The 72,089-nt window shown below is 35.5% G+C and overlaps 1 pseudogene across 1 annotated transcript; it reads left to right on the top strand.

Moving 5' to 3' along the window:
• Window positions 1-26,016: 26,016 nt before the first annotated feature.
• On the top strand, window positions 26,017-62,386 carry LOC143248514 (metalloprotease TIKI1-like; annotated as a pseudogene). Its single transcript, XR_013027031.1, has 7 exons — window positions 26,017-26,205; window positions 26,883-26,951; window positions 41,428-41,984; window positions 46,738-47,059; window positions 54,985-55,075; window positions 58,346-58,624; window positions 60,265-62,386. The product of XR_013027031.1 is annotated as a metalloprotease TIKI1-like (transcript).
• Window positions 62,387-72,089: the final 9,703 nt, after the last annotated feature.

Raw genomic sequence — 72,089 nt, 5'->3', positions numbered from 1 at the left:
TTACCCTAAACCTTTGTATAATTCTTTCCACAACAACGTGAATATGATGTACTGAACACACCTGTAGAGAACAGAATAAAAGTGTTGGTAATTTGAAGGCCTAACTTTAAAACTAAGTTTCTCAAAACTATATAATGAACTGAGTTCATCAAGCGTTCCTTGAGGCATTAGTTCAAGAAATATTACAGTTTTTGCGTTCTGTAAGACTCAACGTCTGATCACGTCTAACGGAATTAGATCCGGATAACATTTATAAACACACGTAACGTAAGGTTGATCCTGGAGCTCCAACAATAATCTCGTAGATAGAAAAATATTTACCCAGGGATTTACGAATAAAGCTATCCCCAGGGTGCACTGCTCGTTATAACATTCCTTAAGACGCAGAAAAGCAAAACAAATCTACAAATAAAGATAGGCCTAACTAACGTACGACACAACAAAGAGCTCCATGGTGTGACAAGTGACAAACAAACGTGTTTAAATGTCTTCTCACGTGGCTGTGAAGTGTAATGAACTTATCTGCGCAAGACTATGTAAGCAAAAAAAAAAAAAAAAAAGTTTCATTCACACATGAATATTATTAATTAATCATTTATAGGAAGTCTTATATCAAGGATAAAATTATTTGCTGGATATTAAATGTCAAAGTAACAACATAAAATTAATGACAAATAAATTCATATCGCTACAAGAAATAACCATTATAAGATATACATCTGAACGGCTGATATGGGTATTAACACTTTTCCTGCTAAGGAGAGAACAACATTTTGACTTTCATTGGTCATCTTCATCTTTTTTTGTTAACTTCAAGATGACCTAGGAAGGTTGAAACGTTGTTCTCTACTTATCAGTAAAAGTGTTAATACCCATACCAACTGTTCTGAGATGACCTAGGAAGGTTGAAATGTTGTCCTCTCCTTATCAGTAAAAGTGTTAATACCCATACCAAATGTTCTGAGATGACATAGGAAGGTTGAAACGTGTTATTTCCATATCAGTAAAAGTGTTAATACTCATACCAACTGTTCTGAGATGACATAGGAAGGTTGAAACGTTGTTCTCTACTTATCAGTAAAAGTGTTAATACCCATACCAAATGTTCTGAGATGACACAGGAAGGTTGAAACGTGTTCTTTCCATATCAGTAAAAGTGTTAATACCCATACCAAATGTTCTGAGATGACATAGGAAGGTTGAAACGTGTTCTCTCCTTATCAGTAAAAGTGTTAATACTCATACCAACTGTTCTGAGATGACATAGGAAGGTTGAAACGTTGTTCTCTACTTATCAGTAAAAGTGTTAATACCCATACCAAATGTTCTGAGATGACATAGGAAGGTTGAAACGTGTTCTTTCCATATCAGTAAAAGTGTTAATACCCATACCAACTGTTCTGAGATGCCATAGGAAGATTGAAACGTTGTTCTCTTCTTATCTGTAAAAGTGTTAATACCCATACCAAATGTTCTGAGATGACACAGGAAGGTTGAAACGTGTTCTTTCCATATCAGTAAAAGTGTTAATACCCATACCAACTGTTCTGAGATGACATAGGAAGATTGAAACGTGTTCTCTCCTTATCAGTAAAAGTGTTAATACTCATACCAACTGTTCTGAGATGACATAGGAAGGTTGAAACGTTGTTCTCTACTTATCAGTAAAAGTGTTAATACCCATACCAAATGTTCTGAGATGACATAGGAAGGTTGAAACGTGTTCTTTCCATATCAGTAAAAGTGTTAATACCCATACCAACTGTTCTGAGATGACCTAGGAAGGTTGAAATGTTGTCCTCTCCTTATCAGTAAAAGTGTTAATACCCATACCAAATGTTCTGAGATGACATAGGAAGGTTGAAACGTGTTCTTTCCATATCAGTAAAAGTGTTAATACTCATACCAACTGTTCTGAGATGACATAGGAAGGTTGAAACGTTGTTCTCTACTTATCAGTAAAAGTGTTAATACCCATACCAAATGTTCTGAGATGACACAGGAAGGTTGAAACGTGTTCTTTCCATATCAGTAAAAGTGTTAATACCCATACCAAATGTTCTGAGATGACATAGGAAGGTTGAAACGTGTTCTCTCCTTATCAGTAAAAGTGTTAATACTCATACCAACTGTTCTGAGATGACATAGGAAGGTTGAAACGTTGTTCTCTACTTATCAGTAAAAGTGTTAATACCCATACCAAATGTTCTGAGATGACATAGGAAGGTTGAAACGTGTTCTTTCCATATCAGTAAAAGTGTTAATACCCATACCAACTGTTCTGAGATGCCATAGGAAGATTGAAACGTTGTTCTCTTCTTATCTGTAAAAGTGTTAATACCCATACCAACTGTTCTGAGATGATATAGGAAGATTGAAACGTGTTCTCTTCTTATCAGTAAAAGTGTTAATACCCATACCAAATGTTCTGAGATGACATAGGAAGGTTGAAACGTGTTCTTTCCATATCAGTAAAAGTGTTAATACCCATACCAACTGTTCTGAGATGACCTAGGAAGGTTGAAACGTTGTTTCTCTTTATCAATAAGAGTGTTAATACCCATACCAACTGTTCTGAGATGACCTAGGAAGGTTGAAACGTTGTTCTCTCCTTATCATTAAAAGTGTTAATACCCATACCAACTGTTCTGAGATGACATAGGAAGGTTGAAACGTTGTTCTCTCCTTATCATTAAAAGTGTTAATACCCATACCAACTGTTCTGAGATGACATTGGAAGGTTGAAACGTTGTTCTCTCCATATCAGTAAAAGTGTTAATACCCATACCAACTGTTCTGAGATGACATAGGAAGGTTGAAATGTTGTCCACTCCATATCAGTAAAAGTGTTAATACCCATATCAACTGTTCTGAGATGACATAGGAAGGTTGAAATGTTGTCCTGTCCATATCAGTAAAAGTGTTAATACCCATACCAACTGTTCTGAGAAGACCTAGGAAGGTTGAAACGTGTTCTCTTCTTATCAGTAAAAGTGTTAATACCCATACCAACTGTCCTGAGATGACATAGGAAGGTTGAAACGTGTTCTTTCCATATCAGTAAAAGTGTTAATACCCATACCAACTGTTCTGAGATGACCTAGGAAGGTTGAAACGTTGTTCTCTCTTTATCAATAAGAGTGTTAATACCCATACCAACTGTTCTGAGATGACCTAGGAAGGTTGAAACGTTGTTCTCTCCTTATCATTAAAAGTGTTAATACCCATACCAACTGTTCTGAGATGACATAAAGAGGTTGAAACGTTGTTCTCTTCTTATCAGTGAAAGTGTTAATACCCATACCAACTGTTCTGAGATGACATAAAGAGGTTGAAACGTTGTTCTCTCCTTATCACTAAAAGTGTTAATACCCATAACAACTATTCTGAGATGACATAGGAAGGTTGAAACGTTGTTCTCTCCTTATCATTAAAAGTGTTAATACCCATACCAACTGTTCTGAGATGACATTGGAAGGTTGAAACGTTGTTCTCTCCATATCAGTAAAAGTGTTAATACCCATACCAACTGTTCTGAGATGACATAGGAAGGTTGAAATGTTGTCCACTCCATATCAGTAAAAGTGTTAATACCCATATCAACTGTTCTGAGATGACATAGGAAGGTTGAAATGTTGTCCTGTCCATATCAGTAAAAGTGTTAATACCCATACCAACTGTTCTGAGAAGCCTAGGAAGGTTGAAACGTTGTTCTCTCCTTATCACTAAAAGTGTTAATATCCATACCAACTGTTCTGAGATGACCTAGGAAGGTTGAAACGTTGTCCTCTCCTTATCAGTAAAAGTGTTAATACCCATACCAACTGTTCTGAGATGACATAGGAAGGTTGAAACGTTGTTCTCTCCTTATCATTAAAAGTGTTAATACCCATACCAACTGTTCTGAGATGACATTGGAAGGTTGAAACGTTGTTCTCTCCATATCAGTAAAAGTGTTAATACCCATACCAACTGTTCTGAGATGACATAGGAAGGTTGAAACGTTGTTCTCTCCTTATCATTAAAATTGTTAATACCCATACCAACTGTTCTAAGATGACCTAGGAAGGTTGAAATGTTGTCCTCTCCGTATCAGTAAAAGTGTTAATACCCATACCAACTGTTCTGAGATGACATAGGAAGGTTGAAACGTTGTTCTCTCCTTATCATTAAAAGTGTTAATACCCATACCAACTGTTCTGAGATGACATAAAGAGGTTGAAACGTTGTTCTCTCCTTATCACTAAAAGTGTTAATACCCATAACAACTGTTCTGAGATGACATAGGAAGGTTGAAACGTTGTTCTCTCCTTATCATTAAAAGTGTTAATACCCATACCAACTGTTCTGAGATGACATTGGAAGGTTGAAACGTTGTTCTCTCCATATCAGTAAAAGTGTTAATACCCATACCAACTGTTCTGAGATGACATAGGAAGGTTGAAATGTTGTCCACTCCATATCAGTAAAAGTGTTAATACCCATATCAACTGTTCTGAGATGACATAGGAAGGTTGAAATGTTGTCCTGTCCATATCAGTAAAAGTGTTAATACCCATACCAACTGTTCTGAGAAGCTTAGGAAGGTTGAAACGTTGTTCTCTCCTTATCACTAAAAGTGTTAATATCCATACCAACTGTTCTGAGATGACCTAGGAAGGTTGAAACGTTGTCCTCTCCTTATCAGTAAAAGTGTTAATACCCATACCAACTGTTCTGAGATTGCATAGGAAGGTTGAAACGTTGTTCTCTCCTTATCATTAAAAGTGTTAATACCCATACCAACTGTTCTGAGATGACATTGGAAGGTTGAAACCTTGTTCTCTCCATATCAGTAAAAGTGTTAATACCCATACCAACTGTTCTGAGATGACATAGGAAGGTTGAAACGTTGTTCTCTCCTTATCATTAAAATTGTTAATACCCATACCAACTGTTCTAAGATGACCTAGGAAGGTTGAAATGTTGTCCTCTCCGTATCAGTAAAAGTGTTAATACCCATACCAACTGTTCTGAGATGACATAGGAAGGTTGAAACGTTGTTCTCTCCTTATCATTAGAAGTGTTAATACCCATACCAACTGTTCTGAGATGACATAGGGAGGTTGAAACGTTGTTCTCTTCCTATCAGTGAAAGTGTTAATACCCATACCAACTGTTCTGAGATGACATAGGGAGGTTGAAACGTTGTTCTCTCCGTATCACTAAAAGTGTTAATACCCATAACAACTGTTCTGAGATGACCTAGGAAGGTTGAAATGTTGTCCACTCCATATCAGTAAAAGTGTTAATACCCATATCAACTGTTCTGAGATGACATAGGAAGGTTGAAATGTTGTCCTGCCCATATCAGTAAAAGTGTTAATACCCATAGCAACTGTTCTGAGAAGACCTAGGAAGGTTGAAACGTTGTTCTCTCCTTATCACTAATAGTGTTAATACCCATACCAACTGTTCTGAGATGACCTAGGAAGGATGAAACGTTGTCCTCTCCTCATCAGTAAAAGTGTTAATACCCATACCAACTGTTCTGAGATGACATAGGAAGGTTGAAACGTTGTTCTCTCCTTATCATTAAAAGTGTTAATACCCATACCAACTGTTCTGAGATGACATTGGAAGGTTGAAACGTTGTTCTCTCCATATCAGTAAAAGTGTTAATACCCATACCAACTGTTCTGAGATGACATAGGAAGGTTGAAATGTTGTCCTGTCCATATCAGTAAAAGTGTTAATACCCATACCAACTGTTCTGAGAAGACCTAGGAAGGTTGAAACGTGTTCTCTTCTTATCAGTAAAAGTGTTAATACCCATACCAACTGTTCTGAGATGACATAGGAAGGTTGAAACGTGTTCTTTCCATATCAGTAAAAGTGTTAATACCCATACCAACTGTTCTGAGATGACCTAGGAAGGTTGAAACGTTGTTCTCTCTTTATCAATAAGAGTGTTAATACCCATACCAACTGTTCTGAGATGACCTAGGAAGGTTGAAACGTTGTTCTCTTCTTATCATTAAAAGTGTTAATACCCATACCAACTGTTCTGAGATGACATAGGGAGGTTGAAACGTTGTTCTCTTCTTATCAGTGAAAGTGTTAATACCCATAACAACTGTTCTGAGATGACATAGGGAGGTTGAAACGTTGTTCTCTCCTTATCACTAAAAGTGTTAATACCCATACCAACTGTTCTGAGATGACATAGGAAGATTGAAACGTGTTCTCTTCTTATCAGTAAAAGTGTTAATACCCATACCAAATGTTCTGAGATGACATAGGAAGGTTGAAACGTGGTCTTTCCATATCAGTAAAAGTGTTAATACCCATACCAACTGTTCTGAGATGACCTAGGAAGGTTGAAACGTTGTTCTCTCTTTATCAATAAGAGTGTTAATACCCATACCAACTGTTCTGAGATGACCTAGGAAGGTTGAAACGTTGTTCTCTCCTTATCATTAAAAGTGTTAATACCCATACCAACTGTTCTGAGATGACATAGGAAGGTTGAAACGTTGTTCTCTCCTTATCATTAAAAGTGTTAATACCCATACCAACTGTTCTGAGATGACATTGGAAGGTTGAAACGTTGTTCTCTCCATATCAGTAAAAGTGTTAATACCCATACCAACTGTTCTGAGATGACATAGGAAGGTTGAAATGTTGTCCACTCCATATCAGTAAAAGTGTTAATACCCATATCAACTGTTCTGAGATGACATAGGAAGGTTGAAATGTTGTCCTGACCATATCAGTAAAAGTGTTAATACCCATACCAACTGTTCTAAGATGACCTAGGAAGGTTGAAATGTTGTCCTGTCCATATCAGTAAAAGTGTTAATACCCATACCAACTGTTCTGAGATGACATAGGAAGGTTGAAACGTTGTTCTCTCCTTATCATTAAAAGTGTAATACCCATACCAACTGTTCTGAGATGACATAGGGAGGTTGAAACGTTGTTCTCTCCTTATCACTAAAAGTGTTAATACCCATACCAACTGTTCTGAGATGACATTGGAAGGTTGAAACGTTGTTCTCTCCTTATCACTAAAAGTGTTAATACCCATAACAACTGTTCTGAGATGACCTAGGAAGGTTGAAATGTTGTCCACTCCATATCAGTAAAAGTGTTAATACCCATATCAACTGTTCTGAGATGACATAGGAAGGTTGAAATGTTGTCCTGTCCATATCAGTAAAAGTGTTAATACCCATAGCAACTGTTCTGAGAAGACCTAGGAAGGTTGAAACGTTGTTCTCTCCTTATCACTAATAGTGTTAATACCCATACCAACTGTTCTGAGATGACCTAGGAAGGATGAAACGTTGTCCTCTCCTCATCAGTAAAAGTGTTAATACCCATACCAACTGTTCTGAGATGACATAGGAAGGTTGAAACGTTGTTCTCTCCTTATCATTAAAAGTGTTAATACCCATACCAACTGTTCTGAGATGACATTGGAAGGTTGAAACGTTGTTCTCTCCATATCAGTAAAAGTGTTAATACCCATACCAACTGTTCTGAGATGACATAGGAAGGTTGAAATGTTGTCCTGTCCATATCAGTAAAAGTGTTAATACCCATACCAACTGTTCTGAGAAGACCTAGGAAGGTTGAAACGTGTTCTCTTCTTATCAGTAAAAGTGTTAATACCCATACCAACTGTTCTGAGATGACATAGGAAGGTTGAAACGTGTTCTTTCCATATCAGTAAAAGTGTTAATACCCATACCAACTGTTCTGAGATGACCTAGGAAGGTTGAAACGTTGTTCTCTCTTTATCAATAAGAGTGTTAATACCCATACCAACTGTTCTGAGATGACCTAGGAAGGTTGAAACGTTGTTCTCTTCTTATCATTAAAAGTGTTAATACCCATACCAACTGTTCTGAGATGACATAGGGAGGTTGAAACGTTGTTCTCTTCTTATCAGTGAAAGTGTTAATACCCATAACAACTGTTCTGAGATGACATAGGAGGTTGAAACGTTGTTCTCTCCTTATCACTAAAAGTGTTAATACCCATACCAACTGTTCTGAGATGACATAGGAAGATTGAAACGTGTTCTCTTCTTATCAGTAAAGTGTTAATACCCATACCAAATGTTCTGAAATGACATAGGAAGGTTGAAACGTGGTCTTTCCATATCAGTAAAAGTGTTAATACCCATACCAACTGTTCTGAGATGACCTAGGAAGGTTGAAACGTTGTTCTCTCTTTATCAATAAGAGTGTTAATACCCATACCAACTGTTCTGAGATGACCTAGGAAGGTTGAAACGTTGTTCTCTCCTTATCATTAAAAGTGTTAATACCCATACCAACTGTTCTGAGATGACATAGGAAGGTTGAAACGTTGTTCTCTCCTTATCATTAAAAGTGTTAATACCCATACCAACTGTTCTGAGATGACATTGGAAGGTTGAAACGTTGTTCTCTCCATATCAGTAAAAGTGTTAATACCCATACCAACTGTTCTGAGATGACATAGGAAGGTTGAAATGTTGTCCACTCCATATCAGTAAAAGTGTTAATACCCATATCAACTGTTCTGAGATGACATAGGAAGGTTGAAATGTTGTCCTGACCATATCAGTAAAAGTGTTAATACCCATACCAACTGTTCTAAGATGACCTAGGAAGGTTGAAATGTTGTCCTGTCCATATCAGTAAAAGTGTTAATACCCATACCAACTGTTCTGAGATGACATAGGAAGGTTGAAACGTTGTTCTCTCCTTATCATTAAAAGTGTAATACCCATACCAACTGTTCTGAGATGACATAGGGAGGTTGAAACGTTGTTCTCTCCTTATCACTAAAAGTGTTAATACCCATAACAACTGTTCTGAGATGACCTAGGAAGGTTGAAATGTTGTCCACTCCATATCAGTAAAAGTGTTAATACCCATATCAACTGTTCTGAGAAGACCTAGGAAGGTTGAAACGTTGTTCTCTCCTTATCACTAATAGTGTTAATACCCATACCAACTGTTCTGAGATGACCTAGGAGGGATGAAACGTTGTCCTCTCCTCATCAGTAAAAGTGTTAATACCCATACCAACTGTTCTGAGATGACATAGGAAGGTTGAAACGTTGTTCTCTCCTTATCATTAAAAGTGTTAATACCCATACCAACTGTTCTGAGATGACATTGGAAGGTTGAAACGTTGTTCTCTCCATATCAGTAAAAGTGTTAATACCCATACCAACTGTTCTGAGATGACATAGGAAGGTTGAAATGTTGTCCTGTCCATATCAGTAAAAGTGTTAATACCCATACCAACTGTTCTGAGAAGACCTAGGAAGGTTGAAACGTGTTCTCTTCTTATCAGTAAAAGTGTTAATACCCATACCAACTGTTCTGAGATGACATAGGAAGGTTGAAACGTGTTCTTTCCATATCAGTAAAAGTGTTAATACCCATACCAACTGTTCTGAGATGACCTAGGAAGGTTGAAACGTTGTTCTCTCTTTATCAATAAGAGTGTTAATACCCATACCAACTGTTCTGAGATGACCTAGGAAGGTTGAAACGTTGTTCTCTCCTTATCATTAAAAGTGTTAATACCCATACCAACTGTTCTGAGATGACATAGGGAGGTTGAAACGTTGTTCTCTTCTTATCAGTGAAAGTGTTATACCCATAACAACTGTTCTGAGATGACATAGGGAGGTTGAAACGTTGTTCTCTCCTTATCACTAAAAGTGTTAATACCCATACCAAGTGTTCTGAGATGACATAGGAAGATTGAAACGTGTTCTCTTCTTATCAGTAAAAGTGTTAATACCCATACCAAATGTTCTGAGATGACATAGGAAGGTCGAAACGTGTTCTTTCCATATCAGTAAAAGTGTTAATACCCATACCAACTGTTCTGAGATGACCTAGGAAGGTTGAAACGTTGTTCTCTCTTTATCAATAAGAGTGTTAATACCCATACCAACTGTTCTGAGATGACCTAGGAAGGTTGAAACGTTGTTCTCTCCTTATCATTAAAAGTGTTAATACCCATACCAACTGTTCTGAGATGACATAGGAGGTTGAAACGTTGTTCTCTCCTTATCATTAAAAGTGTTAATACCCATACCAACTGTTCTGAGATGACATTGGAAGGTTGAAACGTTGTTCTCTCCATATCAGTAAAAGTGTTAATACCCATACCAACTGTTCTGAGATGACATAGGAAGGTTGAAATGTTGTTCTCTTCCTATCAGTGAAAGTGTTAATACCCATACCAACTGTTCTGAGATGACATAGGGAGGTTGAAACGTTGTTCTCTCCTTATCACTAAAAGTGTTAATACCCATAACAACTGTTCTGAGATGACCTAGGAAGGTTGAAATGTTGTCCACTCCATATCAGTAAAAGTGTTAATACCCATATCAACTGTTCTGAGATGACATAGGAAGGTTGAAATGTTGTCCTGTCCATATCAGTAAAAGTGTTAATACCCATAGCAACTGTTCTGAGAAGACCTAGGAAGGTTGAAACGTTGTTCTCTCCTTATCACTAATAGTGTTAATACCCATACCAACTGTTCTGAGATGACCTAGGAAGGATGAAACGTTGTCCTCTCCTCATCAGTAAAAGTGTTAATACCCATAACAACTGTTCTGAGATGACCTAGGAAGGTTGAAATGTTGTCCACTCCATATCAGTAAAAGTGTTAATACCCATATCAACTGTTCTGAGATGACATAGGAAGGTTGAAATGTTGTCCTGTCCATATCAGTAAAAGTGTTAATACCCATAGCAACTGTTCTGAGAAGACCTAGGAAGGTTGAAACGTTGTTCTCTCCTTATCACTAATAGTGTTAATACCCATACCAACTGTTCTGAGATGACATAGGAAGGATGAAACGTTGTCCTCTCCTCATCAGTAAAAGTGTTAATACCCATACCAACTGTTCTGAGATGACATAGGAAGGTTGAAACGTTGTTCTCTCCTTATCATTAAAAGTGTTAATACCCATACCAACTGTTCTGAGATGACATTGGAAGGTTGAAACGTTGTTCTCTCCATATCAGTAAAAGTGTTAATACCCATACCAACTGTTCTGAGATGACATAGGAAGGTTGAAATGTTGTCCTGTCCATATCAGTAAAAGTGTTAATACCCATACCAACTGTTCTGAGAAGACCTAGGAAGGTTGAAACGTGTTCTCTTCTTATCAGTAAAAGTGTTAATACCCATACCAACTGTTCTGAGATGACATAGGAAGGTTGAAACGTGTTCTTTCCATATCAGTAAAAGTGTTAATACCCATACCAACTGTTCTGAGATGACCTAGGAAGGTTGAAACGTTGTTCTCTCTTTATCAATAAGAGTGTTAATACCCATACCAACTGTTCTGAGATGACCTAGGAAGGTTGAAACGTTGTTCTCTCCTTATCAGTGAAAGTGTTAATACCCATAACAACTGTTCTGAGATGACATAGGGAGGTTGAAACGTTGTTCTCTCCTTATCACTAAAAGTGTTAATACCCATACCAAGTGTTCTGAGATGACATAGGAAGATTGAAACGTGTTCTCTTCTTATCAGTAAAAGTGTTAATACCCATACCAAATGTTCTGAGATGACATAGGAAGGTTGAAACGTGTTCTTTCCATATCAGTAAAAGTGTTAATACCCATACCAACTGTTCTGAGATGACCTAGGAAGGTTGAAACGTTGTTCTCTCTTTATCAATAAGAGTGTTAATACCCATACCAACTGTTCTGAGATGACCTAGGAAGGTTGAAACGTTGTTCTCTCCTTATCATTAAAAGTGTTAATACCCATACCAACTGTTCTGAGATGACATAGGAAGGTTGAAACGTTGTTCTCTCTTTATCAATAAGAGTGTTAATACCCATACCAACTGTTCTGAGATGACCTAGGAAGGTTGAAACGTTGTTCTCTCCTTATCATTAAAAGTGTTAATACCCATACCAACTGTTCTGAGATGACATAAAGAGGTTGAAACGTTGTTCTCTTCTTATCAGTGAAAGTGTTAATACCCATACCAACTGTTCTGAGATGACATAAAGAGGTTGAAACTTTGTTCTCTCCTTATCACTAAAAGTGTTAATACCCATAACAACTGTTCTGAGATGACATAGGAAGGTTGAAACGTTGTTCTCTCCTTATCATTAAAAGTCTTAATACCCATACCAACTGTTCTGAGATGACATTGGAAGGTTGAAACGTTGTTCTCTCCATATCAGTAAAAGTGTTAATACCCATACCAACTGTTCTGAGATTACATAGGAAGGTTGAAATGTTGTCCACTCCATATCAGTAAAAGTGTTAATACCCATATCAACTGTTCTGAGATGACATAGGAAGGTTGAAATGTTGTCCTGTCCATATCAGTAAAAGTGTTAATACCCATACCAACTGTTCTGAGAAGCCTAAGAAGGTTGAAACGTTGTTCTCTCCTTATCACTAAAAGTGTTAATATCCATACCAACTGTTCTGAGATGACCTAGGAAGGTTGAAACGTTGTCCTCTCCTTATCAGTAAAAGTGTTAATACCCATACCAACTGTTCTGAGATGACATAGGAAGGTTGAAACGTTGTTCTCTCCTTATCATTAAAAGTGTTAATACCCATACCAACTGTTCTGAGATGACATTGGAAGGTTGAAACGTTGTTCTCTCCATATCAGTAAAAGTGTTAATACCCATACCAACTGTTCTGAGATGACATAGGAAGGTTGAAACGTTGTTCTCTCCTTATCATTAAAATTGTTAATACCCATACCAACTGTTCTAAGATGACCTAGGAAGGTTGAAATGTTGTCCTCTCCGTATCAGTAAAAGTGTTAATACCCATACCAACTGTTCTGAGATGACATAGGAAGGTTGAAACGTTGTTCTCTCCTTATCATTAAAAGTGTTAATACCCATACCAACTGTTCTGAGATGACATAAAGAGGTTGAAACGTTGTTCTCTCCTTATCACTAAAAGTGTTAATACCCATAACAACTGTTCTGAGATGACATAGGAAGGTTGAAACGTTGTTCTCTCTTTATCATTAAAAGTGTTAATACCCATACCAACTGTTCTGAGATGACATTGGAAGGTTGAAACGTTGTTCTCTCCATATCAGTAAAAGTGTTAATACCCATACCAACTGTTCTGAGATGACATAGGAAGGTTGAAATGTTGTCCACTCCATATCAGTAAAAGTGTTAATACCCATACCAACTGTTCTGAGAAGCCTAGGAAGGTTGAAACGTTGTTCTCTCCTTATCACTAAAAGTGTTAATATCCATACCAACTGTTCTGAGATGACCTAGGAAGGTTGAAACGTTGTCCTCTCCTTATCAGTAAAAGTGTTAATACCCATACCAACTGTTCTGAGATTGCATAGGAAGGTTGAAACGTTGTTCTCTCCTTATCATTAAAAGTGTTAATACCCATACCAACTGTTCTGAGATGACATTGGAAGGTTGAAACGTTGTTCTCTCCATATCAGTAAAAGTGTTAATACCCATACCAACTGTTCTGAGATGACATAGGAAGGTTGAAACGTTGTTCTCTCCTTATTATTAAAATTGTTAATACCCATACCAACTGTTCTAAGATGACCTAGGAAGGTTGAAATGTTGTCCTCTCCGTATCAGTAAAAGTGTTAATATCCATACCAACTGTTCTGAGATGACATAGGAAGGTTGAAACGTTGTTCTCTCCTTATCATTAAAAGTGTTAATACCCATACCAACTGTTCTGAGATGACATAGGGAGGTTGAAACGTTGTTCTCTTCCTATCAGTGAAAGTGTTAATACCCATACCAACTGTTCTGAGATGACATAGGGATGTTGAAACGTTGTTCTCTCCTTATCACTAAAAGTGTTAATACCCATAACAACTGTTCTGAGATGACTTAGGAAGGTTGAAATGTTGTCCACTCCATATCAGTAAAAGTGTTAATACCCATATCAACTGTTCTGAGATGACATAGGAAGGTTGAAATGTTGTCCTGTCCATATCAGTAAAAGTGTTAATACCCATAGCAACTGTTCTGAGAAGACCTAGGAAGGTTGAAACGTTGTTCTCTCCTTATCACTAATAGTGTTAATACCCATACCAACTGTTCTGAGATGACCTAGGAAGGATGAAACGTTGTCCTCTCCTCATCAGTAAAAGTGTTAATACCCATACCAACTGTTCTGAGATGACATAGGAAGGTTGAAACGTTGTTCTCTCCTTATCATTAAAAGTGTTAATACCCATACCAACTGTTCTGAGATGACATTGGAAGGTTGAAACGTTGTTCTCTCCATATCAGTAAAAGTGTTAATACCCATACCAACTGTTCTGAGATGACATAGGAAGGTTGAAACGTGTTCTCTTCTTATCAGTAAAAGTGTTAATACCCATACCAACTGTTCTGAGATGACATTGGAAGGTTGAAACGTTGTTCTCTCCATATCAGTAAAAGTGTTAATACCCATACCAACTGTTCTGAGATGACATAGGAAGGTTGAAATGTTGTCCACTCCATATCAGTAAAAGTGTTAATACCCATACCAACTGTTCTGAGAAGCCTAGGAAGGTTGAAACGTTGTTCTCTCCTTATCACTAAAAGTGTTAATATCCATACCAACTGTTCTGAGATGACCTAGGAAGGTTGAAACGTTGTCCTCTCCTTATCAGTAAAAGTGTTAATACCCATACCAACTGTTCTGAGATTGCATAGGAAGGTTGAAACGTTGTTCTCTCCTTATCATTAAAAGTGTTAATACCCATACCAACTGTTCTGAGATGACATTGGAAGGTTGAAACGTTGTTCTCTCCATATCAGTAAAAGTGTTAATACCCATACCAACTGTTCTGAGATGACATAGGAAGGTTGAAACGTTGTTCTCTCCTTATTATTAAAATTGTTAATACCCATACCAACTGTTCTAAGATGACCTAGGAAGGTTGAAATGTTGTCCTCTCCGTATCAGTAAAAGTGTTAATATCCATACCAACTGTTCTGAGATGACATAGGAAGGTTGAAACGTTGTTCTCTCCTTATCATTAAAAGTGTTAATACCCATACCAACTGTTCTGAGATGACATAGGGAGGTTGAAACGTTGTTCTCTTCCTATCAGTGAAAGTGTTAATACCCATACCAACTGTTCTGAGATGACATAGGGAGGTTGAAACGTTGTTCTCTCCTTATCACTAAAAGTGTTAATACCCATAACAACTGTTCTGAGATGACTTAGGAAGGTTGAAATGTTGTCCACTCCATATCAGTAAAAGTGTTAATACCCATACCAACTGTTCTGAGATGACATAGGAAGGTTGAAACGTTGTTCTCTCCTTATCATTAAAAGTGTTAATACCCATACCAACTGTTCTGAGATGACATTGGAAGGTTGAAACGTTGTTCTCTCCATATCAGTAAAAGTGTTAATACCCATACCAACTGTTCTGAGATGACATAGGAAGGTTGAAACGTGTTCTCTTCTTATCAGTAAAAGTGTTAATACCCATACCAACTGTTCTGAGATGACATAGGAAGGTTGAAACGTGTTCTTTCCATATCAGTAAAAGTGTTAATACCCATACCAACTGTTCTGAGATGACCTAGGAAGGTTGAAACGTTGTTCTCTCTTTATCAATAAGAGTGTTAATACCCATACCAACTGTTCTGAGATGACCTAGGAAGGTTGAAACGTTGTTCTCTCCTTATCATTAAAAGTGTTAATACCCATACCAACTGTTCTGAGATGACATAGGGAGGTTGAAACGTTGTTCTCTTCTTATCAGTGAAAGTGTTAATACCCATAACAACTGTTCTGAGATGACATAGGGAGGTTGAAACGTTGTTCTCTCCTTATCACTAAAAGTGTTAATACCCATAACAACTGTTCTGATATGACCTAGGAAGGTTGAAACGTTGTTCTCTCCTTATCATTAAAAGTGTTAATACCCATACCAACTGTTCTGAGATGACATTGGAAGGTTGAAACGTTGTTCTCTCCATATCAGTAAAAGTGTTAATACCCATACCAACTGTTCTGAGATGACATAGGAAGGTTGAAATGTTGTCCACTCCATATCAGTAAAAGTGTTAATACCCATATCAACTGTTCTGAGATGACATAGGAAGGTTGAAATGTTGTCCTGTCCATATCAGTAAAAGTGTTAATACCCATACCAACTGTTCTGAGAAGACCTAGGAAGGTTGAAACGTTGTTCTCTCCTTATCACTAAAAGTGTTAATATCCATACCAACTGTTCTGAGATGACCTAGGAAGGTTGAAACGTTGTCCTCTCCTTATCAGTAAAAGTGTTAATACCCATACCAACTGTTCTGAGATGACATAGGAAGGTTGAAACGTTGTTCTCTCCTTATCATTAAAAGTGTTAATACCCATACCAACTGTTCTGAGATGACATTGGAAGGTTGAAACGTTGTTCTCTCCATATCAGTAAAAGTGTTAATACCCATACCAACTGTTCTGAGATGACATAGGAAGGTTGAAATGTTGTCCACTCCATATCAGTAAAAGTGTTAATACCCATATCAACTGTTCTGAGATGACATAGGAAGGTTGAAATGTTGTCCTGTCCATATCAGTAAAAGTGTTAATACCCATACCAACTGTTCTGAGAAGACCTAGGAAGGTTGAAACGTTGTTCTCTCCATATCAGTAAAAGTGTTAATATCCATACCAACTGTTCTGAGATGACCTAGGAAGGTTGAAATGTTGTCCTCTCCATATCAGTAAAAGTGTTAATACCCATACCAACTGTTCTGAGATGACCTAGGAAGGTTGAAATGTTGTCCTCTCCATATCAGTAAAAGTGTTAATACCCATACCAATTGTTCTGAGATGACCTAGAAAGGTTGAAATGTTGTCCTCTCCATATCAGTAAAAGTGTTAATACCCATACCAACTGTTCTGAGATGACCTAGGAAGGTTGAAATGTTGTCCTCTCCATATCAGTAAAAGTGTTAATACCCATACCAATTGTTCTGAGATGACCTAGAAAGGTTGAAATGTTGTCCTCTCCATATCAGTAAAAGTGTTAATATCCATACCAACTGTTCTGAGATGACATAGGAAGGTTGAAACGTTGTTCTCTCCTTATCAGTAAAAGTGTTAATACTCATACCAACTGTTCTGAGATGACATAGGAAGGTTGAAACGTTGTTCTCTCCATATCAGTAAAAGTGTTAATACTCATACCAACTGTTCTGAGATGACCCAGGTAGGTTGAAACGTTGTTCTCTCCTTATCAATAAGAGTGTTAATACCCATACGAACTGTTCTGAGATACATTTTTATTTCAAGTGGGTTTCTTGTCAAGAAGAATAACCATAAAGTCTGGTTTCCAAGGCAGTGACACCTAACGTCAATACAAAGAACAAAAACTGAATCTAAAAGTAGACTGTATTGAGAAAACATCTTCGAGTATGGTAGAATAATCTGCTGGTTTGGATTTAAATGTTCTAAAACATTATATTAATTTGTTCACACTGCACGATATATATATTCATTAAAACAAGTGTTTAGTGATTTTGTTTATAGTTGCTTCTGAAATACAAGAACTACATTATCGATAATTGACCAAAAACAGTCGTGACGGTGTAAGCTGATGAACCATACTAGTCATAAGACATTAGTGTTAGGTTATATTCTAAATATAATAGCTCTAGAAGATTATAACACACAAAGTTGGAAAATGGTTCATACAGTGAATATTACATGATAAACAAGAAGAATATTCACAGAATTTTGGTAACATTCCAATTTTTTTCGTGATTGAAATTGAAAACTGAAAAACACAAAACGCATCATATTGTGAAAGACCTCTTTTACCTACGAAAGTCTGTCCAGCTTTCCAACTATATACAATAATTAACTCAAGTAAGTATGTCCAGCTTTCCAACTATATACAATAATTAACTCACGTAAGTATGTCCAGCTTTCCAACTATATACAATAATTAACTCACGCAAGTCTGTCCAGCTTTCCAACTATATACAATAATTAACTCACGCAAGTCTGTCCAGCTTTCCAACTATATACAATAATTAACTCACGCAAGTCTGTCCAGCTTTCCAACTATATACAATAATCAACTCTCGCAAGTCTGTCCAGCTTTCCAACTATATACAATAATTAACTCTCGCAAGTCTGTCCAGCTTTCCAACTATATAATTGGAAATTATATACTAATTAATCTTGATGTTGATACAGAAGACGAAGAATGGTTAGCGGTTGTACAGAACAGGAAGAGCTGGGGAGACTCATGAGAGAGGTCAAGGGTCAATAGGCCTACATGTTGTAGGACAAAATGAAAAATAATGTGGTTTAATATAACATAATACTTTGGAAAAAAATGGGATCTATTGGTCCACCTTTACTCTTCCATCTTCCTGAAACTATTATAAAGCGTATTTTTAAAAATTTTAAACAACCCTTTATCATTCATATATTTATCAAGCTTTCTCTTTAGCTCACTTAAATTTAAATTCTAAAAGCCAACTACTCTGTTAGAAAAATAAAACTGTCTTAGCTGAAAATGACTCCAACTCTACCAAATTTTATATCTGTGTCTCTAACTCTAACTGTTGTAACCGTTATGTAAGAAAAGACGATACATCAACACTATAAGTTAATTACAAGTTACTATTCGTACAACACTATCAGTTAATTACAAGTAGTCCTAGTTTAAAACTTCCCTTACTGCTGAGTTACTAGTCGTACAACACTATCAGTTAATTACAAGTAGTTCTAGTTTAAAACTTCCCTTACTGTTGAGTTACTAGTCGTACAACACTATAAGTTAATTATAAGTAGTCCTAGTTTAAAACTTCCCTTACTGCTGAGTTACTAGTCGTACAATACTATAAGTTAATTACAAGTAGTCCTAGTTTAAAACTTCCATTACTGCTGAGTTACTTGTCATACAACATTATCAGTTAATTACAAGTAGTCCTAGTTTAAAACTTCCCTTACTGTTGAGTTACTAGTCGTACAACACTATCAGTTAATTACAAGTAGTCCTAGTTTAAAACTTCCATTACTGCTGAGTTACTAGTCGTACAACACTATCAGTTAATTACAAGTAGTTCTAGTTTAAAACTTCCCTTACTGCTGAGTTACTAGTCGTACAACACTATCAGTTAATTACAAGTAGTCCGAGTTTAAAACTTCCCTTACTGTTGAGTTACTAGTCGTACAACACTATCAGTTAATTACAAGTAGTTCTAGTTTAAAACTTCCCTTACTGTTGAGTTACTAGTCGTACAACACTATCAGTTAATTACAAGTAGTCCTAGTTTAAAACTTCTCTTACTGCTGAGTTACTAGTCGTACAACACTATCAGTTAATTACAAGTAGTCCTAGTTTAAAACTTCCATTACTGCTGAGTTACTAGTCATACAACACTATCAGTTAATTACAACTAGTCCTAGTTTAAAACTTCCATTACTGCTGAGTTACTTGTCATACAACACTATCAGTTAATTACAAGTAGTCCTAGTTTAAAACTTCCCTTACTGTTGAGTTACTAGTCGTACAACACTATCAGTTAATTACAAGTAGTCCTAGTTTAAAACTTCTCTTACTGCTGAGTTACTAGTCATACAACACTATCAGTTAATTACAAGTAGTCCTAGTTTAAAACTTCCATTACTGCTGAGTTACTAGTCATACAACACTATCAGTTAATTACAACTAGTCCTAGTTTAAAACTTCCATTACTGCTGAGTTACTTGTCATACAACACTATCAGTTAATTACAAGTAGTCCTAGTTTAAAACTTCCCTTACTGTTGAGTTACTAGTCGTACAACACTATCAGTTAATTACAAGTAGTCCTAGTTTAAAACTTCCCTTACTGCTGAGTTACTAGTCATACAACACTATAAGTTAATTACAAGTAGTCCTAGTTTAAAACTTCCCTTACTGCTGAGTTACTAGTCGTACAACACTATCAGTTAATTACAAGTAGTCCTAGTTTAAAACTTCTCTTACTGCTGAGTTACTAGTCGTACAACACTATCAGTTAATTACAAGTAGTCCTAGTTTAAAACTTCCATTACTGCTGAGTTACTAGTCATACAACACTATCAGTTAATTACAACTAGTCCTAGTTTAAAACTTCCATTACTGCTGAGTTACTTGTCATACAACACTATCAGTTAATTACAAGTAGTCCTAGTTTAAAACTTCCCTTACTGCTGAGTTACTAGTCGTACAATACTATAAGTTAATTACAAGTAGTCCTAGTTTAAAACTTCCCTTACTGCTGAGTTACTAGTCATACAACACTATCAGTTAATTACAAGTAGTCCTAGTTTAAAACTTCCATTACTGCTGAGTTACTAGTCGTACAACACTATCAGTTAATTACAAGTAGTCCGAGTTTAAAACTTCCCTTACTGTTGAGTTACTAGTCGTACAACACTATCAGTTAATTACAAGTAGTTCTAGTTTAAAACTTCCCTTACTGTTGAATTACTAGTCGTACAACACTATCAATTAATTACAAGTAGTCCTAGTTTAAAACTTCCATTACTGCTGAGTTACTAGTCGTACAACACTATCAGTTAATTACAAGTAGTTCTAGTTTAAAACTTCCCTTACTGCTGAGCCGTAGTAATCAAACCAGCCTTTATCTCATTTAAATGTAAACCATCCTTTCAAAATCTTCCTTCTTCCATTGAACTAATCCCATAAGTCCAACCAATTTATCTGTTCATATCAATTCAGCTTAGCATTCAGTCTTAGGGACCTATTTATAACTTCATCCTCACAGTTAATTATCGGCAGTATCTCTGACAAACTTAAGTTATGGCGTTTTACTTTAAATGCCTTTAAGAATCCTTTATATTTATTATGTTCTTTGACTTATCTTCCCTATATCATTAGCCCCTACATGTATCACAAAAAAAGCATCTTTTCTAACCCCCTTTATTATATCTCCTGCCCTGTTAGTTATATCCTCCACGTGTGTCCCTCTCTGGGTAACATAATTTGATTCTTTTCTCCCTATTTACCCACAGACGATCCTACCCACAAAATCAACTATAACCTACTTATCATCCAGATACTGCTCGCGCCATTTTGTTTTCCTTCTCTCAATAGTTTCTCATCTGCAAAAGAAAAAACCTGAAATTTGTTGTTTAATAGAATATTCTCATTACAATTAAGTTCCACTTTTAGCTGTAATAATACTATTTCTAACTTCCTGAATGTTATTTTTATCTGATACGTAAGAGCTTACGTATTGAGATGCTTCTACTGTTGTCCACAACCTTACACTTTTCTTTATCTATTGTCTTCAATCCTTACACTTTTCTTTATCTATTGTCTTCAATCCTTACACTTTTCTTTATCTATTGTCTTCACTTTCTCCTCCAGTCTACAAACTCTACATACAAATTGCACATGTTCATTACTAGCTTACTTAAAAGTATATATCAGTCCCGAGTCCACAAATAAAATACATTATATGCACCCATTATACCTGACAAACTGTGAACGCTTAACTATCATACCTGTCTTGACCATAATTATTTATACTTATAGTCTGATAATAAACACCAGTAGTCAACACTGTTCCTATTAAGCCTAACGTTTAAGAACTAATTATTTATTATTTTTTATTACTATCTCATCTTCAAACTAAAGTAAAAAGATTATCTTTAATTATATAGATCTTAGGAATAGAACTTTATTAGAAGTGTTTGATAAATATGTAATGCTAATAATAAAGTGTATTTTATTTAAACTAGTGGATCTAAGCTAAAGTAAGAAAGTTAATTATTAAAACAACAAGAAATGATGAAGTAGTTTCAGATTGTATTTATTTAAATAAACAATGTATTTATCCTGTTTTACGACTTACCAGTAAGCTGACATTTAAATAAACCTATTTTAACGCTGAAGTAAAATCTACACTACTAAACCTTAAGTTAAAAGTTTTACCGTATTATTTTTATTTATCAAAATTACTACGTGTAGATATTGTGTTATTTAACCCAAATTACTACAATTTATCATATAAATGTTAAATAATTTTCGGACCTCTGCAAGACCTTAACTTTTCAACGTCCTCTCTTTTCAATCGCTAAATCAGTTTTCTTCCTTAACATTGATTTTATCACCGGTTAAAAATCTTCATCACTCATTCAAATTTTGCTATCATGTATTAATCTCATACTTAGATCGCATTTTGGATATTATATGCTCATTTACCAACATTCCTCTCACACCAAACATGCGTGAGGGCATTATAAAGTTACTATTAATCCCACTATTCATTGGCAAAGCGGTAGCCCAAGAGTTGGCGGTGGGTGGTGATGACTAGCTGCCTTCCCTCTAGTTTTACACTGAAAAATTAGGGGCGGCTAGCGCAGAGAGCCCTCGTGTAGTTTTTCGCGAAATTCGAAAAGAAACAGACATTTCCCAACACATATCTTCAGCATCGAACTACTTGTTCGTTTGTTGTTTAGCAACATTCTACACAATGGGCTATCTATGCTGAGTCCAACACGGTTATCAAAGCCACGTTTTTAGCGTTATAAGTTAACAGCTCACTGCTGAGCCACAGAGTAGTTTATTGTGTTAAAATTGGTTTCTACCTCGTTTATAAAAGATGATTCACTTCGACGTGCGATTTGGAAAGGAAATATTTCTATAGTAACTTTGTTTGCTGTTTTGCAATCATTGGATAAGCATTTGGTTTCTATATCGTTTGAACTAAATAGCTTCCTCACCTATTTATAAATTGGAGTAATTTTTATTTAAGATGGAAAAATTAATTGAATAAGAACATTATTCCACCTTTAACTTTAAACAATGAAATTACTCCACCGTCAAGTTTTAACAATGAAATTGTTCAAACTATGAAATTATTCCACTTTCAAGTTTTAACAATGAAATTACTCGATCTTCAGCTTCAAACTATGAAATTATTCCACTTTCAAGTTTTAACAATGAAATTACTCCACTTTCAAGTTTTAACCATGAAATTACTCTACTTTCAAGTTTTAACAATGAAATTATTCCCATCTTTAACTTTAAACAATGTAATTATTCCACCTTCAAATTTTAAAAATGAAATTACTCGATCTTCAGCTTCAAACTATGAAATTATTCCACTTTCAAGTTTTAACAATGAAATTACTCCACTTTCAAGTTTTAACAATGAAATTATTCCCATCTTCAACTTTAAACAATGAAATTATTCCACTTTCAAGTTTTAACAATGAAATTACTCCACTTTCAAGTTTTAACAATGAAATTATTCCCATCTTTAACTTTAAACAATGAAATTACTCCACCATCAAATTTTAACAATGAAATTACTCGATCTTCAGCTTCAAACTATGAAATTATTCCACTTTCAAGTTTTAACAATGAAATTACTCCACTTTCAAGTTTTAACAATGAAATTATTCCCATCTTCAACTTTAAACAATGAAATTATTCCACCTTCAAATTTTAACAATGAAATTACTCGATCTTCAGCTTCAAACTATGAAATTATTCCACTTTCAAGTTTTAACAATGAAATTACTCCACTTTCAAGTTTTAACAATGAAATTATTCCCATCTTCAACTTTAAACAATGAAATTATTCCACCTTCAAATTTTAACAATGAAATTACTCGATCTTCAGCTTCAAACTATGAAATTATTCCACTTTCAAGTTTTAACAATGAAATTACTCCACTTTCAAGTTTTAACAATGAAATTATTCCCATCTTCAACTTTAAACAATGAAATTATTCCACTTTCAAGTTTTAACAATGAAATTACTCCACTTTCAAGTTTTAACCATGAAATTACTCTACTTTCAAGTTTTAACAATGAAATTATTCCCATCTTTAACTTTAAACAATGAAATTATTCCACCTTCAAATTTTAAAAATGAAATTACTCGATCTTCAGCTTCAAACTATGAAATTATTCCACTTTCAAGTTTTAACAATGAAATTACTCCACTTTCAAGTTTTAACAATGAAATTATTCCCATCTTCAACTTTAAACAATGAAATTATTCCACTTTCAAGTTTTAACAATGAAATTACTCCACTTTCAAGTTTTAACAATGAAATTATTCCCATCTTTAACTTTAAACAATGAAATTATTCCACCATCAAATTTTAACAATGAAATTACTCGATCTTCAGCTTCAAACTATGAAATTATTCCACTTTCAAGTTTTAACAATGAAATTACTCCACTTTCAAGTTTTAACCATGAGATTACTCTACTTTCAAGTTTTAACAATGAAATTATTCCCATCTTTAACTTTAAACAATGAAATTATTCCACCTTCAAATTTTAACAATGAAATTACTCGATCTTCAGCTTCAAACTATGAAATTATTCCACTTTCAAGTTTTAACAATGAAATTACTCCACTTTCAAGTTTTAACAATGAATTTATTCCCATCTTCAACTTTAAACAATGAAATTATTCCACCTTCAAATTTTAACAATGAAATTATTCCATCTTCAATTTTAAACAATGAAATTGCTCCACCTTCAAGTTCTAACAATGAAATTGCTCCACCTTCAAGTTCTAACAATGAAATTACTCCACTTTCAAGTTTTAACAATGAAATTATTCCCAGCTTCAATTTTAAACAATGAAATTACTCGATCTTCAAGTTTAAACATCAAATTATTCCACCTTCAACTCTAAACAATGAAATTACTCCACCTTCAAGTTTTAACAATGAAATTATTCCACCTTCAGCTTCAAACTATGAAATTATCCATCTTCAACTTTATGCATAACTAATAAACGATTTGTAAAATATATAGTTAACAATTAAATATGGTTTGGTGATTGGCGCATTGAGCTCGCAAACTGTGGATTGCAGATTCGAATCCCGTCACAGAACATGTTCACCTTTTCAGACATGAAGCGTTATGATGTATCGATCAATCCTATTAAAGAGTAGACCAAGAGTTGGCGGTGTGTGGTGTTAAGTAGTTCCGTTCTGACTTGTCTACCATCTCATAATTAAGGAGACTAGAAGAACTTTGTGTGAAATTAAACAAATATATAAGAAATAAATCTAACTAATGAAATTCAGCTTCACAATAGTAAACCATGTTTATCAAATTGACAACTTTTTAAAAATGTTTTGGTTTGCAACATATAACTAAAGAGAGTTATCCTATGTAGCATTTAACTAAATAACCATATATAAAATAATGTATTAATAATTAAATAATCCTTCAATGTCTTTCGTGTTTAAGCTCTATACAATAAACCATAATACTCATTAACAGTGTATCAACAATTGAAAAGTAGAATGTTTTTACTTTTCTACGTTCGTCAATAGACAGGTAAATGACAGATATACAGAATGTCTCTCAACAGGTTTTTGGACCTAAGTTTTTATTTTACAAATACAAATTAGAACTTTGTTTATAGGCTCTTTGTGACTATAGGATTCACGATGTAACACTCAGATGTTTTTATGACATAATTTAAGGTGTTTGATAAATCGATGATTTGGTGTTTCCAGCACATTATTTTACAGGAAATTGTCTGTTTTTATCAACAAGGTTATTTTTATATTATCTTTTCTACATAAATATATTTTGATTATTTTGAATTTGACCGTTATTGTGTTTGATGTAGCACAATAACAGCTGATCGTTACAAGTGTGTTGTTAGCGGTGAGCAGAGAAATGGGTTCGGGTCCCCTGAAATGTCGTAGTCCACCAAGTCCATTAATCTAATTTAAATTTTGTTTATACCCCCCCCCCTCACTCTGCCAGTTTAGAAATGTTGAGGCTAGAATTGATTATGAAACTTCTGTAAACCTATTACAGAAGCTACGTCAGTAAAAATCAAATAATGAAAATTACTTACTGCTCTTTTTGGTACTTTTAATTTGCCTCAGCAAGTTACATCTTCGTAATAAACACTTAAGGTTTGTATACTAAGCGCGCGAACGTATTTCATCTTGGCAGGGCTTGCTGAATGGATAAGGTATCAGCCAATCAGGAAGCGACGACTTTACACGCTTTGTCGAACAGCTAAGTTTCGGGAATGAGCGTTAGACTGCAGTGCTGTGGTGATTTAGGCCTGACGATGGTTGTGGTTCGGCGGGAACGTTTGCCCCATGAGAAAATCCAACTCCATCCGACTGTTTCAACAGACGGTCTGCTAATAATGGCAGAAGGGCTACATGGCTTCATGTCCCCTAAAACACTCAGCATACTGGTAAGCATGTTTGCTTATGATTTTCTCGAAGTTCTGTCTCCGTCGTTGCTTTGTGCGGGGTGCATGAGTTCACAACCAACTTCAGGCTGCGAGTCAGGTAGTCCGGACCTTTCGGGCTGCATCGAATAAGTTACCGGCTTATTAAGAATTCTGTGAAATTTATTTAGAACGTTTTCACTCATTTCACAGTCATAAAAGGTTGTCCGAATGTTGTTGAAATATATTACAATTATTTTATTTACATTTATAAAGATTTAAGAAAAATGGAAAGTGATTTTATCATCAGCAGGCCCTGTATTATCGAACGCTGTTTATTCGCACCGAATTTTTAGATGTCATAGTTCTTTGAAGTTTGTGTGATTTTGCATGCAGCGTTACATCTAAGTAAACGTTTCAGATCTTGTAATGAGGAACTCGTTAATTGCAATGATTCTAAATGCTGGTCTTCTTTTGATTTTGTGTGTACTATTACATTACTGTTATTAGTAAAAGTTTTATACGAATATTTAATAACTATCAAATGCTCGTATGTAAATATTACATCTGTTTAATACTTTTGTTCTCAAATATCTGTTTTAATATTCAGTTGGCCCGGATTACTGGAAGTAAGAAGAGGATATTTAATTTTTCCCAACCTGTTTCGTAATATTACTGTTTTTTTTTTTTTTCTTCTTCAGATTCTTGGTTTATGTATCACCAAGTTGGCAGGACAATACAGACGAGCTCCACTCTGTGTTAATACAGAGGTAAGTGACGCGGGTGTTGTTTTTGGTCTGTAAAAATGTTGTAAATGCCCCACACATTTATATTTCCTAATGCTTGACTCACACAATCATCAATTTAGTGCGCGGTTTAACTTAAATATTTTAGTTAAGTTGAAACAAATTGTTCGTGTTGTTTGAACTGGTTGAATGCAAGGCTTACCCGAGTAATAGTTTTACATTATCGATAATATCAACGCCCTAATTACCCGTACCTGTTTACATCTGCTCGACTCCATAGCTATGGCTGGGTTATAGAGAGTTAGTTAGCACGTTCAATGCCACTAACAAGTTGTCGGCTCGACTGAGTGTCACCTGGGCTGTGGGTACTTGACATGGCGACTGCGGGCCTTCGCACTACATCATGTTTAAATGGAGCACTCCCAGTGACAGCGGGTTATCCCGACCGCACGGAGTTCGTAACGTCCCACACAGAGAACACGTACAGCTGCGCCGTGAGCTCGTCTTTGAGTGAAGCCGCCATGGCCACAAGGGGCTTGTCACGTTCCCGAATTGCTAGATGTAAGGGTCGTTCCGCACGGTATCATGGTGCGCCTATGTGGCAATAGTCGCCGCTCAGAGCGTGTCAGAGGTAGGAACAGCGGGAAGTTAGACAGTCAAGTGAACTTGCTGCTCTGTTCGAGTAATGGCAAAACTCTTTGACCTTGTGGTTCACAGCTGAGTGGAAATTAGTCGCAGCGGCCGTCGTAACATGACGTAGTTTGACCAGGGTTGCTGGTATTTCATCCAAAACCTAACATAGCACGTTCTTACATTACATTCTACATGCATTTAATAAATGTGAACAGTAACAAAATACTTGTTTCTGAATACTATTGTCGTGAACGTGTGCCATGCGCCTGTTTTATAGCAGTTAGGCTTCGCTGCACGAAACGTATCAGTTAAAAGTAACGTTTTTTTTCTCTGACACATTAACTGGTAAAACTGACATATGGTTGGATAACTAAATTTCATATTTGATAATAAATGGAATATTCCTATTTTACGTATTTCAAAATGAATACCTGTTTATGTTAATTAATCGTGTTTTATGCTAAATTTAATCCATTATGACAACACCTATTTTTACCTCATCAAAATATATAAATATACAATTTTTAATCAGGTGGCGCTTTTCATTTTGTGACAAGTGCAGCTTGTTACACTTAGAGGTGAATGATGTATCCAATGGCAACGAGGCCAAATAAGGTTTACCGAGTTTTCTGGGATAACTACAAATATAAAATAATATTGTGATATTAGTTTTAATATGGGATGACCTAAATTGTCAATCGTGTAGTTTTTAGAAAGTATCCCAGCGGTAAGTTGACAGAGTTATAACGACAAACTTTGGTTCGATTCCTCGTTGTGGCCAGAACGCAAAAAGATTTACTCTAAGACAAGAAAGCAAATAAAATCCTGCTTAACATTATTTTGGTGGCACTAATTACCATAAATAACTATTAATGTCAAGGACACGTGCAGAAGTATCATGTTCGGCATTTACTAGTACTTTTAAATTGCTTGTAGAAAGTTATACATTAAAATCGTTAGTGATGTCGAAAAAACCGACTTGTAGAGAAAAAGGTACATGTAAACACAGCTCGTTTGGGTTGAGAAAATATTTTACGTAAATATTTTATGAATATATTTTACATATATATTAAAATCGTTGTTATTACTACATGTATTCTAAAAACAAGGCTACGATTTGCCAATCACATATCTATTTAACAAACGAGAATGTCTTCTTGAAATGTTTTCGTTTTTGTTTCTTTTTACGTTTTTTTTTATATTTATTTTCAAGGAAAATAAAAAAGAAACATAGCAATAAATGAGATGGAAGAAATGGCCCGTTCATTTTTTTTCATTAAATCTTTTAATTCTTTGTTCTTATGAATTTGACAGAAAAACAAACAAATCTTCCTGCTTAGGAGAAGAGCCCCATTAATGTTGTTCATCATCTTACAACATTCTAGTCACTATCAGTCAGTGTGGTAATGAGATTTGCCAATTTGTTTCCGGCAAAGGAAACAACCTCTCTCCGGTAGGGCGTTTTTAATTTAACGTAAGACGTAATTATGTGAAAATTCGATTTATACCATTTTAAAACCAGTATCACGAATATTTAATGTGGATAGTACATATCTGACACAGAATTAGCCCGAAACATCCAATATGCTGTTTTTATTAACGAACGAATGTAAATAGTTATCGTCATTTTGATTCAAGTAGTGGACCAATGAATGGTGAAGTTGACAAACATACACCAAATGTAATATGAGTTGATGCGCTTTAACTTAAGAGGTATTTACTTATTTTGAGGTTTTAATTATCTGATATTGTAATGTGTATTACAGAACAATTAGTGGTATGTAATGTGTACTATAGAGGGATCTGTTTTAGTATAATGTGTGCTATGGAGGGATCTGTTTTAGTATGTGTGCTATGGAGGGATCTGTTTTAGTATGTGTGCTATGGAGGGATCTGTTTTAGTATGTGTGCTATGGAGGGATCTGTTTTAGTGTGTGTGTGCTATGGAGGGATCTGTTTTAGTATAATGTGCGCTATGGAGGGATCTGTTTTAGTATAATGTGCGCTATGGAGGGATCTGTTTTAGTATAATGTGCGCTATGGAGGGATCTGTTTTAGTATAATGTGCGCTATGGAGGGATCTGTTTTAGTATAATGTGCGCTATGGAGGGATCTGTTTTAGTATAATGTGCTATGGAGGATCTGTTTTAGTATAATGCGTGCTATGGAGGGATCTGTTTTAGTATAATGCGTGCTATGGAGGGATCTGTTTTAGTATAATGCGTGCTATGGAGGGATCTGTTTTAGTATAATGCGTGCTATGGAGGGATCTGTTTTAGTATAATGCGTGCTATGGAGGGATCTGTTTTAGTATAACGCGTACTATGGAGGGATTAGCGGTATGTACTATATACTATTTCATTTTTCTAACATACAGACTGACTAAAAGGTTCACCTATAAGTCACATTGTTTCTACACTTCCTTCTAGAAGTGTTGTAATATCTTCGTCTGATAGTTAGAAACTTTAAGGTGATAATTGTTTCTTATGAGACTTTTGTTTTTTAGACTACTCGAAGTTTATCTGTGCTATGCTTTACTAATATTTAAGAGATAAACTAGTGAACCCTACCCACCGACAGCTACTTTATTATTAAACTAGAAATCATACATTACCCTTATAAACATCTGCCTGTCAAAAATGAAGTTTTAAGAAACAGCTACACAGTTTAAGAACTTCCACGATCATGAAATCCTTTCCTAGCCACAGTTATATATTGAGTCGTCAGCAGCGGTAGGATATAGAAATACTTTGTATCTTATATACATGTAAGGAAGCTTTATAAATCGTTGTTTTTAATAAAGTAAAGAATTCGAGTTTATCTGATATGTTGATTTTTGTGTTCCTAGTTTTGGATGTGTTATTTTGTCTTGTATGTGTTATAATTTCGTGTAAGGATCTCACCCATTACTGACTTCTGTCACGTTCAAAACGTTTTATGTAAGTCGTGCAGCAATGTACGATCAGCTGCGTTGTCTAGGCGACCGACTAACTTCCTCAGAGCTTGGCAAGAAAACCCATTTGTTCTTCATCTGTGGAGATAATTTGTCACTTATCGGCATGCAGTTATTTATTATGTAGATTTACAGAAAACGTGGCTGTATATTATTGTGAAAGTGAAGTCGTTGCCAACCACGCCCACGAAGTAAGCCGCTGTGTGGTCGCGCCCCAGGGAGTCGAGGTGTGTAGATTGAAATCACTGATAACAAACTTTCTTATTCATAAGTCTTTCGGAGCCGATGAGCGAGATTTAATTAAAAGTCCTTCTTTCAACGTTTATTACAATAAACAACAGGAAGTCTGCCAATGTCGAGTCAGGGTAAACTGTCAGCTCCCAAAGTACTTTAATACATTGGTTTGTACAGCTTTCATGGTTGATATTAAAAGTTGTTTTATTTCTTCTAACATGTTCAAACATGGGTGTCTACACGTAACACATCTCGCCCGCGGCTAGTAAGAAAAGCTGTTTTTAACGTGGGTGTAATCACAGCTGGTAAGAAAAGCTGTTTTTAACGTGGGTGTAATCACAGCCGGTAAGAAAAGCTGTTTTTAACGTGGGTGTAAACACAGCCGGTAAGAAAAGCTGTTTTTAACGTGGGTGTAAACACAGCCGGTAAGAAAAGCTGTTTTTAACGTGGGTGTAAACACAGCCGGTAAGAAAAGCTGTTTTTAACGTGGGTTACGTAAACACAGCCGGTAAGAAAAGCTGTTTTTAACGTGGGTTACGTAAACACAGCCGGTAAGAAAAGCTGTTTTTAACGTGGGTTACGTAAACACAGCCGGTAAGAAAAGCTGTTTTTAACGTGGGTTACGTAAACACAGCCGGTAAGAAAAGTGTTTTTTAACGTGGGTTACGTAAACACAGCCGGTAAGAAAAGCTGTTTTAACGTGGGTTACGTAAACACAGCCGGTAAGAAAAGCTGTTTTTAACGTGGGTTACGTAAACACAGCCGGTAAGAAAAGCTGTTTTTAACGTGGGTGTAAACACAGCCGGTAAGAAAAGCTGTTTTTAACATGCCTGGGTTTTTCGTACCTTTAGTGTTCAGTTTACTGGTCCTGTTGTGAATTGAGACAAGAGTTCGTTAGGTGCGTGAATATGTGTTTCAATACCTTCATAAGGTCGATACTTTGTTTGTTCAGACACCAGCTCCAAGTCAGTTAATTAACAACTCGCTGTCCTGCCTCTAGTGTTAATACGAGATTGTAATCTACACAATAAAAATGTATGTCGAAGCTGGAGCAGGACCCATGAGGCAAACCGTATGGACCGACCAATGAAGTTAGACCTTATTATGATAATCCTTCGGGTTCTTACCAATAGCAGCTTTTAGAACCTTACATCACGTGTGTGTGTGTGTCACAACTGGACAGCCTCAATTAAGTTCTTGATTTATCCTTAAACACCGGGTTACGCTGACATTGAAAAGACATTACAATATTTTCCATCCCGCTCTATACGGGTAGCAATCTAATGATGAAATCTCTTTTCGTTTTACTTCTTTCTGTCGCTCTAGATTCACATATATTAGTTGGTAGCTTTACCTCGTGGAGGATGATGATTCACAACCACTATTGTTATCAGCTGCTGAAACAAACAAACCTTTATCATGGACAACCGAACCTTGCTTGGCCTTTCGCTAAGTTTGTTAGAACTAAAACAGGAAAGTCAGGATTTTTATCACTACCCAAAGCGACGAATCAAGGTAGTAAAAAAACAAAGGAACGTGAAGCATGTCAGTTAACTTAACTCTAGTATCATTTATAATGACGTCATAATTATAACGATTTTATTTGTGTATTACTAATTACATAGACGTCCCTTAACGCCATTTTTTTTTTTTTTTGAGTATGTGAAGAGCTACACTAGTTACTTGTGCTAGCCGCTAACTAGAGAACAACACTTACCAACAACTATTGGACACTAGTTACTTGTGCTAGCCGCTAACTAGAGAACAACACTTACCAACAACTCTTGGACACTAGTTACTTGTGCTAACCGCTAACTAGAGAACAACACTTACCAACAACTCTTGGACACTAGTTACTTGTGCTAGCCGCTAACTAGAGAACAACACTTACCAACAACTCTTGGAATACTGTTTTATCAATCAATAGTGGTATTAACCGTACGTTATAACGTCCTTCATGACTGAAAAAGATAAACCTGTTGGGTGACATGGATTCTAACTCGCGACCCTCAGTTTGTGGGTGGAGCGCCTTGGTAACAATTATATAGGATATCATTTTTCATTATGTCAACAACAGCCTTTATAACAATTATATAGGATAGTTGTCATGGTAACAAAAGCATTGATACCAATAATATAGGATAGTTGTCATGGTAATACCAAGAATAGTATTGATAACAGTTATATAGGACAATTGTTATGGTAATACCAAGAATAGCATTGATAACAGTTATATAGGACAATTGTCATGGTAATACCAAGAATAGCATTGATAACAGTTATATAGGACAGTTGTCATGGTAATACCAAGAATAGCATTGATAACAGTTGTATAGGACAGTTGTCGTGGTAATACCAAGAATAGCTTTGATAACAGTTATACAGGACAGTTGTCGTGGTAATACCAAGAATAGCTTTGATAACAGTTATATAGGACAGTTGTCGTGGCAATACCAAGAATAGCATTGATAAGTTATATAGGACAGTTGTCGTGGTCAATACCAAGAATAGCATTGATAAGTTATATAGGACAGTTGTCGTGGTAATACCAAGCATAGCATTGATAACAGTTATATAGGACAGTTGTCGTGGTAATACTAAGCATAGCATTGATAACAGTTATATAGGACAGTTATTATAGTGGTAATACCAAGAATAGCCTTGATAAGAATTATAGAGGAATGTTTTGATTGTTATCCAAGAAACAACCTTGAGAACAATTATATACGATAGTCAAAACACAGTTCCTATTTGGACAGTGACCGAGCTATGGTTTTGTTGGCTTCTTTACTGTAAGGGCCTGGCATGGCCAAGCGCGTAAGGCGTGCGACTCGTAATCCGAGGGTCGCGGGTTCGCGCCCGCGTCGCGCTAAACATGCTTACGCTCCCAGCCGTGGGGGCGTATAATGTGACGGTCAATCTCACTATTCGTTGGTAAAAGAGTAGCCCAAGAGTTGGCGGTGGGTGGTGATGACTAGCTGCCTTCCTTCTAGTCTTACACTGCTAAATTAGGGACGGCTAGCACAGACAGCCCTCGAGTAGCTTTGTGCGAAATTCCAAAACAAACAAACAAATCTTTACTGTATACATGAGTTTATTACTTTTTTTTGGAAAATGACTCCCTGTTTTTTTAAGGGATGACGCGATGGATTAAAATGACTCCGTGCTTTTTTTAAGGGATGACGCGATGGAATAAAATGACTCCATGCGTTTTAAGGGATGACGCAATGGAATAAAATGACTCCATGCTTTTTTTTTAAGGGATGACGCGATGGAATAAAATGACTCCATGCTTTTTTTAAGGGATGACGCAATGGAATAAAATGACTCTATGCTTTTTTTTAAGGGATGACGCGATGGAATAAAATGACTCCATGCTTTTTTTAAGGGATGACGCGATGGATTAGACCATGAACCTCGGTCCTATCCCATCATGCTTCACTGTAGGTACATGTTATACAATATAATTCATGCATCTCTCCGAGAAGTTGTTGTCGTGGTTGACAAACATTGGAATAAACTTGTGTCCAATGGTCATCTGTACGTATGTCCACTTTTGATCATTCCACGGTTTGTGGCCTGATGGCCATTTCGATCTTTGGTTTAGTTTTGGAAGAGTTACACGTTCATTGAAACGATGTATAACTTAACTGATGTTTGCAAACGATACCGAAACGAATATTTCAACTAAGATCTGTAGAAACAGATATCCTGAGATAGTTGTCCTTTACGTCCATCACTTCTATTATTAAAAATACGCTCCAGAATATTTCCTTTTTTTTACCACTTTGTGTATTGTTGACGAGTGAACAGTTTCTTCCTCATCTTTTCCATAGTTATTTCCAATACTGTACACATTGCAATGTTCCCAAGGAAAATCGAGTAAGTTTGTGTGAAAGAGATGTTATTTTCTGTGCATCAGGACAGAAGAGAGTTGAGTTGTGGGTTCCACTTGGGGTAATAGCGAAGGTATATGATAAGTATAGTAGTACAGCGGAATATCTGGATAAAACATCTTAGCTAAGATTATATGGTTTATATGGTAAGTTATTTAAATTATATATAATATTAGTAGCGTTACAATTTTAAACTAGTATGCGTACATTTTGATCACTTTGAGCTGATGTCGTGAGCACAGAAAGGAAACAAAACGAGTGGTGTGTGGTTACTTATGACGTTAGTTATTTGTGAGGGTAGATAATTCATTAACACTGGAATATAAAATTATTTAGACGTGCGTTTTTAATTTGCACATTTCGTACCAGTATTTCTAAAACTTTGGGTTTCATAGAGATACTTCCACAATATGTATTTAATTAAAAATGTCGTTCCCAAACTATAGGAAGCAGGACGAGCCGCAGTTGAAGTTGTTTAAAAATTACTTTTAAAATTATCATTTCAGGAAACCTCTCACCATTAGATCTGTTCACTGTTGTCTAGCGGCGCCACCGTGCGAGTAATTGTAAAATCACCTAATGCTTCTATTTTTATACGGTTAACAATGGGAAGAGAGTCCGACTTAACATATTTTAAAAAATTGATAAAAAGTGCTATCGTGACCTAACGTTGTTATCAAATGTTAGAAATGAAAACTAATACATTATTTTAAAAAAAGGATAAAAGCATTTCTTGGAAGGATACGAGGAATAAAAGGATAAAAGCATTTCTTGGAAGGATACGTGGAATAAAAGCCGGGTATGGCGAAGGAGATATGTTTATACTTGCGTATATTCATACGACAGATTTTGTACTATAGATACACTGCTGGCCAAAGTCTTAAGGACAATGAATATAAAGACAAAATATGCATTTTGCGTTGTAAGACTTAACCACTTATTTGAATAGAGCTTCGAAAGATAAAAATAAGAAAAGGGGGGAAAAAAAATTTTTTTAGCATTTAACAGGGAAAATGTGAACACTATGAAATTAGCCTAAATACTAGCTGGTCAAAAGTTTAAGACCATACTGAAACGAAGCGTTAATCGGTAAACACGTAACGAAATTTAGTCATTTGTGTTCAAGCACTAGCGTTGTCAACATCTCCCACTAACATCTCTTGTGTTACATTGGGTAAAAAAATGGCAAAGGCTAAAACGTTGACAGAGTTTGAACGTGGCAGAATTATCGAGCTGCAAAAGCAAGGTCTCTCTCAACGTGTCATCACTGGAGAGATTGGGCATAGTAAAACTGTTGTTGTAAATTTCTTAAGACCCCGAGGGATACGGAACGAGAATTTCAAGTTGTCGGCCCAAGAAAATGTTGTCGGCGTTGAGCAGGAGGATTCGACGGGTTGTCCAGCAAGACACCAGCTGATCGTCGAACCAGAATAAGGCCCTTACGGACACAGAATGCAGCTCAAGAACAATAAGACGGCATCTACAAGAGAAAGGCTTTAAAAACCTTAAATGTCTTCAAAGGCCACGCCTCCTTCCACACCACAAAACAGCTTGGTTAAACTTTGCTGAGAAGCACCAAACATAGGGATGTAGAAAAGTGGAAGAAGGTTTTGTTCTCTGATGAGAAAAAATTTAATCTGGATGATCCAGATGACTTCCAACGTTACTGGCACGATAAGGATATCTCACCGGAAACATTTTCTACAAGACACAGTGGAGGAGGTTCCATCATGATCTGGGGTGCTTTCTCCTTCCATGGAACAATGGAGCTGCAGGTTATACAGAGGCACCAAACAGCAGCTGGCTACATTGGCATGTTGGAGAGAGCATTCTTATTGACTGAAGGGCCCTCACTTGTGTGGAAATGACTGGATCTTTCAGCAGGACAACGCTGCAATCCACAATGCCCGCAGGACAAATTACTCTTTCATGGCGAATAACGTGATTTTTTTTTTTTTTTTACTATCCAGCGTGTTCATCCGAGCTGAACCCCATTGAAAATGTTTGAGGGTGGATGGCAAGGGAAGTCTATAGAAATGGACGTCAATTCCAAACAGTGCATGATCTTCGTGAAGCCATCTTCACCTCTTGAAATAACATTCCAGCCAGCCTTCTGCAAATGCTTATATCGACCATGCCAAAGCGAATGTTTGCAGTTATTCGCAATGACGGCCGTGCAACTCACTACTGAGACCTCTTGTTGGGCATTTCCTACCATGTTTAGAACACTTTTTTTTGGTATGATCTTAAACTTTTGACCAGCTAGTATTTAGGCTAATTTCATAGTATTCACATTTTCCCTGTTCAATGCTTAAAAAAAAGTTTTTTATTTTGATTTACCTTTTCTTATTTTCATCTTTCGAAGCTCTACTCAGATAAGTGGTTGAGTCTAACAATGCAAAATGCATATTTTGTCTTTGTTTATTGGCCTTAAGATTTTGGCCTGCAGTGTATAAGTAACTGAGTCCCATACCATTCAGTGTTACTGCTAAATGAAAGAAGACCAGAACTGCTCTTTTGAATGTAATTAAAGGGTGTTCAACCTATTCTTATAATACACCCAAGGTTTCTAAATGCGAAACGTTTTGGTGTTGTTGTTTTTTGCCGGTAACGGGACACGAACCACAAATCGTAAGCTCCACAGTCTGGCACGCTGGTCACTGAGCCACGCATAATTCTATTAATAACAGTATAAATCGAAAATCTTAGCTCTTTTTGGGATCATCTCAGTAGATTTACTAGTCTAATATTTCGGTACATTTAACAATGAAAACAAGACCACCTGAAGAGGGGCGTTGGGGGTGGGTGGGTGAGGAACCCTTTGACTTGATGTGCGGAGGTGTCACGCATGTGTGGTTTTCATAATATACAGTGGTTTACTCTACAAACTATTGTTAATGATTGAAAATACATTAAAGCTCAGTCTGAATAAACAATAAAAGAAATGATAAACTGAATTCTACTCGGTGGAGTTTCAAACATAATAAATTAATACTGTGCGTAATTAGCTGCTGTAGTTTACTGATTCTCCCTAGGGTTATTTTGAGAGGTCACAGTGACACGAAAGTCGAGTTTGAAACCATTAGTTTTCCATGCGCAACTGAGTTTTTCAGCTAGATCGGTGGCGTCAAGGCGGCGACACGTATAGTAATCTATATATAGGACCAGTTTAAATTGGTTGATGTCATTTGTGGACTTTTTTGTTTCTATCAAACTGGGGTGATTTAGAGATTATCTTTCCATTCGAATCTTTCAGGTAATAAAACGTTCCGAGTAATTGTATACACTGTACATAAGATTGTAACCCGCTGTTGGCAGACGATTCCTGTTGACTAGGGTTAGCTGGCACGTATTACTTCTAATTGTTTTTTATAGCAGTGTATTATGTTTTTCATGAAAAAGTTCTTTGTTGTGTAGTAATGAGTCAGTCTCTGCTGTCCTTCCCCGTCTTAAGAAAAAAACACTATATATTTTACATTAAATACCGAAGAGGTCTTTCCTCAAATCCCAAGGATCTACACGCCTGCAGTATCCTCGTAACTCTCTCATTTCTTTCTTAGGTTATCGCTAAATCCCCTCCATTTGCCACTGTTTATTTACAGCTGACGATAGGTAATGTAATTTTTATAGTATTATTTAGTGTAAAATCACATCTTGTGTTGACAGTATAAAGCCTATCCGCGTTGCAAATGCTGAACTTATACAATTTATCCTGTAATTACATTTCATCCTGTATTTTCTAGAGAACTTAGATAACTTGGGCTTTGACAGCATTAATGTCGTTATTCTCAGTACTGACTAGTTAAGAACAAGGCGTGTAAACTGTCGCTCTCACTAAGTTGTCAATTATACGTTAAATTGTAGAGTATTTTAGTAACACCGCATAACCAAAGGCTGTACGTGACCTAGTAAGTAACGAGTCCGGGGTTCGAGACGTAAAGCCATTGAACAAGCTTTGTACTTTCTGTTATGCGTGAGTTATAAAGCAATAGTCGATACCATTTTTGGCTCAAAGGGCTGGACAAAACTGTTTTAATGGCGGATGTTGCTGGTCAGTAGCTAGGGGTGGCTGTGTCCGAACCATAAATACCTTTCTTCTGGGATGACTTGCCCACGTGAGCATGTAAGGTTACGCCTAGGTTTAAATTTCCTAGTCTGTGTTTTCAGATGAAGTCTACTTTATAATCCTGCGTTTTGGGAAATAAAGTCAGCCTCGTACCTGTACTTCCTAGATAGTATTTCCTTTCAGGCTAGACTAATAACTCGAGGGTATCGAGTTAAATTTTGTAGAGGGAGCTCTCGTATTTGAACTCCCGATTTTCATCTTCAGCCATTTTAACAAGTTAACAGGTTAGTAACATTGTACGCTTCTAGCGTACTCAAATGGAAACAGTCCACAGATATTAGGTATCTTATAATAAACTTTTATTAATTTGAGGAACAACCAACAGATAAACACTTTGGGAAGACACTATGAATTATATTGTGGTTTTACAGACCAAACTTCGTTTCAAACGATGGGTAGGTAGCGTTTAAAACACTGATTCTAATATTTATAGTAAATAAAACGTAATGACAACATTATAGTGTTAAATGGTTCAGCAGATATTTATGAAATAACAAGTTCTAAAAACAGTGACAAAAACTTGCAAAATAATATCTCTAAAACTCGTTGTATATAATTTTTATCGTAAACGAGAAGAGATTCCAAAGTAATACACATACAAACTCATTTTGTTACTAGCAGATGCCAGTTACAACTGTTCAACGGTAATTTCCCTAAAAACAGTGACGAATAAATATAAAACGTACAGTCAACTCAGTCGTTTGGATCATAATGTGTATCCAGTATGATTGTCTAGTGGGTTATTTACAATCAACCGTCTTTTGTCATTACCTGTGTTATTTACATAAGAAAATTTAAAGTGTGTTTGTTTTTAAGCAAAGGAAAGCAACTGCAACGTATTGTTGACAAAAGTGCTTGAGTTTCGATGCATTGAGTACATCCAGCAAATCAGATCGCTCAGGTTTGCTTCATAGTCGCTAGGAGTTTTTTTTTGCAATGGATGCTACCGTTCCTTGTTATTTTACTGAGCGCAAGTAAAGATTGTTATTGAAGTGAACGTTTTTCTCACAGTTGCCATTTCTGTAAAAAAAACATCAAAGGAGGGATGTGTAGTTGAATTCAAAGCAATTAATTCGACATGGTATAATAAAATCTTGCAAGTATGTAATATCGACACGAGAGAAAAATTAAAAACCTAAAACAACTCGCACACGTCGCTCTCTTAATGCGTTTTTTTTAATATCTTATGAAATATTTGTTTCAAAGATTCGACGAAGGAAGTCTCGTTTGTGTCGTGAAATTCCATCACTAAAATAAACATACAAAACTCAATATCAATATAAAATTGTAGAAATTACAAAAATGAACAACATTCATGTAATGTACTCTTGAAAAGAAATATTTTGACGTGTGTGTGTGTGTTCTACAGATCTTTGACTGTTATACACTTATAACAATATTTAAATAAAAAATGATTGTGACATCCAATTGAAATGCCTTCCAGTGGAACAGCGACATCTCGCGGACTTGCAACGTGGTGGGTAGAGCACAATAACTCGCTGTAACTGTGAGTTTAACCTAATTTAAATAAACACGACATAATTTTCTCGCGGTTAACCAAGTTATGATACAGTTAGCTATTAAAGCATTTTACCACAATATTGACAAAACTCTGGTCGACACATTGTTCACGTTCATCTGTTGTCGTTATTTTATCTTTAGGGGATTTAAAATCAAAATTCACAGTCTTGGGATGTTTTCTAGTAGCCACGTTTCACTGACTTGTTACATTGTTTGTGTTTCTCTCTGTGTGTCTGTTAGTCTCTTTCCATCTTCCTTCCTGCGTGCACGTGACCAGTAGTGCTGCTATCAGTTGGTTATAGAAGTCAATAAGTATGTTAACATATTTGTAAGTTTTAACGTGGGTTTCTTTGATAGCTCAGGGCTTTGGACAAACACTGCGGTCGTTTTCCCTAAACCCGTACCTAAACCCGTGACGAATTTGTAAATATAATGGCAGGAAGCTACAGAGAATAATTTAATTTGTGTTTTTAGGAGTAGCCTTTGTTAAAATACTCAGCTATTCTGAGTAGGTATTTGTTCGACATGTCCAATTGGTCAGCTTATTTAAGTGTGAAACGGAAGGTTCAATGTATATGCCATGCACTTTCAACTAGGGCCGATTTATAACTGTAACAGACAATCATAGTACTCTTTAAAGGTACTTGAAAAGATGGCAGGCGAGGCTGGCTCCCTCTCGTCAACTGCCCTGTAGGTTTTTTACGAAAGTATTCGTTTGTAAAGAAAATGTTTTAATTATAGCCGAACAAGTAACTATCACGGAGTGAGTTTGTGACCAGGTGACGGTCATATAGTAAGTTCAAAGTTCTTGGTCAGCACCCTAACCTCCGAGATGTGGCCAGGTGACGGTCATATAGTAAGTTCAAAGTTCTTGGGCAGCACCTAACCTTCGAGATGTGGCCAGGTGACGACATATTGATATAGTTAGAGAAAATTCATATTACTTGCGAATAGTGCTACAGTTTAGGTTCTTATGTTTCATAGGCATGTGACCTTAATTTATGGATTTTATTTCGTTTTACATTTAGTTAATATATATTTCCGATTTTCTCCACCCTTGTTTTTACACGCACATTACGCTAACTTTTCCAAGTTAACTTTCCACATTCAAAACTAACCAGGTTTTCTTTACAACAGGAAGGTCCCATGTCGTTTCTGTGGTCTGTCAATAAGGATCCGCCTTCGTATTTTTTTGGTACGATTCATGTTCCTTACACAAGGGTGTGGGATTACATTCCTGCCAGTGCCAAACATGCCTTCCAGCAATCTGACAACGTGTTCTTCGAGTTAGATTTGATGGACCCGTATACGTTTAGCGCTCTGAGCAAGTGCCAACTACTACCACAGGGCAAGAATTTGGTCGACGTACTCCTAAAGATCTGTATAGACGGTTGAAAAGTCACTTAGAGTACGTGAAAATCATGTTACCGTCGTGGCTGACTGCAGACCAGAGGAACCGAGGACTGTACGCTGACTATGTGTTCAACATGATGACGTTTAACTGGGAAAGGAAACGACCAGTGTGGGTCATGTTGATGGTGAACTCTTTAACAGAGAGTGACGTCAAGTCACGAGGAATCCCCGTGCTGGACCTTTACCTTGCTCAAGAAGCTGAGAAACTGAATAAACGGACGGGCGCCGTGGAGCACCCAGAAGAACAATGTCTACCACTGAATGGCCTCAACTTTACTCAGGTAGGTTTAACTCGCACAACTTTACTTTCCAAACGTAGGCCTAACGGTGGTTATGTCTCGACATATATTTATAAAGTAAAATTTAAATAAAAGCCTCACATATATATATATTAATAATATAATTATTTTGTTTGTCGTGATGTTACCCCCTCCCTCGCTGACTCAGCGGTAAGTTTGTGGACTTAAAATACTAAAATCAAGTTTCGATACCCGCAGTGGACACATTGTGTTTAATTCCAACCCATTAAACCCAACATTCTTGTGTATATTTTTCAATACGCTTAACATGTACAAATATGGTCTTTTTTTTTTTTTTTACTTGTTGAAGACAATATGCAGTTTCAGGGGTGTATATGATTTATCAGCAATTTATGGGCGAAGAAAGCTATTCTCTGGCTGATCAGTAGAGAGTCCAGTGTTCGACTGCCCGTTGTGGACGGTAGACAGAGAGAAACCCGTTGTGAAGTTTTGCACTTAGCTGACATCATACGATATAGATTAGAACTAAAATGTAAATAATTCCTACCGACAGATACACGGGTGTGTATCATTAGGAACAATTTTTGATATACAGGGGTCGATATTTGTTCGTTCAGAAGCTGATAGATTTGTTACTAATGTATAAGAGCTTATGTGTTTGTTTTGAACAAAGATCTGTGTTAATAATAGTTAAGGTGCGATACACTGTAGTCTATGTACGTGTTTTTTAGGAGTGTTGTGTGCTATAATACAGTAACCATATGTTCGTTGTGGACAAGATGTGGCATACAGAAGTCTTTATATATCCATTAGAGACAATATGTGGGTCTGTATATATGTTTCATGGCGACCAATTTAAGACATAACAAGTGTATTCATATTTTGTGTATGTTAATATTTTTTCACATTCATGTCAAGAGATGGTGTTGTTCGCACTTGTTATTTGCAGTTTGTGTTTTTACGTCAATCGTTTGTTGTATCAGCTGTTACTAACCTTACAGTTTAGAAACAGCATGCCTTGGGAAATTTGTGTTTGCTAGAGTTTATCCAACGTTTTCACTCTCTTTTGGTTATTATACATGAAATGCCAAACATCCCAGGTACTCTCGAGTCAGAAGTGCTTTACGGAACTTAGTTCACGGACTCTCAATCGTAGTTATTTCTTTGAATATGTTTATCAGTTAAGTAAAAAGTAGATATGATATTTACGTTTTGTTGTTTCCACTGTCACTAGATCGCGCTGCGAATTCCTTCGCTCGTAAAAATCTAGTACGGTGAGTAATGTTACTAGGAAATACTGTACACTGAAGGCTACGCACGTGTAACTCATTTTCGGCACTCACAATTTATGTCACACTCTGGCACCGTATCGCCTGATATAAAACCATAAAAAGTAGTTACTCTTTGAAAGATGTACTTACGGTACATAAAATTATTATTTGTGGTTTTGTGACACAAAATAATAACTCTAAAGACTACGTTATCGTGTTTTAATTGAGAATATAGGAACGTCGACGTTTTCAGAACTTTGAGATTCTATTAACCACGTTATAGACCGAACCGCCTCTCGAAAGGGAGTCATTCACCATGTGGAGTTTAATAACAAAGTCTGTAAATAAAAAAGAATGTAACGTTTGTGGCTTCAGTAAAATATACGATTGACGTGTGTACAAAGTGTAAACAGCTGGAGGACCACTGTTCTAAAGTATAACATTGCAGTCTGAGATAATACTTGATCTGAATATCACCAGGTGGCGGCACCTCATGTGCTCTGGAGACTTGCGGGTCGTGAGAGCGTGCAAGGAGATGACATGTTAAGTAAAGGTTATTCTTTTTGTAAGCGGTACTCATTAATAGAGTAACGAGAGAAGATAGAGCCCCGACTTGTCGACTGACAAGTTTATGTTACACCCAGAGTGAATGGTACTTACAAAAGATATGAATCAAGCAAACTCTCTTTTAATGGGTGTTTCGGTGTGGGCGAAGTACCTGACTACTGAAAATATCCGTTATGATTCCAGTAGCCCCGGCTCATGAAAGTCAAACTTTAAACAAATATGAATACCAAGTAATGGGGAAGACCACACTAGGTTCATGGAGATTTCTTTAAGTATCTTGGGTTCATGTAGATTTAGTCTTTATAAATTAGCCTGGGTTCACGTAGATTTAGTCTTCTTTATAAAGTAGCCTGGGTTCACGTAGATTTAGTCTTCTTTGTAAAGTAGCCTGGGTTCACGTAGATTTAGTCTTCTTTATAAAGTAGCCTGGGTTCACGTAGATTTAGTCTTCTTTCTAAAGTAGCCTGGGTTCACGTAGATTTAGTCTTCTTTCTAAAGTAGCCTGGGTTCACGTAGATTTAGTCTTCTTTCTAAAGTAGCCTGGGTTCACGTAGATTTAGTCTTCTTTCTAAAGTAGCCTGGGTTCACGTAGATTTAGTCTTCGTTTATAAAGTAGCCTGGGTTCACGTAGATTTAGTCTTCGTTTATAAAGTAGCCTGGGTTCACGTAGATTTAGTCTTCTTTATAAAGTAGACCTTGTTCAATGAAATACGTTGGAATATTGTTGTTTCACTTACAACTCCGTTTAGTTTTAAAACATCCAACTGTTATTTTTTCATATAAAATAAGAAATGCTGTTCTGTACATTGCTAAGTAGACAGTCTTCGAAACATTTAGTGTTTAGATAATTCCATGTTTGAAAAAAATTCGTAAGTTACCCCTATAATTTCTGGAACGATGTTTGAGGGTAGTGACAAGAGAATGTGGAGAATATTGCGTATCACGGAATAATTATTTGTAGCATTTACTCCGTCAGATATATGCGTTTATAATTAATGGTGTCTGAGCGAGGCCTAATGTTCATTGTAACGGACTATGAATTCAACGGTTAATCATTTACGTTCAATTGTCGCAAATTGCAAAACTAACACTTCGCATTCTGAAGCGTGGGTGAGTTGTAGGAGAGAGAGACACATCTTACGGTTTTATTAAATTAGCTCAACGGTTGGAGCTGCTTTCCCTCCAATCTATCAGTTCGAAATTATAGATGACTGTCGCAGGTATCCCTTGTGTAGCTTTGCACGAATTTGTGTGAAATCCAACCAATCAGACGTCGTTTTCGAAACCGATTGTCCACATCACGCTAGAATAGTGATTCAGCTGTTTTGTAAAGTTTGAAAATCTGTACAAGAGATATGTAATGGGTTCGTAAACGTGGGTTGTTTCTCTGAATATTTTAAACATACACGTACGTGACAGAAACAGAGTGAATAAAAAAAGTTCCGGGAACATGATTTGGGTTACAATGTATCAAATAAACCTGAATGAAAAATAGTGTTCCTTGAAAATACCTTGTTTCCCTTTGTTCTCGTGTATGTCGCTTCACTTATTAAAGCAAACAATAATAAAGCTTCACTTATTAACGTTCCCACACTTTAAGGTTTATCCATTTGTTTTTCTGTATATTTAGACATCTTAATATAGTTTCAGTTAACATTTGTCTTCAAAGATTTTGATTTTACAAATGAACATTTCGGATTTTCAGTTATCTGAGCGCCAGAATTATGGTTATGTGGCTATCAGAAAACTTGTATGTCCGAGCTCTGTCGTTCATTCTGTCATTATCTCAGTACAGTGTGTATTTATAACCCTGGGGAGTGTAAGGGTCCTGAAAGTGTGGGTTTGAGAGCGACGTATAAAAACTTAATTTTAATGAACTTTTGTTGGTTTTGTGTTTCATGCATTAAGGCTTATTGGAGAAATCTGACAGGCATTCGTTTGTCTTGTAGACGATCTAATGAACCCAAACGTCAAGTAATGAAAGACAAACAATTGTAGTTATTTGATATTTTTTGATAGATAGTTTAGGTAGTGTATTTATATTGTGTTGACTGTGAAATAAGCAACAACTGCCTATTAGAAAATATCTTATATTGGTGACTATATAGTTTCCTGTTCAGGCCCTGAATTAATATATTATCTTTGTTTTCCGCAACCTCACAGGATTCATAAAAAAAAAAATAATAATAATAAGGTGCAGCCGAAAATATTTTCCGATTTAATTTATTGTGAGTGTATTATTATTATAATTTACTAAAAGCTAAGTTTAATATGAAAAGAACCACAATAACAAGGAAACTATATATTGAAAAATAAAAAATGTCATTAGATTTTCTACCACCAATACATAACGAGTATTCCTAGTCTAGGAAAGAATATAAGCAGTACACGGCTGACATTAATCATTGTGTTCTACCCCTGGTGCCTTTCATTAGGGCTCGGCATGGCCAAGTGTGTTAAGGCGTTCGACTCGTAATCCGAGGGTCGTGGGTTCGAATCCCGGTCGCACCAAACATGCTCGCCCTTTCAGTCGTGGAGGCGTTATAATGTTACGGTCAATCCCACGATTCGTTGGTAAAGGAGTAGCCCAACAGTTGGCGGTGGGTGGTGATGACTAGCTACCTTCTCTCTGGTCTTACACTGCTAAATTAGTGACGGCTACCGCAGATAGCCCTCTAGTAGCTTTGCGCGAAATTAAAAACAAAAGCCGTTCATTAACGAAAACCACAATCTGGTTGTAATGATTTCTATTATTGTACGAATTCTTTCGGATTATTCGATAGAAAATATACGCAAATTAAGTCAACTTTTTTACAACCAGTTCTACGAGTTAGCTTAACTAATGTTCTCCTTTTTCGGGCAATTATTCTTTGAATTACTGGTTTTTGTTTTGAATTTTTGTTGATAATTTGTACTTTTATTTTTACTATCTGTAGGTAATTTTTGCTTTAAATCAAACTTTGTTCCAACACGAGAACATTAGGAGTGGAGAGCTTCAGGTGACTTACACGACCGAAGATTTAATCAGACATTACAATTGTGGAGACCTAAACGCTGTTATCTTTAACCACGACTCAACTTCCGTGCCAAATCTTGTAAATACATCGCTTCTCTCAAGCGATATATCTATCGCCAAAGCTATCGACGATTATTTTAAGAACGAACTTATATTTAAGCGGAATAAGAGAATGGCTGAAAGGGTTTCTGAATTACTGAACACGTATCCGGATAAGAGTTTCTTCTTTGCGTTCGGTGCCGGTAGGTGTCATTCCCTTTGTGATTTGTGTACGTTTTCTCTCCAAAGTAAATCTTTATTTATCCATATGTTTAAGGTTTGTTAGTTTTTACAATAACTACACTGTTTGAATAGTTAGTGTGACCAGTTATATAATCTTTGCTATTTTACTTTTGTCAAATTATTTTCTGTGTGGTCTGTTTTAAAAACAACAAACCCGTAATAAGTTTGTTAATAGTAATGTGCTTAAAGACACATTGTTTCATTTTGTGGCTTTATCTTTTATCACTCTAGTGAGTAATGAATACTGGCCACGCCCATCTTCAGATTCAAACTCCGGGCGTGATAACTTCAGGGTCACGCCCATCCCAACCTTTTAATGTCATTGTATATCTTTATTGGAAAATTGGTTGGATTTACTCATGTCACCATACTATCTATAAAAGATGTTGACATAGTACAAAACATTTATTATACAAATTATTTTGATAACTTATCCGTTTTTTATTGTTGGATGTTCAGTTCAGTTGCTGGTATAAATTTATATATCGTAGACGCCTGTTTATCCTTTTATTTAGTCGACTTCTGTTATGATGTGATGTGTTTTTCTCTCTGTCTATATGCATTTATAGTATTTTTGTGTTTTTTCTCTCTGTCTGTATGTATTCATAGTATTTTTGTGTTTTTTTCTATCTGACTATATGTATTTATAGTACTTTTGTGTGTTTTTCTGTCTATATGTATTCATAGTGCTTTTGTGTTTATTTCTCTCTGTCTATATGTATTCATAGTGCTTTTGTGTTTATTTCTCTCTGTCTATATGTATTCATAGTGCTTTTGTGTTTATTTCTCTCTGTCTATATGTATTCATAGTGCTTTTGTGTTTATTTCTCTCTGTCTATATGTATTCATAGTGCTTTTGTGTTTATTTCTCTCTGTCTATATGTATTCATAGTGCTTTTGTGTTTATTTCTCTCTGTCTGTATGTATTCATAGTATTTTTTTCTCTCTGTCTGTATGTATTCATAGTGCTTTTTTCTCTCTGTCTGTATGTATTCATAGTGCTTTTTTCTCTCTGTCTGTATGTATTCATAGTGCTTTTTTCTCTGTCTACGTGTACTTCTTTGTCGTGTTTTTAAGTAGAAGGTTGTGCGTCTTTGGTTAATTAACAGTTATATATCAGACATTTTAACACCGAGGAGAAATAGTAATTAACTATGTCGTGGCTGCCAAACTGCTGTCATTGGATATTAGGAATTATCCAGACCTGTATTGACCCGTTGTCTCTGATTACCAGACACTCTACTGAACAAAGAGTGCCAAAAACCTTTTACGAACAAAGTATTGCACATCTATATGTAATGATAGATGCTCTTACGAAGAGACCATTTATTTCAAACAATATCACAGAAAGAGAGCACGTGGCGATCACTATTTTTGTGTAGAGTTATTAGGGGCATTGCCTATTGCCACATGAACATAAACCACGTGATTTGTTAATATTGTTACTTCATCGGACACATTTTACGTATACTTTTACAAACTGAAAAACACGGTTTGCGATAATATTAAAAGTAAGAAGATTGTTGTAACAGATTTGTACAAGTCGTGACTAAAGCAAACCGAAATAGATATTTAAGTAATACGATTATAAATGTTTGCTGATTTACGTTCGCAAATTGTTATTTTTTGTTTATTTAAGACTTTACTTAATTAAATACGCGAGAACCAATGATGAGGCCTGCTTCAATTAGATTTTTTTAACGTCTCATATAAAACATCACCAGTGTCGCTAATGGCAAGGGATGACGTGTTCCCAGCCCATAATTATATACAAGTTATCCAGTTTGTCGCCTATCCCAGTTGATCTCTTGATTTCACCAGTTTCCTTTCACTGAAGCATCTTCAGCTGAAGTGTCTAGGAATTAGCGAAGGGCAACAGTTTTTTAGGTTAATTCGTTTAATTTCTTTAAACATTTCGTAGGTTTGGAAAGGCTGAGCAACATAGCTTGTAATATAATAAACAGCTGTGGAGTTTTTGTCGGTTGGTTTTGCTTCGCAATTAGATAAAATTTAAAAGTTCATTTCTCGGTTATTGTTGAGTTTTTGAAAACCCAAACTAAAATGAAACAAATCAACTTTTAATTCTATCGTAAACCTCACTAGTGGTCCAAAAGAGGGATTGTCCACTTGTTCTTTATCTAATATTTTCCCATTAGGCTACAGCAAAACTAGCTGTGACTGTTGTATAAAACATGAACAATGTTACTAGACGCATCATTACACTCTTTGTAGGGTAGTTTTTAAGTTTACTTGACTGTCTTGAAAATAATGGTGGTTGTTAACACCCAGTAGTTTTAATGTAGTTTATATAGAGTTTCATAATCTACTACATGTATATGTAAGTAGTTGCGTGCATGTAATTTAATGTTCATACGGCACACGTACCACACTTACTGTCACGACTGTACTGGTGTCGTGTATCATTTGTTTATATATAGGATCACAATTGTGTTTTTCACCACTGCATAGTTGATTTCTGTTATGGTACACAAACGTCTTAAACAACAGAAATGTTTAAACTGTAGTTTAGATAGCATCAAGCTGAATTTCGAGCATCTGATGGTAAGGGTTAAATTATAGCCAACACTTAAGAGTCGTCATATTGATCACCAGGCTTTATAGTAATCACACGTGCAGTGTCAGTTATCACGACCTTATTATAGTCTGTATGAAGCCAATCCAAAAGCTCTTATTCTTTCTCAAAAGAGCATAATACACGAACTATTTCATTAAACTATATTAAATAGGACAGTACTGCTGCTACACAGACCAGTGGTTCTTAACCTTGTTGGAGGTACTGAACCAGACCAGTGGTTCTTAACCTTGTTGGAGGTACTGTACCAGACAAGTGGTTCTTAACCTTGTTGGAGGTACTGTACCAGACAAGTGGTTCTTAACCTTGTTGGAGGTACTGTACCAGACCAGTGGTTCTTAACCTTGTTGGAGGTACTGTACCAGACCAGTGGTTCTTAACCTTGTTGGAGGTACTGTACCAGACCAGTGGTTCTTAACCTTGTTGGAGGTACTGTACCAGACCAGTGGTTCTTAACCTTGTTGGAGGTACTGTACCAGACCAGTGGTTCTTAACCTTGTTGGAGGTACTGTACCAGACCAGTGGTTCTTAACCTTGTTGGAGGTACTGTACCAGACCAGTGGTTCTTAACCTTGTTGGGAGGTACTGAACCAGACCAGTGGTTCTTAACCTTGTTGGGAGGTACTGAACCAGACCAGTGGTTCTTAACCTTGTTGGGAGGTACTGAACCAGACCAGTGGTTCTTAACCTTGTTGGGAGGTACTGAACCAGACCAGTGGTTCTTAACCTTGTTGGGAGGTACTGAACCAGACCAGTGGTTCTTAACCTTGTTGGGAGGTACTGAACCAGACCAGTGGTTCTTAACCTTGTTGGGAGGTACTGAACCAGACCAGTGGTTCTTAACCTTGTTGGGAGGTACTGAACCAGACCAGTGGTTCTTAACCTTGTTGGGAGGTACTGAACCAGACCAGTGGTTCTTAACCTTGTTGGGAGGTACTGAACCAGACCAGTGGTTCTTAACCTTGTTGGGAGGTACTGAACCAGACCAGTGGTTCTTAACCTTGTTGGGAGGTACTGAACCAGACCAGTGGTTCTTAACCTTGTTGGGAGGTACTGAACCAGACCAGTGGTTCTTAACCTTGTTGGGAGGTACTGAACCAGACCAGTGGTTCTTAACCTTGTTGGGAGGTACTGTACGAGACCAGTGGTTCTTAACCTTGTTGGAGGTATTGAACCCCAGAAGTTTCGTACTTGCATTCACTGAACCCTTCGTAATTGGAAAAATAATATATGATTTTGTTCAAATTCAGAACATAAGTAGATATTTTATTAGTGCACAAAATGAACCATGCATCAGTTGCACACAATATCAGTGTTCAAAGAACAAAACCAACAAAACATGAATTTCACACAAAAACAATGAATATTTACTGCAAATCAATGTGACTTTTGCTGTTCCCTTTCAGAGACAAGTTCAGAAATGCGCGGTTTCACCTTGACAAGTGCCACTCTCATATCATTTTCGTAACAAAGTCTGTTCCTTTTCTTCGTTTTTATGTCTATCATCCTCGAAAAGGATTGCTCGCAAAGATACGTGGTAACGAACGGTATGAGTATCTCAAGGGCTTTCTTAGCAATAAGAGTGTAGCTACGATTTGGTGACACCAAAACGTTGAGAGCGTTGCTGTTCTGAAAAGTTGCTGTTGAACCTGGCTCTGCTGAAGTTCAATGATTTCGTCGAGGTATTCATCATTGACATCTGCTGTCGCAACAGTAAACGTGAACTGCTGTCTCACGCATGCTGGATATGACTCTCTGGAGGGGAAGTATCCGTCAAGAGACTTTGCGAGCTCATCTAAGTGCATGGCAATTGCTTGCTTCAGTTCCCCGGGTACAGAAATGTCTCCGATTTCAGACACATCTTCGATCTTACTTCCACAGTCGTCCAGCAGGGGAAAGTTTGCGAAGTTATCATTCTCTGTTCGTCGTTTCCATAACGTTAGCTTTTTATGAAGAGCCTTCAGGTTTTCTTCCGCTCCGATGATGTTGACTCCACCGCCCTGCATCTGCTGATTGAGATGATTGAAGATATCGACCATGTACGCCAAAATGAGAATGAACTCGGAGCACGAACATTGTCATGCAGATTGCTTCGAAAAATCTAACAAAAAACAGGTCTAATTCCACACGCATGGCAAAAACACGATTCAGCACCTTTCCCCGGGATAACCACGGAACGTTAGAATGGTACAGAAGTACCTCGAATTCAGAGCCCATTTCATTACACAGCTCTTTGAAGATGCGGTACTTCAGGGCACAAAGTTCTTACATTCCACTACAATTTTTAATATTTCTGCCAGTTTTGAAGGCAAGGTTTTTGTTGTCAACGCAATCCTGTGCAGAACACAGTGCGTTACAATGATGTGTGGTGCATCGGCTTTCACCGGCGCACGAAAACCAGAGTTTCGTCCCAGCATGACTGGAGCTCCGTCCGAACAAACTGCAGAAACCATATCCTACGAAAGATCGTTGTCTCAGAAGAAGTCATCCACAAGTTTCTTCACGTCTTAGTTGTTGTTGTAAGAGGTTTACAAAATAAAAAAATCTTTTATCTCGTCGTTCTTCACATAGCGCACGAATACAACAAGTTGGTTTAGATTGGAAACGTCGGTGGTCTCGTATAGCGCAGGGCCCGGCATGGCCTAGCGCGTAAGGCGTGCGACTCGTAATCCGAGGGTCGCGGGTTCGCGCCCGCGTCGCGCTAAACATGCTCGCCCTCCCAGCCGTGGGGGTGTATAATGTGACGGTCAATCCCACTATTCGTTGGTAAAAGAGTAGCCCAAGAGTTGGCGGTGGGTGGTGATGACTAGCTGCCTTCCCTCTAGTCTTACACTGCTAAATTAGGGACGGCTAGCACAGATAGCCCTCGAGTAGCTTTGTGCGAAATTCCCAAACAAAACTCGTATAGCGCACGAATACAACAAGCTGGCTTAGATTGGAAACGTCGGTGGTCTCGTTGAGTTGAAGGCTGAATTTTGCTGGGCTTGAAATCAGATCTGCTACTACTTGAGCCAAGATGTCATCACTCATGTCATCTATTCTCCTGCTGATGGTGTCATTTGAAAGAGGAATTTGGGATAACTTATTTTCAGCAGCTTTTCCCAGCATGATATTCGCCATTATCGACGCAGCTGGTTTTACGAGTGCTTCACCAATGGTGTGTGGTTTGCTCTGCTATGCGATCAAGTACGCAACTTCGCACGATGCTGTGAGGATCGGTTTGTCGATGGGTACAAAGCCGAGAACAGGCATAGTAACCTTTTCATCGAACCTGGCTCTCTTTACCTTGAATTCAGCAAGCGTTGTGTTCTTGTATTTCTCATCTCCATGCAGCTTTAGGGAATGTTCTCTTAGTTTTGCCGGTGCTAGACTAGACTTTCTTAACTTGGCATTGCAAATCATGCGTTGAGGACGCTGACTCCCATCGTGTTACGTTATACACGTGAATCAATACTGTACGTATTCGTCCAATCACTTTCTGTTTTTGCTCGACATAGTTAGTATGAAGGGATTGAAAGACTAGGAAAAAAATCACAAATGACGCACGATTACTACAATCACAAGTCGAATGCTAAGCGCACAAAGTTCCCTGCAGCACAGATATTAAGGCCACGTGATGTGACGTGATCAGCCGCAGCCAATGATGGTCAAGTGGAGCATGACGTCACGAATCATACGAGTGGGGTGAACGTGAACGGACACACACAGTGTGTGTGTGTGTCTTGACCTCCGCCGAACCCCTGGGGTTCGATTGAACCCAGGTTAAGAACCACTGTAATAACATAAAAACACTGAAGAATTAAGAGTATTAAAGGTTGTTAATTCAAAAGAGGTCTAAGAGACATCTTGATAAAGTACAGACACAAGACAAGTAGCCTGAAGTGGAAATAACCAACTGGACTCGAGGTATATGAGATGTGATCCTGACATTATGTCCTTAAGCCATACTTTGATTCCGTGTTTAAAATCTGTAATATTTAGGAGAGTCAAAATAGGGATTTCCAGTACCATGTCTCAAACACCATAACTTTGATTACTTTTCACTTTAAGCTGCCTACCTCGTTTCTGTGTGTTCTTGAAGCTCCATATTTTCCCCTTTTAAAGTAGCAGTTTTTAATTATCTTATATTGATATATTGTATTGAAGCATCAGTTAACTCAATCAGTGTCTCGTGCTGAGTGAAATCTACATAAGGATAACTTGGTTCATTTCTTAAGTGCAAAGCTACGCAATAGGCTATCTGTGCTCTGCCATCACGGGTAAAGAATTGCCATTGAACCACTGTGGAGATTCAAAACGATAACCAACAAGGTTAAGTTACACTGAATGGTTTTTACAGTAAAACCAATCGCCTTACAATTCGGTTAAAGTTAAGATTTGCTTATCTACTTCACTTGTGTTTCCAAAATCCTCAGATGCAACTAATAAAACTGTTCTTTCATAAAATTTGGGTTACAAGTTAAAGAAAACTTTAAATAACACCCACAATATGTTTTGGCACGTGAATGGTATAACTTGAAATTGTAGAATATAGCGTAGCCCTGTAAAGTTTTGTTATTTAGGTGTGGTATCACATGTCGCAACACTCAGTTTAAATTTAAAACTAGTTTTAATACCAGAAATAAATCACTTTATAACGTGAATTTATTACTTTGATTGAATTGTACACTCAACGTTTCGCTTTTCAGTTTCTTCAGGAGCGTTAAGAGACCTTCCACAAACTTGTTACGTCACAGGTTGAATGTAGTTTCACTTGCAGTCGTTAGCTGTATTCTGTCTATGGTTAACATTAGTTCACTTTTAAAGGGAAATCCATTAGTTCCGAGGCTGATAAGTGAAAATTATTGTATGTTGCGAGAGACATATTTTTTAAACTGTAAAATACAGGAAAATGTAACGTTTTTTTAAAAAAAACTTCTTACAATGTCATAATAATAATATTGGGAAAGTAATATGATATGAACGGTTTAAATTAAGTATATTATTAAAATACTTAAGTGAAGAGGTTAAACTGATTAGTTCATTAAAATTAACCTGACCATTTCTTAAAATATAAGGTTAACTTAAATTATAAAGAAAACTCCCACTGTTTCTGATATAAACAGGTTAAAGAAATTATTTATTATAAAGAATTTCACTGATTTAGATAGGAACAGTTTAAAGTAAGTGGACGTGCAAATATTTTTACTGTTTGTATTTTCACATTCACTGAAGTACATTCGAGAATTGGAAGAAAAGTGGCAAGTTAGACCAATTATAGTTAAAATTTTCACATGTCTTACCGTTTTTCAGGTCATTTTCTTGGTAATGACACAATTCTAGACTTCATGAAAAGTCAAGGATATGAAATTGAACATATTGGAGCCAATGAGAAGTTGATACAGTGAGTATTGTGAATTTCTCACAGTTTGTAAAATTGTTACTAGCGCCATCTACTTATATTTGAAAAGAGAATAGTTAAAATGTAGTATTAACGGACACTAAATTTAGAAATAGTTAAATATCTACGTATTTAATTTCTTTTCTAAAGGCTACACAATAAATATCCTCGTTCTTAACAATGTTATTTAACACTAAATAGTTAAATTACTGCAGTAACATCTCATTGTATGTACAAGAAGTAAAACAACAACAAATAAAAACTTTGCATGCGTAATACAGTAGAGGCCATTTATCAACTACAGTCAGTTTTCTAAATATCCAGCAATATATCAAAGCTGAGAATTGTATAAACCGGCCCTAGCGAAGTTTGTAAAGTACTGTATTGTATACACGCCAATACTGAAAATAGGAACAACTTGTCCCTAGCGGTATTTTTAGTAACTCTCTCTCTATACATTACAGGATAACATAGAATAAACCTATTTATGACGCTATTTTATATATACAATCTATATACCACAATATCGAAAATAGAACACATTTATTCCTAGCGCTATTTTTAGTAGGACTCTTAAAGAAAATCACAACAGCATCCCCTACATATGTTATAGGCACTGCTAGGTACTTACACGAGTCGGGGCTCAGGCCCAGAACTCGTCGGAATTTTCGATGTTTCAATATGATATTAATCATAATTTTCTATTATGATTTTTCAAGAGCAAATGCATTCGGGGTACGAATCTCCTGTGGCAGCGCCTAATGACGTCTCTGATATACGTCAATATGAAAAAGTGTAAACTTGTCGCTAGAGGGAACCACAATACTAGCCACTATATATTTCATGGTTTTAAAGATCTTAGACATGCCTCCAGTGATGTACTTAGTAACAGTGTAAAAATCTGGAATAATTTTTAGTTTTAATTTTTGACGGACTTAACTGACTGATAAAGCAGCAGCTGTGTGATGAAGTGTTTATGTAAACCCGTAGACGTACCACTGTACTAGCGGGGGGCTGAAGTGTTTATGTAAACCCGTAGACGTGCCGCTGTACTAGCGGGGGGCTGAAGTGTTTATGTAAACCCGTAGACGTACCGCTGTACTAGCGGGGGGCTGAAGTGTTTATGTAAACCCGTAGACGTACCGCTGTACTAGCGGGATGAAGTGTTTATGTAAACCCGTAGACGTACCGCTGTACTAGCGGGATGAAGTGTTTATGTAAACCCGTAGACGTACCGCTGTACTAGCGGGATGAAGTGTTTATGTAAACCCGTAGACGTACCGCTGTACTAGCGGGATGAAGTGTTTATGTAAACCCGTAGACGTACCGCTGTACTAGCGGGATGAAGTGTTTATGTAAACCCGTAGACGTACCGCTGTACTAGCGGGATGAAGTGTTTATGTAAACCCGTAGACGTACCGCTGTACTAGCGGGATGAAGTGTTTATGTAAACCCGTAGACGTACCGCTGTACTAGCGAGGGGCTGAAGTGTTTATGTAAACCCGTAGACGTACCGCTGTACTAGCGAGGGGCTGAAGTGTTTATGTAAACCCGTAGACGTACCGCTGTACTAGCGAGGGGCTGAAGTGTTTATGTAAACCCGTAGACGTACCGCTGTACTAGCGAGGGGCTGAAGTGTTTATGTAAACCCGTAGACGTACCGCTGTACTAGCGGGGGGCTGAAGTGTTTATGTAAACCCGTAGACGTACCGCTGTACTAGCGGGATGAAGTGTTTATGTAAACCCGTAGACGTACCGCTGTACTAGCGAGGGGCTGAAGTGTTTATGTAAACCCGTAGACGTACCGCTGTACTAGCGAGGGGCTGAAGTGTTTATGTAAACCCGTAGACGTACCGCTGTACTAGCGAGGGGCTGAAGTGTTTATGTAAACCCGTAGACGTACCGCTGTACTAGCGGGGGGCTGAAGTGTTTATGTAAACCCGTAGACGTACCGCTGTACTAGCGGGGGGCTGAAGTGTTTATGTAGACCCGTAGACGTACCGCTGTACTAGCGGGGGGCTGAAGTGTTTATGTAAACCCGTAGACGTACCGCTGTACTAGCGGAAGGCGGGTTGAAGTGTTTATGTAATATTCATATAAAATATATATTTTTTAATTTTTATCTCGTTGTTTTAAGATTTTCTATCAGTATTGTCAAAAATTATAAAAAAAAACAAATATTGTTCAGACACAAAAGTAATAAGATCTGTCCAAAAGGTAGATAAGTGAGATTCGACAACTTGTTGTATTTCTCTTTACTGGAAGGTAATTTTTGTTTTAACAGTTTTGTAAACAATGGTTGGTTTCTAAAAACAACTGTCATTTCATATTTACCACAAGTTTTTACGTTTTGTTTGTTTTTTTTTCACTCAAAAAGAAAACATTTACAATTAGCAGTGTCAGTTCTTAGTGGACATACAAGGGTTAAAATGTATAGTGAACAGTGAAGATAACTTATTGTGTGGTTCTGCGCGGAAATAAACATGTGTGGAAAGGTGTTTTTACTTTTAGAAGCACAGCATTACACGACTGTATACACGTACAACATTGCACGTTTTAATGGAGTCTGTGTACATGTGATAACATAAAAAACACGAATATGATGATCCATAATGAGTGGTGGTTTTGAAATAGAGGTCATAAAGTATCACTTTTTCATACCGACATCACTTAAGTTTCAGGTTGTAGATTTCATTACTGTCACAAAACGTTTTTACAGCTTCTGATATGTACCTAAAACGATGGTGTGACGTGGTCAAACTTTATAATTTTATAAACACCACAGGGCGGGGAAAAATTTCTGTACGATCTGTAGATTTTGTATTTTATTAAAGAAAATCAAACACATTAAATCAGTGCTTGTTTCGTTAAAACTGTGTTCTTAATGAAACGAGTGTACAGCGACTTTTCCTTCCAATTTTTATTGGAGTTTCATATAAACTATTTAAAACTTTACACTTGAAATTAAGTATATTGTTTTACCACCTTTCTTTTATTGTTAGTTAAGATTGATCTGAGCAATGTACCAACTTATATGGAAACTAAAACCCAACCTGGCACTGACTATAGTTATTAATTATAAATATTAGCACGTAATGTTTCATCAGTTGGGCACCCTCGTTGGTTGCTACATCTTCGTGGTAAATTTATGGGCTTCTTTGACATTTGATCATTAGAATAACTGAGCAAAAACAGGAATAGTTCTACGTTAACTACGAATTACTTCTTGGCATTAAGTTTTTTCTGCACGTTTCTTTTCCGGTTTACAAGCAGGACCTATGACAGCAAAGAGAAACACTGGCCGTGGCTCCATCTATCCGACGCATCAGGATTTAGCAGCGATTCAAAACTAATTGACACTGAGAAGAGGAGTGGCGTCAGTAGTTTTCAAATTTCCCACCAGGATCATTCACGACTGAGAAAAAAAGGCTTCCAGTCCGAGTTGTACAAATCCAATGTTCGATTATTGCGAACGACACGTGCACCTTTCGCAAAGAAGCCTCGTGGAAAGTTTGAAGACTTGTGGATCAGGCTGGATACCATGACAACTAGGTGAGAAAACAATAAGGAGTAGAGTAACATTAATAATGGACATTTACCTTTATAAGGAGTAGAGTAACGTTTTAATAATGGACATATACCTTTACAAGGAGTAGAGTAACGTTTTAATAATGGACATATACCTTTACAAGGAGTAGAGTAACGTTTTAATAATGGACATATACCTTTACAAGGAGTAGAGTAACGTTTTAATAATGGACATTTACCTTTACAAGGAGTAGAGTGACGTTTTAATAATGGACATTTACCTTTACAAGGAGTAGAGTGACGTTGTAATAATGGACATTTACCTTTACAAGGAGTAGAGTGACGTTTTAATAATGGACATTTACCTTTACAAGGAGTAGAGTGACGTTTTAATAATGGACATTTACCTTTACAAGGAGTAGAGTGACGTTTTAATAATGGACATTGACCTTTACAAGGAGTAGAGTGACGTTGTAATAATGGACATTGACCTTTACAAGGAGTAGAGTGACGTTGTAATAATGGACACTCACCTTTATAAGGAGTAGAGTGACGTTGTAATAATGGACACTCACCTTTACAAGGAGTAGAGTGACGTTGTAATAATGGACACTCACCTTTACAAGGAGTAGAGTGACGTTGTAATAATGGACACTCACCTTTACAAGGAGTAGAGTGACGTTGTAATAATGGACACTCACCTTTACAAGGAGTAGAGTGACGTTGTAATAATGGACACTCACCTTTACAAGGAGTAGAGTGACGTTGTAATAATGGACACTCACCTTTACAAGGAGTAGAGAACATAGTTTTGTTCACCAAAGAACTAGAAAACAAAAGGTAGTAATTTTACTCTCGGGAGCATACTAGACAGAACCAACTGATCCTAGAATGAAACTAAAACTAAAACCAATTCACAGCACTTTGGATTAGAGTTCACGAAGTAAGTTGTCATTGTGTGAATAAGGTTTCCATTTTCAAAGTCCAGTTACAGTTATTTTATCATTGTTTTGTCTTAAATACAGACTGTCTACGTTGGAATATTGTTTTTTTATTACAGCTGTTAAAAAGAATCAAGGCAGGGCCTCTCCTGGTTGTTAGTATGCTTGTATTGTGATTATAAGTGTTCAAGTTTTTCTGACTGTTGTCACAATGTTCCCCACTGCAAAGCCAGGACTGTGCTGTGCTTGTTTCAAGACATTTAACTATGATATTTTACTCTTTAATATTTCTGAGGTGCTGATGTCATTGCTGGTGGTATAACTACGAAAGATGACCCTCTACAGCATTAAAACTAATTGGACCCCTTGTATATGTTACCCTTGTTGGGAATTCTTAAATTTGTCAGCTCCTTCAGGACCCCTTTAGACTTAGTCCCACCTCTAGATGCAGGGGGACAAGTTAATAAGTTAATTCATAGTTGTATGTTAGAACAGGTCAGTAAGTTAATATGCAGTTGTATGTTAGGACAGGTCAGTAAGTTAATATACAGCTGTATGTTAGGACAGGTCAGTAAGTTAATATACAGTTGTATGTTAGGACAGGTCAGTAAGTTCCACTTCATTATTTATTTTTATAAATATAACTATGCAACATAATATATCTGTGTAACTATATATACATATAACATTACACAATATATAACACACCATCTTGTTTTTCAGACCTCCAAAGAAACTACCTCAACAGGAACCCAACACTGATGTACAAGGGATGGAGAAATCATTACATCTCTGGTATGGATTAACCACTGGGGGCGCCACAGTAGCACGTGAACTTAGGGTTTTTCCATGTACGTTAATGGTCGTTTTAGTTTGGTGGAATTTTTGAAAAGATTCACAAGGTCAAATGAACTGGAATAAAGAAAAAATTATAAAGTACATAAGTATCATTATTGAAGGTATCAGTGTAACTTAGAAATACATTAATTTAAAGTAACTACAGACTGTTAGAGGGGATTTTGGTTCTTCCAGTGTAAAATTATTGTACTTAAGTATCATTATTGAAGGTATTAGTGTAACTTAGAAATACATTAATTTAAAGTAACTACAGACTGTTAGAGGGGATTTTGGTTCTTCCAGTGTAAAATTATTGTACTTAAGTATCATTATTGAAGGTATCAGTGTAACTTAGAAATACTATTAATTTAAAGTAACTACAGACTGTTAGAGGGGATTTTGGTTCTTCCAGTGTAAAATTATTGTACTTAAGTATCATTATTGAAGGTATTAGTGTAACTTAGAAATACATTAATTTAAAGTAACTGCAGACTGTTAGAGGGGATTTTGGTTCTTCCAGTGTAAAATTATTGTACTTAAGTATCATTATTGAAGGTATTAGTGTAACTTAGAAATATATTAATTTAAAGTAACTACAGACTGTTAGAGGGGATTTTGGTTCTTCCAGGGTAAAATTATTGTACTTAAGTATCATTATTGAAGGTATTAGTGTAACTTAGAAATACATTAATTTAAAGTAACTGCAGACTGTTAGAGGGGATTTTGGTTCTTCCAGTGTAAAATTATTGTACTTAAGTATCATTATTGAAGGTATTAGTGTAACTTAGAAATACATTAATTTAAAGTAACTGCAGACTGTTAGAGGGGATTTTGGTTCTTCCAGTGTAAAATTATTGTACTTAAGTATCATTATTGAAGGTATTAGTGTAACTTAGAAATATATTAATTTAAAGTAACTACAGACTGTTAGAGGGGATTTTGGTTCTTCCAGTGTAAAATTATTGTACTTAAGTATCATTATTGAAGGTATTAGTGTAACTTAGAAATACATTAATTTAAAGTAACTGCAGACTGTTAGAGGGGATTTTGGTTCTTCCAGTGTAAAATTATTGTACTTAAGTATCATTATTGAAGGTATTAGTGTAACTTAGAAATATATTAATTTAAAGTAACTACAGACTGTTAGAGGGGATTTTGGTTCTTCCAGTGTAAAATTATTGTACTTAAGTATCATTATTGAAGGTATTAGTGTAACTTAGAAATACATTAATTTAAAGTAACTGCAGACTGTTAGAGGGGATTTTGGTTCTTCCAGTGTAAAATTATTGCTCAGCATTATGAACAACGGGTTAAAATAAGATTTACAGACGGGTGTGACATCACTGAAGATTTAAAATATACAATATTGAGACTAGTTTTCACTGCTTTTGGTGGTAAATATCACATGTAACAAAATGTAAATTACTCTATCTTCTGAAATGTAAGAAAAACCAACGTACTAATTTAAAAAAATTGGAATTATAGTTTGATAGACCACAAAATATTAGTTAGTAGCTGGACTGAGAAAACACAGTAAGTGTTAGATAAGTTTTTGATAAATATGATATAATATAGTGAAAACTACACAATCATTGAAGACTTATCATAATGTATACTAAGAAAAGACGTGGTGTAACCTAAATAAGATGACAATATCATTTTTAAATATGACGACATATCGCTGAAAGTAGATGAAAGATATTAAAACAAACTACATCATCACCAAGTAATTTATGTAAAACAACTAAAAACATTCAAAGTTACTAAAAGAAATAAATTTTTCAAACCTCCAACACTAGTAAAGTGTTGTATATTGAAATGAGTATGTTGTAACAATAGAAATTTGAAAAATTAAACACACATTGTGCAAACATTAATACCTCGTTTATGTACAAACTGATTTGTGTTTATATCATTGTTTTTTGACAACAAATCTTCAATTGACGATTGTAAATATATATAGTGTACAGTGTTAAAATGTTAATAAAGTTTTGTGTTTCTAACACTTATTTCACTTTCTTTCTCTGGTTCTTGATGGTTGATTCTTTTTTTTTATGATTTTGCCTTGTGCTACACGAGGGACATCTGCCATACCTGCCCTACACGAGGGATACCTGCCATACCTGCCCTACACGAGGGATACCTGCCATACCTGCCCTTATTTTTTAACTTCAGATCACTTGCCAAATAATAAAGACAAATAGAACTTTGTCTAAAATAAAACCAAGGTAATACATGTGGGCTATCACAATTTGAATTATAAGTATAATTTGGATGGGAATAACATTAAGTGTTAGGATGGAAAGTGATCTTGGTGTAATGGTTGATCAGTCCCTAAAGCCATCCAGACAGTATGTTGATAGTAGTACAACAAATAATATTTTAGGTTGTATTTATAGAAATATTGAATAGAGGTCTAAAAAGGTTGATTTCATTGTATGAGTCACTATATAGGTTGTATTTGTAATATTCTCTTCATTCTTGGGCATCTCACTTTAGTATAGACATGAGATTGTCAGAAAGGGTTTAGAAGAGGGTTTATAGAATGGTACCTGGGATGGAGGGTTGTCGTACAAGGAGAGGCTGAAATCTTTCATATTGTTTTCCCTTGAAGTGTTATAATTGAAGTGTTTAAGATTGTAAAGGGAGTTGACAGTATTGATACATCTTCTGTTGTTATATTTAACAGTGACAACAGTACAATGAGAGGACACAAGTATAGATTTTGTCAGGATAGGATGAATCATTAGTTAAGACAGTTTCATTTTTCTAACAAGGTGGTTGGCCTTTGGAGTGGGTTGTGTGCAGATGTTGTAGAGACAGTAAATTTAACTGAGTTTAAGAAAAAGTTTTATAAGTGTATGAATGATAAAGGCTGGCTTTAAGATTTAAAAAAAGTTAGTTTAGTTTGGAGAATGGAACAGCTGAGATGGGCTAGTATGTCCCATGTTGTCACTAAACTTCATGTTATAAGTTATGTTAAAACAACAGATCTAAACTGTGGTGACTACAACACAATCAAACCTTAAAAACAAGTTACACTATCAGAATTAACACATGCAAAATAACAAACACTGTCAAATGGAAATCAAACAATAAAATGTACAAGGTAATGATTTAGAAAACAAATCGTTACGGCCAGGATATGTTTTGATTCTTAGTAAAATAAAACCCTTTGTAATCAACACAATAAAGTTTCTATTAAAACAACACTGTGCAAAATAATCCCTTTAGTAAAGATGTGCAGGTGTACATAAAATAAATATATAAAACTTTTATTGGTTCACACACTGATGATCCAGTTGAATGTTTAGATACAATGGGAAATTCAGTAACCAGTGTGACCATATCAAAACAACTATTTTTAACAAACATTTATTTACATCAGTCAGTAACTTGAGTTTACAAAAATTAACTAGTAAGGGTTTGTTCAGTACGGAAAAGATGATAAAAACTGACACCTGCCCTCAATGGCTACCAGTTTGTGACTCTTCTTCTGACCTGTGACCTGCACAGTAGAAATAGTTATAAACAGATATTCAGAGGCCAGGTTTTATGTATTTTGTTTCATATAAATAAACCATTGGTGTGAATAAAATTATTTATGTGAAAACCGTGATATATCACATCTTGTTTGTTTTAGAATTTATCACAAAGGACAATATGTGCTTTTCCCACTGTCCTTATTGAAACCCAGTTTCTAGCAGCGTGAGCCCTCAGACATACCACTGTGCCATTGGGGGGGATATCCCACTTTGATTATGCTCTTCAAACAATTGCTGACCACACAAACAAAAGTAATGTGTCCATACCACAAAATATGCAGGAAATTTAAAGTTCAGTGCATTAGAGGCTGTTACCATTATGTACGGTCCAAGGTTGGTAGTGTTCATCTCCAAAGTAACAATGTCCATCTTATGACAAACTATGTTGTACAATAGGGATCAACTGAGTACATGTTACACCTGGTTATCATCTGATGAATCTCAGCACACAGATGGTAATTAGATTTTAAAAATGAGCTGTTTAGTAAATAGAAAATCATATTGATAGTTGGAAAGTCAAATATTAGACATAGAATCAGTGTTAGCTTTGAAGTGAACTGAGCAAGCACACATGAATCACTGTCAGCTTGGAAGTGAACTGAGAAAGCACACATGAATCACTGTCAGCTTGGAAGTGAACTGAGAAAGTACACATGAATCACTGTCAGCTTGGAAGTGAACTGAGAAAGTACACATGAATCACTGTCAGCTTGGAAGTGAACTGAGAAAGTACACATGAATCACTGAATATAGTAGATACACTGTAGTTGAGACAAGATGGGAAGGCATTCCTTTTATATTTCTTTACATTTTGTGTTTATACATTAAGTATATATGGTATGATTTTAAAAGAAATGATGTAGATGCTTAAGCATACATGGTAGCTACGTCACTATTGATTATGCACATGGTAGCTACCTCACTGTTTACTACGCACATGGTAACTACCTCACTGTTTACTACGCATATGGTAAGTACGCCATTGTTTACTACGCACATGGTAAGTACGCCATTGTTTACTACGTACATGGTAACTACACCACTATTTATAACGTACATGGTAACTACACCACTGTTTAAAACGTACATGGTAACAACTTCAAGTTCATCATGGATTTTGATTTAATGGCGTGTACAAGTTGCAATTTAAATATTTTTATTTTATGTCCGCCACAAGAAGAACTAGAAATTGTTTGTTAGCTAGATATACTTGTTTCCTACCATTGTTATTGTAAATCTAACGTCACGTCTATCCATTGTTGCTTTTAGAACTAAGGCCATATTTACATCCTTTGAGGCCATAATACAACTGCAAGGTTGCACCCTTTTAAACTAGGAACTGGCTGGATATTGAAACAGCATTCTGTTTTTTATGAAAACGTTTTGGTATTCCATGATACAGAGACGAATCTAGAAAAGATAAGATATTAAAATACGTTTAAAGCATACACTTTCTAACTGTCAACATGTTTGACATCTTCTGGATACCTGTGACAATTTCACTTTTATTCATCTTTTTTTGAGTTATTTTATTATGACCTCAACTTGAAGCAATCAACACAAATTTCGTTCACTCATTCACTTACTGTGAATGAGAGACCGTAACGGTGTAAAATAAACACGCCGCAACAGTCAGGATTCAACAACAAAAACAATTTATTCACAATAACGTCACATCTCTAGTATAATAGACGGGTAACGTCACATCTCTAGTCCCCACTAGTATAATGAATGGATAACATGACATCGCTAGTCCGTACTAGTATAGTAAATGGGTAACATGACATCTAGTACGTACTAGTATATTGGATGGGTAACGTCACATCTCTAGTTCCCACTAGTACAGTGGATGGGTAACGTCACATCTCTAGTCCCCACTAGTACAGTGGATGGGTAATGTGACATCTAGTACCTACTAATATACTTGATGAGTAACATCATATCTCTAGTCCATACTAGTATAATAGATGGGTAACGTGACATCTCTAGTCCTACTACTGTGGTGGATGGGTAATATGACATCTAGTCCCTACTAATATAGTTGATGAGTAACGTGATATCTCTAGTACTACTACTGTAGTGGATGGGTAATGTGACATCTAGTCCCTACTAATATAGTTGATGAGTAACATGATATCTCTAGTCCTTACTAGTATAATAGATGGGTAACGTCACATCTCTAGTCCTACTACTGTAGTGGATGGGTAATGTGACATCTAGTCCCTGCTAATATAGTTGATGAGTAACATGATATCTCTAGTCCCTACTAGTATAATAGATGGGTAACGTGACATCTCTAGTCCTACTACTGTAGTGGATGGGTAATGTGACATCTAGTCCCTACTAATATAGTTGATGAGTAACATGATATCTCTAGTCCCTACTAGTATAATAGATGGGTAACGTCACATCTCTAGTCCTACTACTGTAGTGGATGGGTAAAGTGACATCTAGTCGCTACTAATATAGTTGATGAGTAACATGATATTTCTAGTCCCTACTAGTATAATAGATGGGTAACGTGACATCTCTAGTCCTACTACTGTAGTGGATGGGTAATGTGACATCTAGTCCCTACTAATATAGTTGATGAGTAACATGATATATCTAGTCCCTATTAGTATAATAGATGGGTAACGTGACATCTCTACTCCTACTACTGTGGAGGATGGGTAAGGTGACATCTCTAGCCCCTACCAATTTCAATATTTGAAATACTCAGCGTTATGATAATTTATTCAAATGAAACAACCGACAAACTTTAAACAACTTATATTTAATATGTTTACAAATATTCTAAATATAACAAAACGATTTGGCGAATAAAAAGTAAAACTCATAACAACTTTAACTTCAATTTGTGGAAACTGGAATAAACTAGTAACTTTATAAACATAACGTACGTTGTAAACTATGATTCTACTCCATGAATATTTATTAATCTAATCATAATACAGTGTTTTTCTGGTCGTTCTAAAACTTTACTTTATAATATCTAATCATAATACAGTGTTTTTCTGGTCGTTCTAATACTTTACTTTATATAATATCTAATCATAATACAGTGTTTTTCTGGTCGTTCTAATACTTTACTTTATATAATATCTAATCATAATACAGTGTTTTTCTGGTCGTTCTAATACTTTACGTTATAATATCTAATCATAATACAGTGTTTTTCTGGTCGTTCTAATACTTTACTTTATATAATATCTAATCATAATACAGTGTTTTTCTGGTCGTTCTAATACTTTACGTTATAATATCTAATCATAATACAGTGTTTTTCTGGTCGTTCTAATACTTTACGTTATAATATCTAATCATAATACAGTGTTTTTCTGGTCGTTCTAATACTTTATGTTATAATATCTAATCATAATACAGTGTTTTTCTGGTCGTTCTAATACTTTACGTTATAATATCTAATCATAATACAGTGTTTTTCTGGTCGTTCTAATACTTTACGTTATAATATCTAATCATAATACAGTGTTTTTCTAGTCGTTCTAATACTTTACGTTATAATATCTAATCATAATACAGTGTTTTTCTGGTCGTTCTAATACTTTACGTTATAATAACTAATCATAATACAGTGTTTTTCTGGTCGTTCTGATACTTTATGTTATAATATCTAATCATAATACAGTGCTTTTCTGGTCGTTCTAACACTTTACTTTATAATATCTAATCATAATACAGTGTTTTTCTGGTCGTTCTAATACTTTATGTTATAATATCTAATCATAATACAGTGTTTTTCTGGTCGTTCTAATACTTTACGTTATAATATCTAATCATAATACAGTGTTTTTCTGGTCGTTCTAAAACTTTACTTTATAATATCTAATCATAATACAGTGTTTTTCTGGTCGTTCTAAAACTTTACTTTATAATATCTAATCATAATACAGTGTTTTTCTGGTCGTTTTAATACTTTATGTTATAATATCTAATCATAATACAGTGTTTTTCTGGTCGTTCTAATACTTTACGTTATAATATCTAATCATAATACAGTGTTTTTCTGGTCGTTCTAATACTTTACGTTATAATATCTAATCATAATACAGTGTTTTTCTGGTCGTTCTAATACTTTACGTTATAATATCTAATCATAATACAGTGTTTTTCTGGTCGTTCTAATACTTTATGTTATAATATCTAATCATAATACAGTGTTTTTCTGGTCGTTCTAAAACTTTACTTTATAATATCTAATCATAATACAGTGTTTTTCTGGTCGTTCTAATACTTTATGCTATAATATCTAATCATAATACAGTGATTTTCTGGTCGTTCTAATACTTTATGTTATAATATCTAATCATAATACAGTGTTTTTCTGGTCGTTCTAATACTTTACGTTATAATATCTAATCATAATACAGTGTTTTTCTGGTCGTTCTAAAACTTTACTTTATAATATCTAATCATAATACAGTGTTTTTCTGGTCGTTCTAATACTTTATGTTATAATATCTAGTCATAATACAGTGTTTTTCTGATCGTTCTAATACTTTATGTTATAATATCTAATCATAATACAGTGTTTTTCTGGTCGTTCTAATACTTTACGTTATAATATCTAATCATAATACAGTGTTTTTCTGGTCATTCTAAAACTTTACTTTATAATATCTAATCATAATACAGTGTTTTTCTGGTCGTTCTAATACTTTACGTTATAATATCTAATCATAATACAGTGTTTTTCTGGTCGTTCTAATACTTTATGTTATAATATCTAATCATAATACAGTGTTTTTCTGGTCGTTCTAATACTTTATGTTATAATATCTAATCATAATACAGTGTTTTTCTGGTCGTTCTAATACTTTACGTTATAATATCTAATCATAATACAGTGTTTTTCTGGTCGTTCTAATACTTTACGTTATAATATCTAATCATAATACAGTGTTTTTCTGGTCGTTCTAATACTTTATGTTATAATATCTAATCATAATACAGTGTTTTTCTGGTCGTTATAATACTTTACGTTATAATATCTAATCATAATACAGTGTTTTTCTGGTCGTTCTAATACTTTACGTTATAATATCTAATCATAATACAGTGTTTTTCTGGTCGTTCTAATACTTTACGTTATAATATCTAATCATAATACAGTGTTTTTCTGGTCGTTCTAATACTTTACGTTATAATATCTAATCATAATACAGTGTTTTTCTGGTCGTTCTAATACTTTATGTTATAATATCTAATCATAATACAGTGTTTTTCTGGTCGTTCTAATACTCTACGTTATAATATCTAATCATAATACAGTGTTTTTCTGGTCGTTCTAATACTTTACGTTATAATATCTAATCATAATACAGTGTTTTTCTGGTCGTGCTAATACTTTACGTTATAATATCTAATCATAATACAGTGTTTTTCTGGTCGTTCTAATATTTTACGTTATAATATCTAATCATAATACAGTGTTTTTCTGGTCGTTCTAATACTTTACGTTATAATATCTAATCATAATACAGTGTTTTTCTGGTCGTTCTAATACTTTACGTTATAATATCTAATCATAATACAGTGTTTTTCTGGTCGTTCTAATACTTTACGTTAAAATATCTAATCATAATACAGTGTTTTTCTGGTCGTTATAATACTTTACGTTATAATATCTAATCATAATACAGTGTTTTTCTGGTCGTGCTAATACTTTACTTTATAATATCTAATCATAATACAGTGTTTTTCTGGTCGTTATAATACTTTACGTTATAATATCTAATCATAATACAGTGTTTTTCTGGTCGTTATAATACTTTACGTTATAATATCTAATCATAATACAGTGTTTTTCTGGTCGTTCTAATACTTTACGTTAAAATATCTAATCATAATACAGTGTTTTTCTGGTCGTTATAATACTTTACTTTATAATATCTAATCATAATACAGTGTTTTTCTGGTCGTTCTAATACTTTACGTTATAATATCTAATCATAATACAGTGTTTTTCTGGTCGTGCTAATACTTTACGTTATAATATCTAATCATAATACAGTGTTTTTCTGGTCGTTCTAATACTTTATGTTATAATATCTAATCATAATAGTGTTTTTCTGGTCGTGCTAATACTTTACGTTATAATATCTAATCATAATACAGTGTTTTTCTGATCGTTCTAATACTTTATGTTATAATATCTAATCATAATCGTGTTTTTCTGGTCGTTCTAATACTTTATGTTATAATATCTAATCATAATACAGTGTTTTTCTGGTCGTTCTAATACTTTACGTTATAATATCTAATCTCGCAGCTTTGTTATCACGACTTTACTGGATCCAAGGGCCACTGTGGTTCATTATAAAAGGAGACAAAAGCAAACGGAAAGCCCACCCCCAGTGGCTCAGCGGTATGTCTGCGGACTTACCACGCTAAAAACCAGGTTTCCATACCCGTGGTGGGCAGAGCATAGATAACCTATTGTGTAGCTTTGTACTTAATTTAAAATAACAGCAAACAGAAAAAACACACACTCAACGACTGCTAACTTCAGAACTCTGATGATAATTCTCAAAATTAGGACCAACATTTGACTAACGTGAAATATTAACTTGTTGCACACTTCAACTGATTTGACTTTTATTTGGTTTTTTATTCATCACACTTGAGCACTTTCCCAAAGTTTAAGTTTCGTCAAAGAATGATTTGAAAGAATTATTTAAATATAGAATGGATACTAAGGTCATTATTTATGTAAATAACAAAACTGTATTCCTAACATAACAAAGGTGTTAGCAAATATACACATTTCCAGGAAATAATCAAATATTAACAAAATCATTTACTGAAATCTGCATACAAAATCCCACGACGAAAAGACAAAGTTGACAATATTCTGGTTACTTTCACGAATTTATCCTACTCTTACAATCAAACAAAAACTTAGAATATGTTTTAGACAATGTACATTTTAAATAACATGTCTTAGACAATCTACATTTTAGATAATATATCTTCGATAATCTACATTTCAAATAACATATTTTAGACAGTCTATATTTTAGATAACAGGTCTTAAACAATCTACATTTTAAATAACATGTCTTAAACAATCTACATATTAGATATCATGACTTAAACAATCTACATTTTAAATAACATGTCTTAGACAATAAACATTTTCAATAATATATCACAGACAATATACACTTAAAATAGCATGTCTTAGACAATCTATATTTTAAATAACATGTGTTAGACAATCTATATTTCAGATAACATATTTTAGATAATCTATATCTTACACAACTTATCTTCCATAATCTAAATTTTAAATAACATTTCTTAGACAATTTGCATTTTAGACAACAGTTCTTAAACAATCTACATTTTAAATAAAATTTCTTAGACAATTTATATTTTGAATAATAGGTCTTAAACAATCTACATTTTAAATAGTGTGTCATACAATTTAGATTTTGAATAACATACCATAGACAATCTATATTTTAGAGTGAAGGTCTTAGACAAACTACATTTTAATTAACATGTCTTAGAAAATCTACATTTAAATTTCAGATTATGAACAATCTACATTTTGAATAAGATGTCTTAAACAAGCTATGTTTAAAATAGCATGTCTTAAACAATGTGCATTTTAAATAATATGGCTTCGACAATCTCCATTTTAAGTAACGTATCTTAGACAATTTACATTTTAAATAACAGGTTTTAAACAATCTATATTTTAAATAACACGTCTTAAACAGTCTACATTTAAGATAACAGGTCTTAAGCAACCTACATTTTAAATCACATGTGTTCAACAAACTACATCTTAAATAGCATATCATTGACAATCTTGATTTTAAATAAAATATCTTTGACAGTCTACATTTTGAAGAAAAGGTCTTTGACAATCTACATTTTAAGTACAGTATCTAATAAAATCTATATTTTAAATAACATGTCTTAGAAAATATACATTTTAACTATAACCTCTTAAACAATATACATTTTAAATAACATTTCTTTAAAAAATCTACATTCTAAATAGCAGATCTTAAACAATCTACATATTAAATAACCACGTAAAAGATTGTAGCAAGAAGAAAATTGTTTGCTTTACCTTCATGGTTTATTGTTCTATAATTTAAGAAAAATATTTTAATAATTGAAATGTGA

This window comes from Tachypleus tridentatus, chromosome 4, assembly GCF_004210375.1.
Source record: "Tachypleus tridentatus isolate NWPU-2018 chromosome 4, ASM421037v1, whole genome shotgun sequence".
Classification (NCBI taxonomy): domain Eukaryota; kingdom Metazoa; phylum Arthropoda; class Merostomata; order Xiphosura; family Limulidae; genus Tachypleus; species Tachypleus tridentatus.
The sequence above is the reverse complement of the archived record's forward strand: the minus strand, read 5'-3'. Positions and strand labels throughout refer to the sequence as shown.